We start from the raw sequence: 72089 nt of genomic DNA on the forward strand, positions 1-72089 counted from the left end.
TTCGATGTTTTAGCGCTATAGATGCGCTGTTTCATAGTGAGGTCCACGTTACACAGTTGGCAGTGAAGATAGTGCTTTGCTGATTTTCTACCTTGCCACTGCCTTCTATAAAAGATAGCTGATTTTGTTATATCTTTTGTAATATTAACTGTTTATTCTTGATAAGAATAACCAATTATATTCGTCAAGAGAATTTATTTTTCAATGATTTCTTAATAATTTTTTACAGATAGAAATAAATTGGAAGTTGCATCATTTGTTCAAATGCTAATTAATAAATGATTATTATTGAACAGAGATTCCAATTAAATGCTGTAAATCACCCCGAATCAATCAATCAATCAGTCGAATCAATCGACTTCTGCTACTGCAAATATTGTCAACAGGGTAAACAGCTGGATGGAAATTCGATGAGCGCTACTATACAAAAATTATTTGTCAGCCCGGGATTCATCGGGACTCATCGAATTTCCATCTAGCTGTTTACCCTGTCGTCAATATTTGCAGTAGCAGAAGTCTTCGGGGTGATTTACAGCATTTAATTGGGATTTTCGTTTGATAATAATTAATAAATTTTTATAATTGAGATGAAATATTTTGTGAATTACAGTAATTATATATCTACATTGTTGAAAAAACCGAACTGGCAAGTTTCAAAGGTAGAAAAGGATAGCGCTCTCTACTTTGTATAATAGACAAGGATAGCAACACCAGTGTTAATCAAATACTGCCATTATAATGTGGATCTCACTAAAGCTTTGCAGTTTTTATTTTTAGTAACAGAAAAGTGATATTCATCTATTAATTTAATTGTAAAAAATACTACAATCATAATATAATTATGACATTGAAGGAAAAACTTGGCTGAGCCTGTATTATTTCTCTCCAAAAATGTTGATAAAAAGTTAATGTTGTCCAAGGTTAAGATTATGATATACACGGCTTCGTCACTTGATTTACTGAGACAATCCAACATTCGCCTGGAGTTTTAACACTGGAAAAAGAATATTTTTGTCAACAATACAACATTTTTTGTACGTCGACTTTCTTACGACAATAATTATTGAAGGAAAATATTTCTGTCAACATCATTTTTTGTATGACAACTTCTGTAGGTCAATCGAAGAACAACAGGATAGTGAAAGATGACAGGTTTGGCACACGCGTCTCGAGCCATGGTAGCCCATCTTCTGGACGGTAGCGGAATCAGCGCAAGTAGTAGGTCCAGTAGAGTATATTGAACATGGCAAAAGCCAGTGGAAACAGGAGTCTCGAATATTCGTCAATCTTTCGAGCGGTTTTCATGTTTTTCGTCAGTTGACCTTGGAGAACGGTGCTCTTCCGAACCTAAAACCAGAGACAAAATATAATTTTAAAACACTAAAAATATAAATATTATTGAAATAAAATCACTTCACTTGTATGGGCTACTTTTTATTTAAATTATCAAAAACAATATAAAAACATGAACTACGGTACCTTTTCCTTTTATTTGAAATATTTAAACTTGAAAATATACCAAACAATATTTATGTCTTCTTCATTTTCAAGTTTTCAACTGTATTGAAAAAGTAGGCATGTTTGCTATATGTTTTACTTTGTCCTCTTTATTACTTTCCTTGCCCTATCACCATAGGTAAGGAAAGTATTGCTTTCCGAAAAAAATTAAGGTACCCCAATTTCTAAATTTCTATACGTTTCAAGGTCCCCTGAATCCAAAAAACTGGTATTGGTCTGTATGTGTGTGTGTGTGTGTGTGTGTGTGTGTGTGTGTGTGTGTGTGGTGTGTGTGTGTGTGTGTGTGTGGTGTGTGTGTGTGTGTGTGTGTGTATGAGTGTATGTGCGTCTGTGTACATGATATCTCATCTCCCAACTAACGGAATGACTTGAAATTGGAACTTAAGGTCCTTTCACTATAAGGATCTGACACGAACAATTTCGATCAAATGCAATTCAAGATGGCGGCTAAAATGGCGAAATGTTGTCAAAAACAGGGGTTTTCGTTATTTTCTCGGAAACGGCTCCAACAATTTTGATCAAATTCATACCTAAAATAGTCATCGATAAGCTCTATCAACTGCCACAGGTACCATATCTGTCAATATTTGCAGTAGCAGAAGTCTTCGGGGTGATTTACAGCATTTAATTGGGATTTTCGTTTAATAATAATCAATAAATTTTTATAATGGAGATGAAATATTTTGTGAATTAGAGTAATTATATATCTACCTTGTTGAAAAACTGAACTGGCAAGTTTCAAAGGTAGAAAAGGATAGCGCTCTCTACTTTGTATAATAGACAAGGATAGCAACACCAGTGTTAATCAAATACTGCCATTATAATGTGGATCTCACTTTAGCAATGTAGTTTTTATTTTTAGTGTCAGAAAAGTGATATTCATCTATTAATTTTATTGTAAAAAATACTACAATCATATAATAAAATTATGACATTGAAGGAAAAACTTGGCTGAGCCTGTATTATTTCTCTCCAAAAATGTTGATAAAAAGTTAATGTTGTCCAATAAAGGTTAAGGTTATGATATCATACACTGCTTCGTCACTTGATTTACTGAGACAATCCAACATTCGCCTGGAGTTTTAACAGAGGAAAATGAATATTTTTGTCAACAATACAACATTTTTTGTACGACGACTTTCTTACGACAATAATTGAAGGAAAATATTTTTGTCAACATCATTTTTTGTATGACAACTTCTGTAGGTCAATCGAAGAACAACAGGATAGTGAAAGATGACAGGTTTGGCACACGCGTTTCGAGCCATGGTAGCCCATCTTCTGGACGGTAGCGGAATCAGCGCAAGTAGTAGGTCCAGTAGAGTATGTTGAACATGGCAAAAGCCAGTGGAAACAGGAGTCTCGAATATTCGTCAATCTTTCGAGCGGTTTTCATGTTTTTCGTCAGTTGACCTTGGAGAACGGTGCTCTTCCGAACCTAAAACCAGAGACAAAATATAATTTTAAAACACTAAAAATATAAATATAATTGAAATAAAATCACTTCACTTGTATGGGCTACTTTTTATTTAAATTATCAAAAACAATATAAAAACATGAAGTACCGTACCTTTTCCTTTTATTTGAAATATTAAACTTGAAAATATACCAAACAATATTTATGTCTTCTTCATTTTCAAGTTTTCAACTGTATTGAAAAAGTAGGCATGTTTGCTATATGTTTTACTTTGTCCTCTTTATTACTTTCCTTGCCCTATCACCATAGGTAAGGAAAGTATTGCTTTCCGAAAAAAATTAAGGTACCCCAATTTCTAAATTTCTATACGTTTCAAGGTCCCCTGAATCCAAAAAACTGGTATTGGTCTGTATGTGTGTGTGTGTGTGGTGTGTGTGTGTGTGTGTGTGTGTGTGTGGTGTGTGTGTGTGTGTGTGTGTGGTGTGTGTGTGTGTGTGTGTGTGTATGAGTGTATGTGCGTCTGTGTACATGATATCTCATCTCCCAACTAACGGAATGACTTGAAATTTGGAACTTAAGGTCCTTTCACTATAAGGATCTGACACGAACAATTTCGATCAAATGCAATTCAAGATGGCGGCTAAAATGGCGAAAATGTTGTCAAAAACAGGGGTTTTCGTTATTTTCTCGGAAACGGCTCCAACAATTTTGATCAAATTCATACCTAAAATAGTCATCGATAAGCTCTATCAACTGCCACAGGTACCATATCTGTAAAAATTTCAGGAGCTCCGCCCCATCAATGCAGATAGATTCCCAATTATCAGGCTTCAGATACAATTGAAACAAAAAAATCAAGTGGAGTAGATTGAGCATGAGAATCGCTACAATTAATGTTCGTCAGTATCATTTTCACCTAAAATTGAAAATAAGCTTTAAATTCGAGAAAATGTGATTATTCAATTGCAAATTATTGTTGATTCTATTAAATCATTCACTATGAAGAGATAGCAGACCTCATGTGTGTCTCCAGCGTTATTGCCCTGTCACCAGCAGCTGGCTCAAATCTTTGAATAGTAGACTTGTGATGCGCGGGAACACTAGCGTCAGGTGATCAATTCTCATAACGGCAAGGAAAGTTGTGTGAGTGCGCCACACCAGATTTTTTCCAAGGTTTTTGACTACTCTATATGTAAAAAAAGTCCAGTTTTTACCGATCCTAACGAATATTTTTTTCCCCTGTGTTTTAGCATCTTCAATAATTATTATTATTATTATTATTATTATTAAAACCATTACTGTAAGTATCATTCTACTTGAAACATTTCAAACAACTATATTGAGGTCCACGTTATAATGGCAGTGTTTTATTAGCAATAGTATTGCTATCCTTGTCTATCATTCGACAAAGCGGATAGCGTCATATCTTTCTCGCTCTACTCTGTTGCTAGAGACTTTCTACAATGTAGAATTGATAATTTATTAACAAAATATATTTTATCATAGTTATGAAAATTCAATATGAAACTATTGAAAAATATAATTTCTTGCTTAATAAAATATGATTGATTATTTTAATTGAGAATGAACCGTTAATGTTACATCAATAAACTTGTATAAGCTACCGTCTATAGAAGGCATTGACAAGACAGAGGCAGCGGCAACATTGATATCCTAACTTTCTCCACTGCCATTATTTTAATTTAATTCTTTTTTTTATTCAATTCATGTTTTTACATTGCTTTTAATAAATATAATTGAAGCTGCTAAACCGAATGCAAATAATCGTCTGTAAGGATCGGTGAAAACTAGACTTTTTTAAATGTTACTCAAAAACCTTAAAAAATAGAGAGGCAAAGTAAAACAAATAGCAAACATAGGCCTACTTTTCTCAATACAGTCGAAACCTTAAAAATGAAGAGGAAATAAATTGTTTGGTACATTATTTCGTACATAAACGTCCATACAGCTTCCAATCTTAATATAGTTCAGATTTAGTAGGCTGAAGAGTACATTTTTGAGTGGTCACTTGAGACGAAAATTTAATATATTTGATATATCGTGGCTCCCCTGTAGTGATAATCACTTCAAACTGTCAGCACTGCTCATAAATAGCATCAATGTTCCCCAATCAATCAATACTGACAGTATTAAATGAATCTCATCATAAGTTGTATAACCTTAAATGGAGTTAAGGAGCTACAAATTTACAAATTTTGATTTCAGGGGCTTAGGTAACTTATCAGATCCAAATAGAACTAAACATTTCAATTTCAGGGGCTTAGATAACTTATCAGATTCAAATAGAACTGAAAATTTCAATTTTAGGTTTTTACTCAAGTTGAAAGATTCAAATAGAAATGAAAATTTCTCAATTTTAGGAACTTACTCAAGTTAACGGATTCAAATAGAAATAAGAATTTCAATTTCAGGAAGTTACTCAAGCTAACAGATTCAAATAGAACTGAAAATTTCAATTTCAGGAACTTATTCAAGTTAACAGATTCAAATAGAACTCATCATCATCTTCACTTCAGGGTTTAGGTTTATTAATTAACCTGTTCCAGTACCCATCTCTCTCTTGGCCTTCCTACATCTCTTTTTCCAGTATTAATAGGTCTATAGTTTTGGACTTCAAGGGGCATTCTTCCAGGTGACATTCTATCCAAATGACTGCACCAGTTGCGTCTATTTTGTTTAATTCTTTCATGCAGAGGAGCAACCGATAAAACCTGTCTTATATGGCCAGTTTCACCGGCAGAGACCTCGCTCCTGGAATATCATATTACTGACGATCATATTTCATATTTGCAGCTCTCCTGTACTTTCACATGGGGATCTTACGAATAGCCGACAGATCTAACAACTACGCCGCCGTTTACTCAAAGTTATGACTCAACACTTTTTCTCAAAGTCTAACTTCCTTAAAATATAGATAGAAGATTTCTGATTCGGATTTGGATCAGCGACCCCAAATTCTTTAAAGCGTAAGTCCCATTTTCAAAAAATACCCGAAAACAAGGGAGTTATAGCTGTTTTTAATATAGCTTTCCATTATCATATGATTATACAGGGTGATTCACGAGGATATGCGGTAACTTTGAGAGCTCATTCTATATGTAAAAATAATGAAAAAAAAACTTATATAAACATAGGTCCCGAAATGTTTCGTTAGCGAGTTATACAGGGTTAAAGATTTCGCCTGGATTTCAGTTCCACTGAGTAAATGAAGACTCTCTGAAATTCTGGGAAGTTAAATTTAGGGGCAAATGCCATTGGTGGCACTATGGTTTTTTACCTGAAAAATTGATTAGAACAGGTCCCAGAACTGTGAGATGAGTAGTTTTTGATTAATCCAGTGTAAAATGCAAAAACATTGAGTAAAAAAACACAATTTTTACATTTGGCCAGCAATCGCTTTGTTATTTTACCAATAAACTGATCAAATTTCAGAACAAAACTTGTAGAAAATTTAATTCTAAACAAAACGGTATGATTAAAGTATACAGAAAGTGAACAGATAATCGATTAAAGGAAGTTTTATTGAAAACAGAACAACACACGTTTTTCATTTGGCCGACAATAACTCTGTTGATTTCTTATTAAAGATCTGTAAAAAGTTAATGATTTTTACTTAAATTTAACACCTTAATTTTTTTACTAAAATTTCAAAATAAAATAATATTAAAACACAGTTTTAAAATAAAGAAATAAACATAAACAACAAACATAAATAATAAAAAAAATACACATGTTGAGCGGATAATTTATTTTCATAAGTTGGCACTACAATAACAGCTGATCAACAATGATGTGATTTGAAATGTAGAATTTTAATTCCTTGAGAGGTAACAACTGAGTTTTAGTCCACGTGTGTATTGTTCTGTTCGTCGTATTGAATTTAGTCCGTGTTAGCATTGTTTTGTCCATAGTAATTATTAAATTGTTGGAGTAGTAATGCCATACTTATTTTCAACTGAAGAATACGCCGATATGGTGTTTATTTACGGTGTATGTGAAGGCAATGCTACAATCGCTGTGGAAGAATACAGACAACGTTACCCTTATCGTAGAATTCCAAATGCTAGAACCATTATTTCTACATTTCGTACGTTACGGGAAACAGGATCACTTCCAAGCGTAAAGATCCAGTCTGACTGCCCTCGCCAACATGATGTTAATGTAGAAGAAAACATTATTGCTGCTGTTGAACGTAGTCCAGGTATTAGTACAAGACGTATTTCAAAGCAGTTTAGGGTTTCGCAATGTACAGTTTGGAGAACACTTAATAAGAACAACCTTTATCCCTACCATAAACAAAAAGTACAGCATTTACAACCAGGAGACAATGAACATCGCTTGGATTACTGCAATTGGTTAGTCAATCATCGTCAACTCTTCAAGTACATTTTATTTACCGATGAGTCACAGTTCACTCGTGATGGTATCAACAATTTACGAAACCAAAATTCATGGGCAGAAGAGAACCCTCATGCAACAATTGAACATAATTTTCAATACCGTTTTAACATTAATGTATGGTGTGGTGTTATTGATGATAAGCTAATTGGACCGTTTATTTTTCTAGAGCGCTTAACAGGTTAGGCATACTTACAGTTTCTTCAAGAAGAATTACCGACATTGCTGGAAGATGTTCCTAATGCAACGCGACACAATATGTACTTCCAGCATGATGGCGCACTGCCACATTTTTCAAATGATGTTTCCACCTATCTAAATCATCAGTTCCCAAATAAATGGATCGGTCGTGGTGGTCCTATACACTGGCCACCAAGGTCACCAGATCATATGCCATTGGACTTCTGCATATGGGGATGGATGAAAGATCATGTTTACGAGGTCAAAGTAAATTCCCGTGAGGCGTTACTTGATCGAATTAATGAAGCCTTTGTGCAGTTAAAGGAGAGCCCCGTAGAACCACGAAAAGCAACAAGAGCAATTCTTAAACGAGCAGAAAGATGCATTGAAGTTAATGGCAACATTTTTGAGCATTTATTGTAATTTTATTGCATAACTTTACATTACAGTTTTCAATAAAACTTCCTTCAATCGATTATCTGTTCACTTTCTGTATACTTTAATCAACCCTTTTGTTAAGAATTAAATTTTCTACAAGTTTTGTTCTGAAATTTGATCAGTTTTTATTGTTAAAATAACAAAGCGATTGCTGGCCAAATGTAAAAATTGTGTTTTTTACTCAATGTTTTTGCATTTTACACTGGATTACTCAAAAACTACTCATCTTACAGTTCTGGGACCTGTTCTAATCAATTTTTCAGGTAAAAAACTATAAGAAACAATGGCATTTGCCCCTAAATTTAACTTCCCAGAATTTCAGAGAGTCTTCATTTACTCAGCGGAACTGAAATCCAGGCGAAATCTTTAACCCTGTATAACTCGCTAACGAAACATTTCCAACCTATGTTTATATAAGTTTTTTTCATTATTTTTACATATTGAATGAGCTCTCAAAGTTACCGCATATCCTCGTGAATCACCCTGTATAGTACGTACTAAGATAAATAATACTCCTGCCTCACAAAGGGACAGGCAAAGGTTTAAGAAGTTTTGAACACCTGAGAAGGTTATACATAAACAGTTTAATTTTTATAAGTTCTAGTTTTCCAAAAAAATATTGAACTATGAAAAGATGAATCCAAATATGAAATCATAAATCATCTCCACTCATCACCCAATAAAATAGGAGGAAAAGGATGTTGTACAGTAAAATTCACTGAATTTCAATTGTCATTCAACAATCCAATTATCAGGTTCAAATCGTTGAATATCACTTAAATTCACAGCAATATTGACTATTTCTTTTTACAATCGAAAAATCTATTATGAACATACAGTATGAACATTGTGCTGATCTGAATCGATCTATGGTAATAATAGGAATTGAAAGAATAGAAAATGTCATGGCATTCCAAGTAGTGATGTCTGTGTATTAGAACTGCTGAGTTGATAATGCATAGTGAAAAAAAGTCATGAATAGCTCAGACCAGCCTGGCCTGTGATGAACCTGTATAAACAATTCATAGAATTCTTAGAATTCATAGGAACGGTAAAAAAAACAATTTTACGAAAATCGATGTACATGTACTGGATTTAGAAGATCAATACGATAATGTTCTCTATCACAATTTAATCATAGAAATGTTTAAGTGAAAACGTTGGGTGCAAACCTTCTGCCATGAGGAGACAAATAAATTTATGAAAAGCTTGATAGCTTGAATAGTGATCTGATATTTGTTACACGTTTTTATTCTAAGACATAATATGTCTCAGACTAATTTTTAATGTTTCTTCAATCGGCAGGAAAACTTTGGTTTTTCAAAGTATCTTACTCCCTTATTTTGGGGTATTTTCAGAAATCAAGATAAATAACCTGCCAAATTTCCTACACGAATACAGTGTAAGTTGTATTATAATAGCTAGAGTACTTACGTACTGTATAGTACAGTACCTGTTCGTTTTTACCGTATAATTATATGATAATAGAAAGCTTTATTAAAAACAGCCATAACTTCCGTTTTCGGATATTTTCGAAAACGGGACTTACGCTTTAAAGAATAGGGGTCGCTGAATCCAAATCCGAAATCAGAAATCTTCTATCTATATTTTTAAGGAAGTTAGACTTTGAGAAAAAAGTGATGAGTCATACTTTGTGGAACCGTCGGCATAGTTGTTAGATCTTGCCTCTGCTTGCCTCGAGGGAAAAGACGTGACAAAACGAGGTTCCTGGATAGGAGTCACCATGTGAAAGACACGATTTGACTCAATGTACTTCGACAAAAAAACGAGAACACTGTTCAGTGTTCAAGTTGCACGTCTCCTATCGTGTGAAAGAGGCCTATCAGTCTTTCTGATTCTATCAACTCTAGTGCAAATACACTGCTTGGAAACCTCATTTCTGCAGCTTGAATTCGACTGTCCATTCTACGTGTGTGAATCCAATTCTCACTTCCATATAGGAGGGTCAGAGCTGTAATAGTATTAAATAACTATATTCTCGTTTATTGTATTGTTTTATTTTTTAGGTTTCTATGTATACTGCCACATACTTTCTGAAACTTTGAAATTTTATATTGTACACATCAATAGCCTACCTGTATCATATGTTACATCATTACCAAGATAGTTGAAATTTTTCACTTGTTCTATTACTTTTTCGTCCAATTTTATTTTGGTTCTGATTGGATATTTTCCTCTGAATGCCATTGATTTGGTTTTTATAACTGATATTCTCAAATTGTAATTTTCAGCAACTCTGTCCAACATGAGAACTGATTTTTGTAAGGAATCTTCATTTATCTGAATTATTATCACTAAGTCATCTGCATATATAATTGAGTTCACAAAACTAGTTCAAATAGAACTAAAAATTTCAATTTCAGGAAATTACTTAGTTTAAGATTCAAATAGAAGTAAAAATTTAAATTACAGGAGATTAGATAACTTACCAGATTCAAAGCAATAGCATTGGAAAGCATATCCTTGCCGTTTGTCCTGGAGTCTGTTGGCTGAACGTTGTTGTGCGTGAAATCAGGAGCTATTTTCCGCCACATGTAGTTCACAAATGTGAACTCTAGTAGGGCACAGAATACAAACGCTGAAAAACGTTAGAAACGGTCTTGAAATATTTCCAATTTTTCATTTGTATTAGTTAAAGACACCTAGTTAACACCTAACACCTAGTAACAGTTAACACCTTAACACCTAGTTAAAGACCAATAAGGTATTCTATTTTGACTTCAATTGATGAGAATATTGTTTGTGAAGGTAAAACGCATATTTCCAAATGAATATGTTTCTTGACACTGTATTACAAAAGTAGATTAATAAGTCTTTTGTTGGTGGGGAGTCCCGGGACCGACAGTTCAACGTGACCATCCGACAAGACGGGAGTGACCTGGTCAAAATATTTCGGTAGTGGATTTGAACCCGGGATATCTTGGCTGCAACGCAAGCACTCTATCTAGCATTCTAGACCATGGATACCTCCTTGATACTGTCTTCAAGGATGTCAAATTATCCTATAATGAAACATTGAATATAAGAAGAGTTCATTCACTGCTAGATACAGGTTCTTTTGGTGATAAGTGGGTTTGAACCCGGGATCTTTTGGCTGCAACGTAAGCACTCTATCATATCTAGCACCACGGGTACCTCCTTGACACTGTCTTCAAGGAGGTCAAATTATTCTATAATGAAACATTCAATATAAGAGTTCATACAGCTAGATACAGGTTACTCAATTACAAGCTATATTAATTTGATTGTATGGTATGAGATGTAGTGGTATTTCTCCATAATTGAAAGAATAAGACGTTGATGTTGTCAATACCACTTTAATTTATTCGAAAATTAATTCATCTTACAGAACCAGTTTTCATGGTAACACCTACCACATCTTCAGCTGAACTAATGTTGTTTGTTATTGTTGAAGGAACAGGATTACATTAGTTCAGCTGAATATGGGGTAGGTGTTACCATTAAACCTGGTTCTGTAATGTGAATTAATTTTTGAACAATTATTTTGGTATTGACAACATCAACGTCTTGAGCTGCGTTTACACCAAAGTTATTAACTAAATGTTAATAACTTAATCCTGATGGATTCTATAAATTGAACATAGCTTATCATACACATGATGAACATATGTGTTTGTCAAGTTCCATTCAATCAAATAGAATCTATAAGGATCAAGTTATTAACAAAATGTTTACATTTTGTTAATAACTTTGGTGTAAACCAAGCTTTATTCTTTCAACAAGGAACAAGCTATATTGATTATAGTGAGGTCCACGTTATAATGACAGTGAATAAAGATAGAAGAATAGCGTTGCCGATTCTCTGCATTAATTAATCATATTTCTACACTGTCAAAAACATAATTTGCACCGTTTGTGGACCTAGAAAAGGATAGTACCACCGGCTTTGTCGGAAGATAGCAAAACCAAAGTTGATCAAATACTGTCATTATAACGTGGACCTCACTATAGTAATTCATATACAAACCTTTACATAGATCGGTCATAGAGCGTCAGTTGATCAATTTTCATAACGGCAAGGAAAGTTGTGTGAGTGCGCCACGCCAGATTTTTATAGAAAATTTTCAATATGGAAAATGGAGTTGGAAATTAAAGATTTTTTAAAATTAGAGAGCCGTTTTGACTGGACTTATCATTTTTCAATAATACAAAAAACTAATATTATCCAAAAATCGTAACGGTGTTGATAGATTGGATCTGAACTATCAATTATTAGTTTACTTTCTCTATTTAAATAAAATGTTCTAAAACAATTGAACATTCTTAATCTATGATACATCAATACCTATTTCCTTGCCATACAAAACAATTTCTTCTGTGGTGATAAATTCATTACTATGACATAAACTTCCACTCCTAATTATTTAAAATAACCAATACTTTCAATGTTAACTATTAAGGCTGTTCGGAACACCTTTTTATTTTTATTTAAATTGGATAATCTTTTTCAATATAATTGTTAAGATCATCATAAGAGTGAGAAAAAGTGGCAACTGAAATTTTTAAGTGGTCTAATAAGCGAGTTATGGGTTGTAATGTTGAAGTGCTGAACTCCGTTTTCTTTCCAGATCATGAACGGTTTCGAATTATCCATTGGAGTTTTTTTTAATACATTCAATATATCATTGGCTTTGTTCTAATATGCGTTTCTTCGCGATTTATGCCAAAATAAACAAGTTATCGAATTTACAAAAAATGTTACTTTTTTATTTATGAACTATAAGGGGAATAAAATGTTTTAGTTTGGAAAGATAAGTTTTTTAAATTTTTAAGAGAAGTTCTGTTAATATAGTCAAAACCGTTTATGATGTGGAAAGAAAACGGAATCTGGAAAGTTAGCACTTCAACAACCCATAACTCGCTTTTTTATTAGACCACTTAAAAATTCCAGTTGCCACTTTTTCTCACACTTATAATGTTCTTAACAATTATATTGAAAAAGATTATACAATTTAAATGATAAAGAAAAGTGTACAGCCTTAATCCCGAAACCAATCAGAGAAGCCTCCTTCTCGGAAAAACGTTCTCCGTTTGTTCTCTTGAAATTTAATCATGATTACAATATAACAGGCGTTTGTGCAACAGGGCCTCAACATTCAGATAGATACCACTACTAAAAATACAACTATTATTATTAAAGTATGGCTTGGATTATGGGTATTCCCTTAGGAAGATAGATACCTAGATATATTTCTCGATCCATGAAACATCTATAGATGAATAATATCACGTCAAAATGTTTTAGAACTTAGTTATACATAATAGAGTACAATTCAATAAATTATTATGCCTATATGGTTTCAATGGTTGTTAAAGCATTACAGGTCTATGCTGGATTCAGGCAGCTGAAAAAACTCTTCAACATAAGGCTGACATAGCCACTATCTCCCATGACGGAAAACTGTGACAGTAGGTAGGTAGTTATTCTTGACTTTCGCATAAATTTAATTCTGAAAAAGTTTCTTCTGATTTTAGAAAGCCAAAAACACAGAACACTAAAACACGTCCAAAAAAATTAGAATTTTGAAAAAACACAATTTTTAATACGGTGATAAAATCATGCGATTCAAAACTCAATCTTGATGATTCGTCCGAAAAAATTAGAATTTTGAAAAAACACAATTTTTAATACAGTGGTAAAATCATTTGATTCAAAACTCAATCTTGATTATTGACTTAATTATTCTGCAAATTTCTGAATATGCGGTTAATCAATAGGCTTCAACAATGATGAAATCAATAATGATTAGATACTGATTATTACGTGCAATAACTGAATTCATGGTACCCTTGACAGCTGTATAAACCTGTCACAGATTGACGTTGATAGCTGCCCCATAACTATAACACTATATATTATAGTCTACACCACTAAAACACTATATATAGTTTACACTTACACTCTCACAAATGTACCTAGAATACAGGTATAACTAAAATGTATTCTAGGTACATTGCTGTATAAACTGCAGTACAGTAGCTATAGTTAACTACAATAAATAGATCTCAACTATTACATACATATTATGTATTATAGTACATACTATATGATACATTATATACATGTATTTATGTATATATACACACCTGTACATGTCCCCATCCAGACATCAATCGCCTTGACATAACTGACTTGGGGTAGACCACTTTGGATACCTGAAACAATTATGTTATTATAATGATTGCATCACAACATTAATGCATGTTGATGGTGGGCTAGTAGTGTATGACAGGTTATGTATGACACTCTGTCGTACGTCAATTCAATAGTCACAATAGTGACTATTCAGAACTAAATCAAATCAAATCAAATAATTTTTATTGAAAAAAAAGCATTATGATCAACTCACAATATCCATCCAAAATTTCGGATAACAATTATTACATGTTCAAAAAAATTAGTAAGCTTTAAAACTAATGTACATTGAGAAAAAACAGTTTCTGATACAATAATACTACTTGCTGTTCTATATAATATAATTCACGTGCAAGTAGGAGCAAAAAATAAATTGAATAAATAACTAAACTAGGAACAAGAATAAATTTTCAAAAGTAATGAAATGATGCGAATATTCAGTTTTACCATAGATATTGCTGTTATACATGATATTTTGGTATTACACAAGTGAGATTATACAAGATTGAACAATTACGTTTGAACTTAATTTTTCAAGATTTTAATTACTGAATGCACATTTCTAAGGGTGCGTACAGATATACGCGCCGCGAACATGAGCAATTCACTTTTAATCAGCTGACTATATCTGTATTTTTACAGAAAAGGTAAGATACAGATATAAAAAGCTTGGCATCAGCTGATTAAAAGTGAATTGCTCATGTCCGCGGCGCGTATATCTGTACGCACCCTTAGAAATGTGCATTCAGTAATTAAAATCTTGAAAAATTAAGTTAAACTTGTTGAATCTATTTCATGAGTTTGTGCCTATATTTTTGGTTTAATCTTCTACTATCTACTTATATACATATCTTATATCTTATATACATATCGTTTTACTGTTGACCCCTCACTTTTTTATTATTATTCTTCATTAATTTGTTACAGTAATGTTCTTCCTTCTTCATCATATATATCCTAATATATTTCAATTGTAATGAGTTGTAATACTTTTTTGTCTTACTTTTTCATTTTTCAATTATTTTTATTTAGAATAATATTTTTAATTTATTATTTTGTAATTTCGCAATGTATAATAATTGTAATGTTATAAATGCAATAGGTTTTTCAAGACCTGGCATGTGATAAATAAATCAGTCAATCAATCTGACCGATTCTATCCAATGAGAGAAAATAGCTGACATCGTTTATTTTTAACCACCATTCAATAATGAGTTTATTGTATCATCTTTTACATTTTTCTCCAACAGAAGTCCTTTCTCGTTATAATTATACATGTGAGTGACTTTCTTACTCAACACTGAAATAATTTGAGTAAAAAAACAGAAGATATTATATAATACATGAAACACCATATTTTATGAACATAATACACTGTTTCAAATACAGTGCATAGAATCTAATTACTCTTTTTATTCAAGTTAAAGTTGGTTTTCATTTATTTTGACCACAAGTCAAGGTTGATGATAGTTTTAGAAGTTTTTGAGAGCTGAGCTTATTAGCATGATAATACAAATCAAGTGGATTAACGTGAAAAATGATCACTTATGTAATTCAGGCTATGACCCGGTTGCACAAAAACCGGTAAATCCTAACCGTGATTAACTTTACGAGAACCGATCACAGAAGGAAGGCTTTTTTGAAAAGACAGCTTCTCTGATTGGTTCTCGTAGAGTTAATCACTATTAAAATTTTACCGGCTTTTAAGCAACCGGCACTATGTCTTTTTGAATTTACATTTTTGTGTTATATGGTACATTCTGAAGCAACCTCTATATGATTTATTCGAGGATTTAATTCCATTAGATTTGATTTGTTTCTTCTAAGTTATTATTCATTCATTTTTCCATTAATACAATTAAAAAACATAATATAGCCTAGATATGACTGGGCGAGAACAATAGGCCTAGTCCAAAACATCCTAATTTTTTCAAGAGATGCAATTTATAATAAATAGGCTCGTAAAATTGTTGGTCCCGGCTGCAGTATGACAGTCGTAAGGTCCATTGACGGCTTAAAATATAAATATTCAGGCGAGGTGGAACTTCCGTCAGGAACTCCCCACCAATAAAAGCCATACTGTACAAATATTATTTTATTATAATAAATATATTTGTTTGAATTCTCCAGCTCTTTTATTAATTTACTATCAATAACTGAAATCGAGATGGATAATAATACACTATAGTTCTGATGCTAAATATATGACACAAAAATAATAGTTCAGCATATTTTTAGCTTCCATTTTTCTTTCATCCCAGACTTTTCTGCAAAGAGTAGCATTTCACTGCTCTCAGAGCAAATAACCAGTTATAGATGGACGGCAAATTTGTAGAGTTCAAACGCCAATATTGAAGTTATCTTTACAGCAATCAAGCATCGACTCAAACTTATATCAGCTGTCGAAACCAATTCCCCCCCCCCCTTAAGCCCACCATTATACCCCCCCTAACCAATACTCCCCGGGGAAATTATTTAGTGCTTTCCAGCAGCCAATACCCGCCCGGAATACAGCACTATGAAATAGAACCTGCTAAAGTATGCATTTCCTATCTAATTGGAGTCAGTAAGATGAGTTTTTTGGTGTTGATGTATGTGAAATAACAACTCATTTTTGGAGGAATTTCTATATTTGTATTGATTTAAGTAGATAGTAATATGAGGATACTACCCCACTTATGGATCAATCAAATTTGCAAAAAATTATATGTTATTTTCAATCAAATTTCATTAAAATTAGACTAAATTTGATGAAATTTAATAAAATAATTGATAAATTAATAAAATTCAAGTAAAAAATTAATAAATTTTTCAATCATAAAAAATACTGTTAAGTATCAGAAAAATTTTTTGGATCGACTTATTTTTCAACAAAAATTGGAAAATATCATTCAATTTAATTTATTAAATAAATCAAGAAAATTGAATTTTACTTGGAGACTAAAAGTCTCCATTTTAATTTGATTTAGAATTTAATTTTTAATTTTTAATTTTTAATTTTTATTAGAATTTTAAATTTTAAAAAATTATGAAAATTCTCTCATTTCTAATATAGGATATTTATCATCATCTTCTAAACCTAATAAAACTAATTTTATTTTAAGTTTATTAAATTCTTTAATAGATTTTTCATCAAACATTTCTAAATACTTTTTTGGTAAATATGTTATAATTCTTCTAATTCAACTGATATGAAACATACATTATTTTTTGTTTTGATTTTTTTAATATTTAAAATTTCATATTCTTTATTAATTTCTAAATCTTTTATTTTTTTAGTTATCTTAATTTTTCCATAATTATTGAATTGTTTTATTAATGAAGACATTTTTATATTTCTATTTATATGGAAAAAATTTTAAGATATTTTATATTTTTATAAATCATTAAGTTGAATGTTTTAATTTGTTCCATTTATTAAAAAATTTATTTAATAAGAAAATACATCCATCATCTTGAAAAATTACTATTAAAAAAAAAACAAAACAAAATAATCCAAATGGAAATATGATCATATTTTTTTTATTAAAAAAAAAACAAAATAATACAAATGGAAATATGATCATATTTTTTTATTAAAGAACAAAAAAAAAAATAATAATAATCCAAATGGAAATATGATCATATTTTTTTATTAAAAAAAAAACAAAATAATCCAAATGGAAATATGATCATATTTTTTTATTAAAAAAAAAAAAAAAAAAAAAAAAAAAAAAAAATAATCCAAATGAAATATGATCATATTTTTTTATTAAAAAAAAAAAAAATAATAATAATAATCCAAATGGAAATATGATCATATTTTTTTATTAAAAAAAAAAACTAAATAATCCAAATGGAAATATGATCATATTTTTTTATTAAAAAAAAAAAAAAAAAAAAAAATAATCCAAATGGAAATATGATCATATTTTTTCATTAAAAAAAAAAAAAAAAAAAAAAAATAATCCAAATGGAATATGATCATATTTCTTTTATTAAAAAAAAAAAAAATAATAATAATCCAAATGGAAATATGTCATATTTTTTTATTAAAAAAAAAAAAAAAAAATCCAAATGGAAATATGATCATATTTTTTTATTAAAAAAAAAACAAAATAATCCAAATGGAAATATGATCATATTTTTTTATTAAAAAAAAAAATAATAATCCAAATGGAAATATGATCATATTTTTTTATTAAAAAAAAAACAAAATAATCCAAATGGAAATATGATCATATTTTTTTATTAAAAAAAAAACAAAATAATCCAAATGGAAATATGATCATATTTTTTTATTAAAAAAAAAAAAACAAAATAATCCAAATGGAAATATGATCATATTTTTTCAAAGGAGTTAAACAAATTATAAAACAAGATATAGAAATTATTAATAAAAAATATAAAAATCCAGTAGTTATTCCTTATAAAATAGAATTAGCAGATGTAGAATTAGAAACATTATTAATTAATTTACCAAAAATGTTAGTAGAATTAAAAAAAAGAACATCAATTATTCTAGTTTAGATAAAGATATTGATATAGGAGAATTAGGATTAATGAAAACTAAAAATGTTATACCATTAGTTTTAAAAAAAGAACAAATGTTAGAAGTAAACTATATCCATTTACAATAAAAGAAATAAATTTAGTTAATAATGCATATTTAGTTTTTACAGAGAAAAGATTACAAGAATTCGAAGAAATAGAGATTAAGAAAGAAAAATTGATTATTTAGATAAAATTAAAATTATAAAAGGAGAATATAAAAAATTAATAGAAAAAGAACAAGAAATACAAGATATGGAAGAAGATTTAATTTTTTATTTTAAAAGACATTGGAAAAATTTCGAAAGATATATTATAAAATTTGAAAATATTACAGAATGTTATTATCTAATTATTGGTTAGAACAAGAAATGGAAACTAAAGAAATAGATCTAGATTATAAAATTAATATTAAATTAGATAAACTTAAAACTACACCAAATAAACATAAAGAAAGAATTGTATTTGTTGCTTAAATAATTTCTTTTACAAAATTAAATTTTTCTGGTACTTCTATATTATTTTGTTTAAAATATTCTAATAAATCTTTAGGATATAATTTATTTTTTCCTTCTAATTCTTCTATAAATTTATCAATAAAATAATATCCAAAGAAATAATAAGGTACTAATCTATTATTTTTTTCTAAATCCCAAATAATATAAACATTATAATCTAAATAATTATATAATAAATACCATAATTCTTTATTTATTTTATTTTTTGTTATATAAACTTCTACATCTTTTTTGTAAGGTGCTAAATCTTTTGGAATTATTAATTTATACATTTATTATTTATTACTTTTATTATATAAAATATTTTAGAATAAATGGAAGAGATAAAAGATTATAACCATAAACTATTATCTTTATTTTATGCTAATAAAACACATTACCAAAGGATTAGAGAAAGTATAAATAGTTTATTAGATGAAGAATACCAAACAGAAAATTTGGATATAATATTAAAAAAGATGGTTGTGTTCTAATTACTGTATATGATCGAGAAGAAGATACATTTAAAGAGTTAAAAGAATTAGATAAAGAAGAAATATCTAATTATAAAACAAAAATAATTAATGCTATTAATAAATGTTATCCAGAAGATAAAGATATTAAATTAGCTACAGGTAGTGGATTATATTTTAGAAGTTATTATTAAAAAAGTAGAACAATAAAAAGTTAATTATTAAAAATTGAAAAAAAAAATAAAAAATGATAAATTGATTTAATAAATGAGTATTTTAAATACAATTGTTTATACATTCTTTTTAAAACTAAAAATACACAAATTACTTTGGAATGGTAATACCTAAACATATTATTTAAACATTAAACAACGATAAATTAACGTTATTTAAACGTATTATTTAACATTAAACAACGTTAAACATTATAACAACGATAAATAACGTTAATTTAATGTTGTTTAATGTTTAAATAATACGTTTAAATAACGTTAATCTATCGTTGTTATAATGTTTAATGTTTAAAAAAATATGATCATATTCCATTTGGATTATTATTATTTTTTTTTTAATAAAAAAAATATGATCATATTTCCATTTGGATTATTTTTTTTTTAATAAAAAAAATATGATCATATTTCCATTTGGATTATTTTGTTTTTTTTTGTTTTTTTTTTAATAAAAAAAAATATGATCATATTCCATTTGGATTATTTTGTTTTTTTTTGTTTTTTTTTTAATAGTAATTTTTCAAGATAATGGATGTATTTTTCTTATTGAATAAATTTTTTAATAAATGGAACAAATTAGAACATTCAATTTGATGATTTATAAAAATATAAAATATCTTAAAATTTTTTCCATATAAATAGAAATATAAAAATGTCTTCATTAATAAAACAATTCAATAATTATGGAAAAATTAAGATAACTAAAAAAATAAAAGATTTAGAAATTAATAAAGAATATGAAATTTTAATATTAAAAAAATCAAAACAAAAAATAATGTATGTTTCATATCAGTTGAATTAGAAGATTTATAACATATTTACCAAAAAGTATTTAGAAATGTTTGATGAAAAATCTATTAAAGAATTTAATAAACTTAAAATAAAATTAGTTTTATTAGGTTTAGAAGATGATGATAAATATCCTATATTAGAAATGAGAGAATTTTCATAATTTTTTAAAATTTAAAATTCTAATAAAAAATTAAAAATTAAAAATTAAATTCTAAATCAAATTAAAATGGAGACTTTTGATCTCTAAGTGAAATTCAATTTTCTTGATTTATTTAATAAATTAAATTGAATGATATTTTCCAATTTTTGTTGAAAAATAAGTCGATCCAAAAAATTTTTCTGATACTTAACAGTATTTTTTATGATTGAAAAATTTATTAATTTTTTACTTGAATTTTATTAATTTATCAATTATTTTATTAAATTTCATCAAATTTAGTCTAATTTTAATGAAATTTGATTGAAAATAACATATAATTTTTTGCAAATTTGATTGATCCATAAGTGGGGTAGTATCCTCATATTACTATCTACTGATTTATATATATTTGTATTAATTTATTTACATTTGTATTGATTTATATATATTTGTAAGCAGTTCTCATACAAATCTAATTGGATCAACTGAACGTTGAGTTTTCCAGTTTATGAAGTATGAGAGATGATATTTTATTTGCATGAATTTGTATGCAGTTCATATTCATTGTGAAATAAAAACACACATATATAACCAAATTCTACAGTTTAATTTGGTACAGGACCACATAGAAACAAACACATATGGTATCGTAACGACACAGGTCACATTTTCAGGCTGACTAAAAATGTGACCACTGAAAATGTCACGAAACCATGGTCCTGCGCCAAATAAAACTGAAGAGTTTTAAGATATATGTGCGTTTTTATTTCATTATGGGACGGTTCTACAACATTGACAGTCACTCAGATATATTCATTGTATTTTCATTGGAGGGGAAATACATTTTTAGTCGTGTTAGTATTTGAGAAATAGCTATATTTCCTACAGTTGTAGGCATTCAACATCGGACTAGAAGGAGATTGAATGTTTAGGCCATGTTAAATGATAAAAAATAATATTGAAATCTGCAACTCTCTGGTAGAATCATAATACTATTGCAATATTTCACTGTTTATCAACTCCCAAGGTTGATTATTTCAATTTTATTATTCATAGGAGTGATTAAAATTGAATTCATTGATGTGATAAATAAATATACTATTGTTTCTTGATCCATTCCTAGCAGCGATGTATTTTTTCTATGTATTTTTTATATAGATATTTCTCTATGTATTTAACACGACATGCAGTCGAAATTGACTGCATATTACAGCCATATTTTGACTGCATGTCGTGTTAAATACTTAGAGGAAGAATACGAAATAAATGTTTGAAAATACCGTTGATAGCGGAATAAGGAGTCAACTATAGCGCTACTGAGGAAAGAGGAGGTAATTTTCCTTGCTCCGTATTAAACCGCTATTAGCCTGTTTAGATAGATAGATAAATGTCTTTTCACTTTGAACAATTAATTACGACATAGCACTATAGCAGTCAGGTGACTGCTATGTCTGATTGAACCTGACTGCTATGTCGTAATTGATTGTTCAAAGTGATTATTTAACAAGCAGTTCGTAATGGAATCAAACATTGAAGAGAAATGTCTTTTATTTACACTTTACAATATCAACAGAGATGTTGGTGAAATTGAGGCAATCATTGCCCCCTCTTCCACTTCCACGTTTAGAGTGAATTCAACTATAGTACCCTTTTTGTTTTCAAACTGAATGACATTACAAATTAATTTCAATTGAGTAGTCCTGAACAAAATTCATTGACCGAGCGAAGTGAGGTCTACGATTCAAGTCTCGATGGCTTTGCATTTCTCTTTATGTTTATAAATTTATGTTGCGCATTTACAGCGAAACGGAGCAATAGAATTTCATGAAATTTGACAGGCATGAAGTTCCTCTTTGAATTTCGCATCGACGTATAGATACGGTTTTTTGAAATTTGCATTTTAAGGATAATATAAAAGGAAAAGGAGTCTCCTTTGAACGCCAATATTACCGTGAAAATAAGACTATAGAATTATTCAATCATAAATCAGCTGTCGAGTGGATTATAAATTGCATGCAAATGATATCTCAATGTGATTTGGTGGAAAATCAGCTGTCGTGTGGACTATTAATTGCATGCAATTAATAACTCAATATAGTCCGGGTCCTGTAGCTTTGCCTGTTGGCGGAATATCACTAGACTATACTACCCGTTCAAAAACATTCAAATTCAAATTTATTTCTCAAAAACATACACAATTATAATAATATAATATTATAACATCCAAAAATAATACAAAAAAATAGTATTAAATATATAAAATGATCCCGAAATTGCAGTAATTTTTATGTCCATCCATGTTTAAGGAAAAGCCTACAAGGTAAAACCTGTGCGTAGACCTAAGTTGCGTAATATATTTATTCAATATAAACTAAGAAATTAAACCAAATTAAGAACAAAGATTAGTGGAATTTACACACAAATATAATTTTGTAGATTAGTAGTTGATGAAATTAGATAAAAGTTAGTAGCACACAATAATTATTATTCTATGATACAAAAAAACAAAACATGAAACAAGAAACAGTTGGTGCCTAGAAGATTTTTTCTCCAGTTTTATTTGATCTTATCCATTCCTCAATCTCGCAATTTAGTTTTTTGCTCCGGCTTGTATTGGCAACAAAATGAGTAGGAACAAGATTTTTTATCCTCTGTGATAAGTAAGTGAATTGTCTTCTACATACATTCAAATCCATCCTGTCTTGATGGAATGTTTTTCTAGTAGGACATACATTTTAATTCAAGTTTCTGTCACGAAGAATAAATTTATTTTTATTCTTTTAAATATATATTATCAAGTTTTTCATGTACAGCTGTCGAACAGTTAGTACTTTGAATTCATTGGAAAGATCGCTTGTAGGATAAAGTCTGGGTTTGCCTAGAATTGTTTTAATAATATATTTTTGAATTATGAAAAGTTTTTCAAAATGTGTGTTCAAGGCTCCACCCCAAGCTCTTATTCCATATTGTAAAACAGCTTGTGCATAAGAGAAGTAGATTAATCGAGCTATTTTTAAGTAATTTAGTTCTCTAATTTGATGGAATTTATAAATTAGAAATTTTATTTTTAAACACATGCTGTTTATATGAATGTCCCATCTCAGATATGGATCCAACAGTATTCCCAGGTATTTTACTTGGTCCTTTTTCGAATTTCAGGACAGAAGCAGTAATTTGTTGATTTTTGACAATATTGCAGTTTACTTGGTGTATTTTAATACTTTCTATTTCATGAGGTTGTGTTTGGGCATTGGGTGAGAAAGTCATGAATACGCTTTTAGAAGCATTTAAAGTAAGCAGATGTTCATCGAGCCATGATTGTGCTACTCTTAGTCCATTTTTTGCGCTAAGGCGCACATCCTCCCAGGAATTGCCAGTGAAAGTGAGAGCGGTATCATCAGCAAAGGAAACGATTGAGCAGTTCCCAATGTCAACTTTAAAAAAATCATTAATATAAATTTGGAAAAGTATTGGTGATAAAACAGTGCCTTGAGGCAGACCATATTCAGTAAGGTTTTTATTACTTGATAAAGTATTCAGCGTAAGTAGTTGATACCGTTCAGTTATTGAATAGTTTGAGAGGTGAGCCTCTGATTCCAAGGTGTTCCATCTTTTCTAATAATCTTGACTGAGATACAGTGTCAAAAGCCTATGCCAAGTCTAAGAAAGTTGTATTTTTACTGTTGAAGTTTTCAATTATTATTCTTTCCAAAAAGTCAGATATTGCATCTTCTGTTGATATGCCAATCTTGAATCCATATTGATTTCTATTGATAATCTATGTTTATTCAAATAACTCACCAGTCTCTTTTTTATAATTTTCTCCATTATTTCAGCTAAATTATTTATTAAACTTATTGGGCGATAATTTGAGGGGTTTGATTTATCACCTGATTTATAAAGAGGAACAACTTGAGCAGCTTTAAATAGTTTGTGAAAATAGCCTACCAAAAAATATTCATTTATTATCATTTTAAGAGGCTGGCTCTACAATATAGGAAGCTATTTTTTCAGACAGGCAGAACTCAAATTGTCTACTCCAGGAGAAGAGTTACTTCTGAGAGAACTGATTGTGTATATTATGGAAGAACATGGACATAGAACATTCTTGAAAATGTATCTTACCATAAGCTGAGGCCATGGTTTTAAGTTTAATTATTGATGGAAAACATTATTTTTACATTTTTCTTTTTGAATCTGATGATTAAAATTGCAACAAATTTTATCGAGAAGAAATTGATTCCTAAAATCATGAGAAGAGAGAAATGAAGTTTGTAGGAAATCAGCATTATGGTAATCTATTTTTTCAAATTCAACACACCGATTTTTCGCCGACACGAGAACACAGAACGTTCTCTGATGGGTTGATTGGTTTTGCGTATCGACGACAGCCCGACCTGATAACTGCGCTCACACTCAGATTCTGGGGCAACACGTCACGGTACGACAGGACAGAAAGCTCGCTTCGCTCGCCTTATCCGTCTAGCCAGGGGGCTCCGCCCCCTGGACCCCCGACTGGATCGTCCAAGAATGAGATCAGCAGGCTCGCTTCGCTCGCTTGCATTTTTCATTTGCGCATTTTTATCATATGTTGGGACAATCCAGTCGGGGGTCCAGACTAAATGTCAGGCTTAACGGATATGGCGAGCGAAGAGAGCCTGACGGCTAGTACTATAATATTCCCAGGATTGAAGTAGCAATTCCCAATCAATTTTTCCGCGATAAATGCATTTAAATCTTCAACTTGGTGCCAACCTAACAAAGTCAACTCAACTTAATGCCAACCTGACAAAACTATTAATTTAGTTGCCAGTTAACAACTGTTTCGAAGAGGTACTCTATCTAGACTATAGTTCTATAGTAACATATGATATGAGAATTTCAATTATAATTGAGAAATTGGAAGAAGAAGAATATACATGCTCAAGACGAATTTTAAACCCTTAAAAACAACCCTTAGAGTTAAAATATTGCCAAAAGATCTCTTAGTGCGCCTCTAAAGGGCCAACTGAACATACCTACCAAATTTGAACGTTTTTGGTCCGGTAGATTTTCAGTTATGCGAGTGAGTGAGTATTTATTTTTGAGAAAACATAACAACTGGTCAATGTAGCTTACAAAGCGCGAGGTCTACTGTTCACAGAACTACTAGTATAGTTTTGAGCAGGGCTAAATTTCTAGAATAAGGAGTACCGGATCTAAATTTCTAGAATAAGGAGTACCGGAGCTTTAATTGGAATTTTATTCTAGGCATTTTAAATTGATAAATTATTCATTTATTTTTGAGAAAACGTAACAACAGGTCAATGTAACTTACAAAGCGCGAGGTCTACTGTTCACAGAACTACTAGTATAGTTTTAAAGCAGGGCTTAATTTCTAGAATAAGGAGTACCGGAGCTATGTTGAACGGGGGTCTGGGGGGATATGGAATACCCCCCAGGGAAAAAGGGTCCGGGAGTGTTCCCCACAGTTTTTGTTTTTCATTTTTTTTTTAATTTACCTGAGCTCTGCGACGAAACAGCGAGAAGTGTGGTAACTCCAAGCGTGGTACGGCCGGGCACAGAGTCGACATCCATCCAGAAGGACACCCAAGAAATGACCACTATCAAAATGGTTGGCAGGTAGCTTTGCACCAGGTGAAAGCCCACTGATCGACTCAGGTAGAATTCGGCTACCAGGCAACTATAGTTACCTAAAAAAACAACACAATTTGATTTTTACTATCAAAGAAACTACAATATCGACAATAAATTAAATATATTTTATTTCATCACTCATGAAAAATAAAACGAAGACGGAGTAGAGAACTATAGTTCTGCTATAGTGAGGTCCACGTTATGACGGCAGTGTTTGATTAGCTATGGTATTGCTATCCTTGTCTATCATTCAACAAAGCGGATCGCGCTATCTCTTTCTCGCTTTGCTCTGTTAATTTCCAGAGCTATAATATTAATAATTAATTGAAAAATATTTCATCTTAATTATGAAAATTCATTGAAAAATATAATTTCTACCTTAAAATATAATTGATTACAAGTATTTTTAACAAGAATGAACAGTTGATATTACATCAATAAACCTGTATCAGTTATCGTCTATAGAAGGCATTGACAAGACAGAGGATCGGCAACGTTTTTCTCCTATCTTTCTCCACAGCCATTATAACGTGGACCTCATCAGCCTTTAGTTATTTTGTGCTGGAGTAATGGACTATTCTTCTTGAATCGAAGTCTATACTGTAGCCTACCACTTTATGTCTGTCATTATTTTGTGACGGGCTTCTACTTTGGATAACTCAAATTAGTAGCAACTAGAGTTACCTCAAGAAAAAAAACACAAATTTTATTATTACTGTAAGAGGAACGAGATATAACAACAATATAGATAATAAATTCAACATTTTAGTTCATAACTGTTGAAACAATTCCGTTTTAACTATAGTGACTTCCACATTATAATGGCAGCATTATAATGGCAGTATTTGATTAACAATGGTTTTGCTATCCTTGTCTATCATTCGACAAAGCAGATAGCTCTATCCTGGTCTAGTTCCGCAACGTTGCCAAATTGTTTATTAACACCGTGAAAATATAATTAGTTTCTTAGAATATTAACAGAATAATATTCAATATTGATTATGGAAATGCATTATTCAATCGTTGAAAAACATTTTTTGACGAGTAAAATATCATTCCAAACAAGAATAAACAGTTATTAATTATTGCATCAGATTTAACAGTATCACCTATCTTCTATAATAGAAGCCAGTGGCAGGGCAGAGAATCGGCAACGCTGTTCTCCTACTTTCCTCCACTGCCATAATAACGTGGAACTGAATATAGAATAGAACTTTATAACATAATTCAAATGATACAAGAAGAGAAAATGAAAGTTCATTTACAAAAACATACTCATTCAATAGACATGTTTTTTTTGTGACCTGAATATAGTACAATGAGTTTCCAAAATCTTGTAGAAAATATGGATGGTTCTATGAACTGATGAATGGAAGTATGAATGAAACTATATTCTTACCAATTTGAAAAGATTCCTGGCATTCAGCCGCTTTAATGTTGACGATTTCGAACTGCGGCATTCTGAGGCCTTTTCCCATTATCACCGGATTCAGTGACTTCCATTCAAGTCTCAGTTCCTCTGTCGTTTTCGAAACTGCAACGAAAAATCTCAGAAGTCAATTCATCATTTCAATGATGGTATAATATTGCCCGTAATAATTACAGTATCTTGTGAAACACTGTCAATAATTTCCATTCAACTACAGAGTTTGAAGAGAAATCAAATTGAGCGAAAACTTTAGTTACAGTAAAAACTAAACTAGGTAATGTTAGTTATATTAGAAAAAATTATAATTATAGTTAAAATAGTTAATTATAGTTAAAATAGTTAAATAGTTAATAGTTAAAATAGTTAATAGTTGATAGTTAATAGTTAATAGTTAAATAGTTATAGTTATTTGTAGTTAATATAGTTAATTATAGTTAAATTTATTTAAAATTTATCAGTTTTCAATCCTTCTTGCATCATTTCCATTTAAGCTGTGTGCAAATGTTGTAATTGTGAGAATGAATTGAATAAATAAATTAATTATTGCTACTTACAACTTGACACTTCCATGGTACAAATTTGACTGTCTAAAGGAAACTTTGAGAGATCCATCATGCATGAGAACGTCAGTTTTAGCCTGCAACACAAAGAAACAACACGATTATAAGTTATCATAAGTAATTTTTATAGTTATTATAAGGTTATTTTTGAGCGATTAAGTTATTTTTTCAATAAACTTTAGTTTTAAATGATTAAAGCCTCGTATTAGGCAATCAAAGTTATGGTGCAAACCGAAGTGAAAGCAGCTTTGCAGCTCCTCATGGCTATATGAGTGAGCCTTCACTTTTTTGGGTGTTTTTTGTCTCATTTATTTCTTAAAAACTAGAAGTTGATTATCAAGTTTAGAGCGTCTTCAATTTGTTGCGTATCCTTCTTTCGTTTGTTGAGTTGATTATTATTTATTGATTGCAAAATAATATTATGTTTTTAAAAATTTAATTGAAATACGATATTTTGAATGGTTGATTTTTAATGGTTTTAGCAACATGAATTGAAATGATAGTACAGTAAGATCTACAGTGTGTGTACATCACATTAGATTAGTTACTTTCTACATTATAGAGTATCTAAGAAGTTTACTTCTTATATTCTGGAGGGGGGGGGGCAGAATATTGATACATTATTGATACAATACAATACAATATTGATCCATATTGATACATTCAACTATTTTATAAGAAGGTAGAAAATTGGATACAACGAGTGATATTAGTCTCATATTCTTACACCCGGTTGCACAAAAGGATGTAAACTTTTAATTCCGATTAAATGCCACGAGAGCCAAACAGAGAAGACTTCTTCCAAGAGACCCCTTCTCTTATCGGTTCTTGTGGTAATCAATCTAAGTATTTTTTTCAATAAATTTTCAAGTTTTCAATTCTATTATTCTTATTGATACATTCAACTATTTAATAAGAAGGTAGAAAAATTGAATACAACGAGTGATATTAGTCTCATACTCTTACACCCGGTTGCACAAAAGTCTGTTAACTTTTAATTACGATTAAATGCCACGAAAGCCGAACAGAGAAGACTTCTAAGAAACCCCTTCTCTGATTGGTACACTTGTAGGAATCAATCATGATTAAAATTCAACAAGCCTTTGTGCAACCGCTTGACACAAACCTACGATTATGTGAACAACCTCATCCTCAACAGAACATTGTTTCAAAGGAATAGGCCTACACAAATATCAAATTTGATATCTTACAATAATTAAATAATTATACTCCATTTAAAAAAACTTTCGAATTCGTTTAACACGAATAAGATGTGGAATACAATGTGCGTATTCCAATTTGCAGGTTACATCAACCAGAGATTGGATTGTTTAATTTTTAGGTACGGTATTCTCTCTCCCCATATAAATAGTGAATATGTCATGTAACCAGATATGAAGTAAGTATAGTTTTCGTTACTCTATGACTACATAAATGTATAATTTATGTATAACATACATGTATATAACTAATCTAATCTAGTCCCTCTTAACTCCACCACTATTCTCTCTGTCTTCTCTTATCATCAACTGCTCCTCTCCCTCTTTCATAGGACAGTCATGTTCAACAAGTCCTTTCTTGTGACGGCTTGTGGATTGTGGAACACATTGCCTGTTGAGCTGAGGCGAATTGAGGAAAACCTCGTCGGTTTGGCGCGGCTGTTTTCAGGTGGATCAGGGGTGGTGTGGGTGGCTGGACCTAGCACATGGTTCATTGGTCAGTTTTTCTTTCTTTTTCCTTTTTCTCAATACAATTCAATATTTATTTTTTCTCTTTCTTCTTCTTCTTCTTCTTCTTCTTCTTCTTCTTCTTCTTTTCTACTTCTACTTCTTCTTTTGTTACATTGTATTATTTTTCAGTTTTTATTCTTTAATTTCTATTCATATCTCAATTATAATTTAGGTTTCGTTATTTCTTTTCTCCATTGATTATTATTTTTGTATTTTAATAATATTCATTCACCTTGGTTGTAATATTGTATATATATTTTTTTCTGAATTTGATTTGTTTAATCTAGTAACTATTTAGCGTTGTATTGGAGGGTTGAGTATAAGAGAGGGCCGGCTGCGCCCTAACTCCGCCCTCCTAGGTAAAAATAAAGGCAGCTATTCTATTCTATTCTTTTCCTCCCCACTCTCCTAATCTTAACCTAGACGAAAGGCGTACATGATAAATTACAACGAAATCCCAATAAACCCCAACTCATTTTGCAAAACACAAAGCCAATTAATTGCATTGTTTTAAAGCGTTCATCGACTTTCAATTAGACTGCATTTAGCCTAATCGGCTGGAAATTATTATTATTATTATTCGATAACACCCGTTATTAGCTGTGCGAAAATACACTATAATCTCCCAGAATTGGTTAAATGGGAAGCCATTGATGTTATTAAAACCAAATTCTGACAGTTTAAAGTGAAACTCAGTACAACACTTGTTCCAAATATTCATTAGTAGCTTAAACCGAGTGCACTGACAGCTCTATCATCAATCATCCCTTAAATTGCTGACACCACTGAATAATAAATCCGCGCCTCGTGCTCAAAATTTGGCGCGGATTTCAAATTTGTTCACGGAAAGAATAATATCAGCGGTGAACCGCTGGTGAATTCACTGAAACCGCCAACATAATAAATTTGGTTCATGAGGATTTCAACTGTTGTCTGCTTAAAAGATTATAGTGAACTCTGTGGTTGTTAGTGGGAGTCAATTTGATCTGGCAGCATTTCTCATAAAACAGCATCAACGCTACCCATTTGACCAATGCTGACAGATTGCAATGAATTTCACTGCAGGGGTATTACATTAGAAGGGTAGGTTATGGATAGGCTATCAATATATTGATAAGAGGATTATTTGAGTGTTTGGCGGGAAACTCTTATAACAAAAAGCTTCGATAATGATGAATGATTATGGATATTATTGTTCCAGATTAATTTTATTCGATATGAATTGTTTTGCTAGATTAATTTGACCATGAATGATCATTGTGAAATAGATTAATTGGTTCATCAACTGACAGAGTTTATCAACTATTTTACCAAATTGTTTTTTTTTCACAAAAATCGAATAATTGAAAACTATTGAAACCATCAATATATTCCGTATGATGTATGATCAAATATAATCAATTCTTTATTGATTGATAGAATGAGTACATCATATAAATGACTAGCCGTCAGGCTCGCTTCGTCGCCGTATCCGTCTAGCCAGGGGGCTCCGCCCCCTGGACCCCCGACTGGATCATCCAAAAATGAAATCAGCGGGCTCGCTTCGCTCGCCTGCATTTTTCATTTGAGCATGCTTCATTCCATCAGAAAGTCAGAGTACTGAGAAAACGCAGAAAAGCTGAGAAAAACACTAATTTTGGGTGTATCTTTGGCGTTATTTCAAATTCCTTCTAACACAACATTATATCACCCCAGCTGAGCTTCTGTAGTGAATTTGAACATTTTCTGTTCATTTGTTCTCGATAAAGCTGAGAAAGCGCAAATAAACGCTGGAAAAACGCAGATTTTGGGCGTATCTTTGGCGTTATTCCAAATTTCTTCTAACACAAGATTATTACACACTAGCTTAGCTTCTGTACTGAATTTGAACAATTTCTGTTCATTTGTTCTCGATAAATCTGAGAAAAAAGAAAAAAAAACGCTGGGAAACCGCTAATTTTGGGCGTATCTTTGACGTTATTGCAAATTCCTCCTAACACAACATTATTACACCCTAGCTGAGCTCCTGTACTAAATTTGAACATTTTCTGTTCATTTGTTCTCGATAAAGCTGAGAAAACGCTAAAAAACGCTGGAAAACGCAGATTTTGGGCGTATCTTTGAATTTTTCTTCAAATCCGTTCTTAGTGCGCCTCTGAAGGGCCAACTGAACATACCTACCAAATTTGAACGTTTTTGGTCCGGTAAATTTTTAGTTCTGCGAGTGAGTGAGTGAGAGTCAGTCAGTCAGTGAGTGAGTGCAATTTCGCTCTTATATATTATATAGATAGGGAGAGAAAAAATAAGGTAACCTTGTGCTATTCCTCTCCCAAATTTAGATAAGGTTACATATAGTCCGAAATAGGTTAAGTCTTGTAGTTCACTTCACACAAAATTTCCAGTCCTTAATCATTTTAACAACGTAGATTTATAAATTTAGATGCTTCAAAACCAAACATAGAAAACATATTCCACACTATTATTTAAATGATGATAATTAATAATTCAATTATTCTTTTAAGCTTCAATACTTCAATAACATTGAAAGAGTTGATCGTTGATGTGATAAATTAGTTGTTTAATTAGTAGTTATGACTTTATCTACAACCATGTATATACGACATCACGTATGTTATCTACGACATCAAAATCAATCCTATAACAGTGGTCTTTTCAAAACTATACTATTATGTGAAATGCGCAACGACTAGAGCATTATAAAACTGTTTCCGATTCTGGTGGCATCAACATTGAAAGCAGGCTTCAGTTTGTCAAGTTTTCACTAAATCAAGTATTCAGCTCGACTCTACATCTAACTCGTGCGTTAAAGACCCTTATTATAAAACTGTTGTATAAACTACTATCATTTGTTAAATATTAGCTACTATTCGAAGTCATTATCATTATCTATCCTGATTACTATTATGAGTTTATGACACTTGAAAATGTCACTTATAAGTAAATATCGTATTGCCAATTTCAAGATGTTCTTATTTTCATAGAAGCAAATCACAAATCATGAATAAATAATTAGACTGTAATGTGAATAAATCAATTATTCTATATTACGACCATGTTGTAACGTAAGCATTATAATAAATCAAGTTTCCACCATCAATCCCATACAGCCAGTCACACACACATCGATTTTTGGACGTCCAATTTTTGCCGTCCTTATGAATTCTACTAGATTGATCGGAACTTGACATACATCATCTGTTTGACATCATCTGTTCAATCTAATTCATAGTATTCATAAGGATGGCAAAAATCGGACGTCCAAAAAACGATGTGTGTTATTGGCTTAACGCAAGCCAGTAACAACAAGCCAGTAAAAGGGGTCTTTTCGCAAAATTTACAGTTCATCAAGTTTTCATTTAGTCGAGTTTTTGAGTACGTAAAATTTTCAGTTTGTTGGGTTTTCAATTTTTCAATGTTCAATTCGGATAGTTTTCAATACTTAAAATTCTAGTAAGTCGAGTTATTCGTCAAGTTTTTCAGTTTTCCATGTTTTCAATAAGTCAAGTTTTTGATTCGTCAAGTTTTGAGTCTGTCAAGCATTTATTTTGTTAAATTTCTACTCGTCAATTTTTTTATTAATCAAGTTATCAGTTTTTCAAGTTTTCAGTTCATAATTTCATTCTCGCAGAGTAGCATTTCACCTAATTTATTCCAATTTTTCTACAATATTGAATCGTTGATTGATTTCTCACCTAAGAGCAATGTAATAGTATTTTTGTCATACCTACTCAATTGCAGCTGTTTTCCATGCATTGAATCAACGCCGGTAAACACTGTTTGCAGAACAAGAAAACATGTGATTTTCATTAGAGCATACTATACTGTAAAGAGATCATATGTTTTCTTTACAGTCGAGTATGTTTCCTAGTCCTATGTTAATTATAATAACTCAAATGATTTAAGAACTCATCTAAGAAGTTTCAAGTTATAAGAACTCATCTGAAATCTTATAATATAGGCCTTTATTATTCTATTTGAGCTCGATGGGTCTGTCTGTTATGAACTAGGCGCTACGGACTAGGTCATATTTATAAAATGCAGTAACTCGAGCATAAGCAGGTAATGGTTTCTGTTTCTCAGCAATATTATTCTTTCTCAGATAAATATGACAAAAAAAATTGTACGTAACTTGTACGGTAACGTATCTACCGCATTCATAAGATAATTCTGCCCTCAACTACGTTTCGGGCAGTAACAATCATACTTATGCGGTAAATTATTGTTACCGGACTTGTGACGTAAAGTACTATTTTTTCTCTTTAGGGCTACTACTAGTAGCCGAAACATGTCGTGACAAAAAAATTTAAAAAGGGTACTCAGATTTATATTTCTATTCATAGCGATGTAATACTTTGCTCGAGTGGTCGATAGAATTATAGTGTACTATAGTGAGGTCCACGTTATAATGACAGTGGATGAAGATAGAATAATAGCGATGCCGATTATCTGCATTAATTAATCATATTTCTACACTGTCAAAAACATAATTGGCACCGTTGTGAACCTAGAAAAGGATATAACACCGGCTTTGTCGAATGTTAGACAAGGATAGCAAACCCAAAGTTGATCAAATACTGTCATTATAACGTGGACCTCACTATAGCAGTGTACTATTATATTGATGCAAAGGTTCTATTCGGTCTAAAAAGTTCTCGTGAGATGTCAAAGATACTTGGTCGCTTCACTCGCTCGTGTTTCAACTTACATTTAACTCCTGCTTTAAAGACTCATAAAGCCGTTGCCTAAACTACTATGAATTTATCATATTGTAAGTACCTGAGCATGTATAAAATCTCTCCATCAGGATTGATTCGTATGAGCACGTTTGGAACAGTGACGAACTGAAACTCGGCATGTTTGGCATTGGGAAAGTAGACCTCTGGTTTCCAGATGGCCTTCACTAGGTTGGGGTCATTCAGGTCGAGGACTTCTGTTATGTCAGCATGTTTCAGTCGCTCGTCCTGCCACTTCTGTCTCAGGTAAAGGTCTACCTCATAGTCCTGGAAAGAGAGAGAAAAATAGATTAACTGAAATGAACGTACATTGAACATGGTAGAGTAGGCGACTTTGAGACAAGTTGTTGAAATTTTATTGAATTGATCACTGAAATATTTCTGAAAAATAGAAATATTTGTATTATGCCAATATTTCTACAAAATACTTCACATTAGCCCAGAGAAAAAACAGTGTTTATTTGAATTGTGACAGATTTTGTACAGTTTTGTTTCTCAAGTTAATATTTCCAACAGTTTTGGCATTATGTTTGGCTTTGAATTTGTGTTTGAAGATTTCGAAATTGTTGTTTTTTGATTTTGTTAACAAAAATATTATTAGTGAAGACGTTTTTGGCATGTTCCCGTTGCATAATCTCATAATTTATTGTCATTTATGATATCAACAAATAAATACTTGACAAATTCATTAAAGATTTGACCAGATAAAACTTATATATTCATTGTTTTTTCTATTATTTGATGTAGAGGCTATTTTCACTATCTAGGAAATATCATTGATATTTCATTGATACGACTAAGATTCAAGTCGACGGTTTTGCATTTCTCTTCATGTTTATATGTTTATATTTTTGTTTATATTTATGTTTATATGTTCCGCATTTACAGCGAAACGCAGCAATAGATTTTCATGAAATTCGACAGGTATGTTCCTTTTTGAATTTCGCCGTTGACGTATTCATACGGTTTTTTGAAATTTTGAATTTTAAAGATAATACAAAAGGAAAAGGAGTCTCCTTCCAACGCCAATATTATCGTAAAAATCAGACTTTAGAATTATCCATCATAAATCAGCTGTCTAGTGGACTATAATACTACCCGTTCAAAAACATCGAACATCTTGAAGATGTATCTTTCCATCAACGTTAGTAGACAGTTGACTATAATACTACCCGTTTAAAAACATCGAACATCTTGAAAATGTATCTTTTCATCAACGTTGTAGACAGTTGCAGCCAGACCTGATAACAGCGCTCACACTCACATTCCGGGACGACACGTCACGGAAAGATAGGACAGAAAGCTCTATGTTTATTCAGGATTTTTCTAGACATTTTAAATTGATAAATTTATCTACTTATTTTTGAGAAAACATAACAACAGGTCAATGTAACTAACTGAGCGCGAGGTCTACAGCTCACAGAACTACTAGTTATCTAGATTCCATATCATTCAGATTGTAGATTATTCAGATCACTTGGATCATCGCTATCTATAATGTATCTTTCCTGTACCTACAATTATTCCATCTTTCTACTCATAATATTTTTAATACATATCACTATATAATTATTTATTGATTGATACAATAAGTACATAATCAAAATGATAGGGAGAGAAAAATACGGTAACCTTGTGCTATTCCTGTCCCAAATTTAGATAAGGTTACACATAGTCCGACTATATGTTACGACTATAAAGAGAAGAAAATTGCAATATTTAGGCCATGTAATGAGTGGTGAAAAGTATGAGCTGTTGAGACTTATATTGCAGGGAAGGATCATGGGAAGGAGGAGTGTGGGAAGAAGAAGGATATCCTGGATGCGTAATGTAAGAGAATGGTATGGCTGCAGCTCAAGGGTGCAATCAATAAAGTGAAAATTTCCGTGATGATTTCCAATCTCCGATAGGAGAAACAGCAAGAAGAAGAAGAAGAAGAGAAGAGGAAGAAGAAGAAGAAGAAGGAAGAAGAAGAAGAAGAAGAAGAAGAAAAGGAAGAAGAAGAAGAAGAAGACATATAGTCCGAAATAGGTCAAGTCTTGTGGTTGTACACTTCAAAAAATGTTCAGTCCTTAATTATTTTTACAAAGTAGATTTTTAAATCTATAGATGCTTCAAACCAGACATAGTAATACATCATACATCATCATAGTCATACATAGTAATACATAGTAATATTTCACATTATTATCACTAAAATAGAAAATATTCACATATTAAATAAATAATTTTGCAGGACCAAAAAACTACATATTACAATATATCCCAATTTCACCATTCATCCTAAAATTTCAAATAGCTTTAACCTGAATTTATTCAACCCTCAAAAATCTGCATTCTCTGCTCTCTACATAGTCCATTATCTCCAATTCTTTCTAATTTTTTCGAATCCAGAATAATTTTATCCAATATCTTCTCCAATCTAGTTCAAATAAAATCAAGTAATGCGACATCTCGTAGAATTCTACGATACTCTCTCTCACTTCCTCTATGTCGCAGCACACTCGAGTTGTCTTTGTGAATGAAGGCATGAAGGGCAGAAAGAAGTAAAGAAGAAAATGAGGAAGAAAATAAAGAAGAAGCAGTTGAAGAGGATGAAGGTTTCTGACGAGAATTCGACAAAGACTGGATGGGAGAACCTCTCAACACTCTCTCATTCTTCCCTCTTCATTCAAAATCTTCCATCTTCATTATTCCTGTACTAGCACTCTTTCACTCTATTATTATTCCACAAGCTCTCCATTCTACAATCACTTTCATGACGTATTATTCTGTCTCCTATGTAACCATGTGCGCATAAATGACTGCGGCAAGCATAATGTTTGAGGGATTTGAATACAGACTTGAAGATGTCTGCATCACTTGGAATATGTCGTGTGAATGTATGCAGCTCCAAGCCGCAGGGTACCCTGAAGCTCCACTAGATCTTGTCTCTGCTAATGAAAACTTGCGGTAAAAACAAACTCTTTTAAAGCTTGTGGTGCATTCTCATGTTGAGTATGCTTGGAGTGTTGGTGTTCTAGTGCACGCTTGAGAGTAAAATAGGGATATAAAAAATATATCATACATTTAAATATAATAGGTTTATTCAAATTCATCTTTGTGCTTATTGAGAGAAGTTGTGTGTATTTTAGGTCAAAATTTATAAAATAACTTGATTAATTCAATATGAAGTGATAATTAAGTGTTATATTCAATATAGTTTGGTGTTTCAATTTCTGTAAATTCAAAATGTTTAGCTTTATATATTTTTGTACGAAAATTGAACTTGAACGTTTTACAGTAGAAACATAACCTATTTTTTGGACATTTTATTAATTTATCAAAATTGGGAATGGAATAGATTTGGGCCAAGCCTGTTGTTCCTTCCTAATCATATTTATATGATTGTGATTCTGTCCATTGATAAATGAAATGAAATATATTTTACGAATATCCTTAAGATATATCCTAAAGATATATATAACAAAAGTTCCAAATAAATTATGCAAATCATCCGAATTGGATTTTCGTTTTGAATGGGATTTTCGTTAAATAATAATTATATATTAATTAGCATTTGAATAAATGCATTTTCTATTTGATTCCATCTGTAAAATAGGGATGATAGAAGTGAAATCGCAATTCTCCAGATTATCAAGATGTATAGAAAGTGGTTTATTATCTAGATGCTTAACTAGAAGCTTGAAAGTAAAATATAGGGATGATTCATGTGAAATCGCAATTCTCAAGTTAAAGAAATTGTATAGAAAGTGGTTTATCAACTAGATGCTATGTAAATTCGATATTTTATGACTGTGGTTCCTAATCTTTCATGCTTGACGACCCATTTTTGACTTTGATTCATTTTCGCGACCCAAAATGCTATATTATTCTTAGGCTATCAGAATACAATTGAACTTTTTCAAAACTCAAAGTAGAGCTGAGAAATATATAGGTTTATTGATATAATATAATAGGTTTATTCAAATTCATCTTTGAGCTGGTTCAAGGTAGATTGCCACATATGTATGTGCTTATCAATTGTACTTATTCAGTACATTGGCCATATTGAGTTCTATTAGTACTATTTATACACGCTCGACCGGACTCGGTGGAAGGAAATAGTCACATTGGAATTTATGGAAATGATATCTTCACTTCAACAGATACGTACATGATACTTATATATGGGACTCCAGATGTAAGGTTCAAAGGTCCTCTGAGTCCAAAACATGATTTTTTTTTTTGTGTGTGTGTGTGTGTGTGTGTGTGTGTGTGTGTGTGTGTGTGTGTGTGTATGTGTGTGTATGTGTCTGTGAACACGATAACTCCATTCCTAATTAACCGATTAACTTGAAATTTGAAACTCAAGGTCCTTAGACCATGAGGATCCGACAATAAGAAATTCAATAAAATTCAATTCAAAATGGCGGATGATGGCTAAAAAACCATGTTTTTCACAGTTTTCTCAAAAACGGCTCTAACGATTTTCTACCCAAAATTCATACCCTAGGTAGATATTTATAAGCCCTATCAACTGACATGGGTCTCATTTTTGGGAAAATTGCTGGAGCTCCGTAATATTCTTGTGAAGAATAAATTTTGTTAAATTTCTATCACGATTTTCTAAAAAATGACTTGACCGATTTTTCCAAATTCATACTCTGTATAGTTATTTATCAGCTCTACAAGCAGGCATGAGTCTCCTCCCTGGGAAACTAACAGGGGGTCCACTCAATCCTTGAGAAAATTGACTTTGTAACCTCCTTCTCGTGCGTGAGGTAGGTAGGTAGAGCAGTTTATTCAAAATAACATAGTCGATATTTTATTTGTAGAAAGCTGTTTTTTACAACTTTCAAAAAATCATCAAATTCCACAATTCAAACAAAGGAAATGTACTCTGAAAACCATAACAATAGTATAATCGTAGTTTTAGATATTTAGCCGTCAATCGGCATTATGTTATTCCCCTATATTATTCTCGTTTAAGAATGAGGCTTATAGATAGATCAATGAGCAAGGAAAGTTGTGTGAGTGTACCATACCAGATTTATATTGATGTTGTTAGGTTGTAAGATTTTTATACATATTAGAACGAAGTTTCGAAGATGAAGTTCAAGGGTGACAGGAACGTATGACATGATTAGATAAATTCACATACAGTGATAGGAAAACCTTTTGAAATTGTTCTATGCCAATTAGATTGTTCTTCCCCTCTGAAATTGTTTTTTTGCTCTGTGTTAAGCTAGAAGAGATCTTATCAATGAATGTGTAAAAAAGACTTTAGAGTTTTATCAGTGAAACTAGCCGTCAGGCTCGCTTCGCTTGCCATAACCGTCTAGCTAGGGGGCTCCGCCCCCTGGACCCCCGACTGGATCGTGTCCAAGATTGAGATCAGCAGGCTCGCTCGCTCGCCTGCATTTTTCATTTGAGCATTCTTATCATATGTTAGGACGATCCAGTCGGGGGTCCGACTAAACGTCTGGCTAAATGGATATGGCGAGCGAAGCGAGCCTGACGGCTAGTAATATAATATTCCCAGGAATAGCTCCGATTGAAGTAGCAGTACCCAATCAATTTTTCCGCGATAAGTGCATTTCAATCTTCAACTTGGTGCCAACCTAACAAAATTATTAATTTAGTTACCAGTTAACAACTGTTTCGAAGAGGTACTCTCTCTAGATTATAGTTCTATATTAACATATGGTATGGCCTTTTTTCAATTATAATTGAGAGAATAAGAAGAATATACATGCTAAAAGACGAACTTTTAACCCTTAAAAACCACCCTTAGAGTTGAATTATTGCCAAAAGTATTCTTAGTGCGCCTCTAAAGGGTCAACTGAACATACCTACCAAATTTAAACGTTTTTGGTCCAGTAAATTTTTAGTTCTGCGAGTGAGTCAGTCAGTCAGTGAGTGAGTGCCATTTCGCTTTTATATATATAGATGAACCCAAATTAAGCTCAACCATCTTGATCAATGGAGTGATGATATTCCATCAGAAGATATAAGCCTAGAGAAAAGATAACATAAGATGCCACGGTATAAGATTAAACCATAACTTTCATTCATGGAGTGAGATTTAGAAAATTGCCGGATTCTATCACAATAGGGCACTATTCTCAGTATAGATAACAAACCAACCAACATCTGTATCATGAGACACGTTATAACGAGTCACATAGGATGACCTCAAAAATTACAGATTACCTGTTAGGCAACTCATACTACGGGAAAATTCATGAACTGAGGCTTACAACAATAAGTACATCATCGGAAATGATAGGGGGAAAAATACGGTAACCTTGTGCTATTCCTCTCCCAAATTTAGATAACGTTACACATAGTCCGACTATATGTTGCGACTATAAAGAGAAGAAAATTGCAATATTTGGGCCATGTAATGAGTGGTGAAAAGTATGAGGTGTTGAGACTTATATTGCAAGGAAGGATCATGGGAAGGAGGAGTGTGGGAAGAAGAAGGATATCCTGGCTACGTAATGTAAGAGAATGGTATGGCTGCAACTCAAGGGAACTATCCAAGGCTGCAATCAATAAAGTGAAAATTGCCGTGATGATTTCCAACCTCCGATAGGAGAAGGAACCAGAAGAAGAAGAAGAAGAAGAAGAGAAGAAGAAGAAGAGAAGAAGAGAAGAAGAAGAAGAAGAAGAAGAAGAAGAAGAAGAAGAAGAGAAGAAGAAGAAGAAGAAGAAGAGAAGAAGAAGAAGAAGAAGAAGAAGAAGAAGAAGAAGAAGAAGAAGAAGAAGAAGAAGAAGAAGAAGAAGAAGAAGAAGAAGAAGAAGAAGTAGAAGAAGAAGAAGAAGAAGAAGAAGAAGAAGAAGAAGAAGAAGAAGAAGAAGACATATAGTCCGAAATAGGTCAAGTCTTGTGGTTGTACACTTCAAAAAATGTTCAGTCCTTAATTATTTTTACAAAGTAGATTTTTAAATTTTGATGTTTCAAAACCAAACATAGTGGTACATCATACATCATCATAGTCATACATAGTAATATTTCACATTATTATCACTAAAATAGAAAATATTCACATAATTATTAAATAAATAATTTTGCAGGACCAAAAAACTACATATTACAATATATCCCAATTTCACCATTCATCCTAAATTTCAAATAGCTTTAACCTGAATTTATTCAACCCTCAAAAATCTGCATTCTCTGCTCTCTACATAGTCCATTATCTCCAATTCTTCTAATTTTTTCGAATCCAGAATAATTTCATCCGATATCTTCTCCAATCTAGTTCGAATAAAATCAAGTAATGCGACATCTCCTAGCATTCTCGATCTTTTTTCTCACTTCCTCTATGTCGCAGCACACTCGAGTTGTCTTTGTGAATGAAGGCATGAAGGGCAGAAAGAAGTAAAGAAGAAAATGAGGAAGAAAATAAAGAAGAAGCAGTTGAAGAGGATGAAGGTTTCTGACGAGAATTCGACAAAGACTGGATGGGAGAACCTCTCAACACTCTCTCATTCTTCCCTCTTCATTCAGAATCTTCCATCTTCATTATTCCTGTACTAGCACTCTTTCACTCTATTATTATTCCACAAGCTCTCCATTCTACAATCACTTTCATGACGTATTATTCTGTCTCCTATGTAACCATGTGCGCATAAATGACTGCGGCAAGCATAATGTTTGAGGGATTTGAATACAGACTTGAAGATGTCTGCATCACTGGAATATGTCGTGTGAATGTATGCAGCTCCAAGCCGCAGGGTACCCTGAAGCTCCACTAGATCTTGTCTCTGCTAATGAAAACTTGCGGTAAAAACAAACTCTTTTAAAGCTTGTGGTGCATTCTCATGTTGAGTATGCTTGGAGTGTTGGTGTTCTAGTGCACGCTTGAGAGTAAAATAGGGATATAAAAAATATATCATACATTTTAAATATAATAGGTTTATTCAAATTCATCTTTGTGCTTATTGAGAGAAGTTGTGTGTATTTTTAGGTTCAAAATTTTATAAAATAACTTGATTAATTCAATATGAAGTGATAATTAAGTGTTATATTTCAATATAGTTTGGTGTTTCAATTTCTGTAAATTCAAAATGTTTAGCTTATATATATTTTTGTACGAAAATTGAACTTGAACGTTTTACAGTAGAAACATAACCTATTTTTTGGACATTTTATTAATTTATCAAAATTGGGAATGGAATAGATTTGGGCCAAGCCTGTTGTTCCTTCCTAATCATATTTATATGATTTGTGATTCTGTCCATTGATAAATGAAATGAAATATATTTTACGAATATCCTTAAGATATATCCCTAAAGATATATATAACAAAAGTTCCAAATAAATTATGCAAATCATCCCGAATTGGATTTTCGTTTTGGATGGGATTTTCGTTAAATAATAATTATATATTAATTAGCATTTGAATAAATGCATTTTCTATTTAATTCCATCTGTAAAATAGGGATGATAGAAGTGAAATCGCAATTCTCCAGATTATCAAGATGTATAGAAAGTGGTTTATTATTTAGATGCTTAGCTAGACGCTTGAAAGTAAAATATAGGGATGATTCATGTGAAATCGCAATTCTCAAGTTAACGAAATTGTATAGAAAGTGGTTTATCAAGTAGATGCTATGTAAATTCGATATTTTATGACTGTGGTTCCTAATCTTTCATGCTTGACGACCCATTTTTGACTTTGATTCATTTTCGCGACCCAAAAATGCTATATTATTCTTAGGCTATTAGAATAAAATTGAACTTTTTCGAAACTCGAAGTAGTGCTGAGAAATATATAGGTTTATTGAATATAATATAATAGGTTTATTCAAATTCATCTTTGAGCTGGTTCAAGGTAGATTGCCACATATGTATGTGCTTATCAATTGTACTTATTCAGTACATTGGCCATATTGAGTTCTATTAGTACTATTTATACACGCTCGACCGGACTCGGTGGAAGGAAATAGTCACATTGGAATTTATGGAAATGAATCTTCACTTCAACAGATACGTACATGATACTTATATATGGGACTCCAGATGTAAGGTTCAAAGGTCCTCTGAGTCCAAAACATGATTTTTTTTTTTGTGTGTGGTGTGTGTGTGTGTGTGTGTGTGTGTGTGTGTGTGTATGTGTGTGTATGTGTCTGTGAACACGATAACTCCATTCCTAATTAACCGATTAACTTGAAATTTGAAACTCAAGGTCCTTAGACCATGAGGATCCGACAATAAGAAATTCAATAAAATTCAATTCAAAATGGCGGATGATGGCTAAAAAACCATGTTTTTCACAGTTTTCTCAAAACGGCTCTAACGATTTTCTACCCAAAATTCATACCCTAGGTAGATATTTATAAGCCCTATCAACTGACATGGGTCTCATTTTTGGGAAAATTGCTGGAGCTCCGTAATATTCTTGTGAAGAATAAATTTTGTTAAATTTCTATCACGATTTTCTAAAAAATGACTTGACCGATTTTTCCAAATTCATACTCTGTATAGTTATTTATCAGCTCTACAAGCAGGCATGAGTCTCCTCCCTGGGAAACTAACAGGGGGTCCACTCAATCCTTGAGAAAATTGACTTTGTAACCTCCTTCTCGTGCGTGAGGTAGGTAGGTAGAGCAGTTTATTCAAAATAACACATAGTCGATATTTTATTTGTAGAACAGCTGTTTTTACAACTTTCAAAAAATCATCAAATTCCACAATTCAAACAAAGGAAAATGTACTCTGAAAACCATAACAATAGTATAATCGTAGTTTTAGATATTTAGCCGTCAATCGGCATTATGTTATTCCCCTATATTATTCTCGTTTAAGAATGAGGCTTATAGATAGATCAATGAGCAAGGAAAGTTGTGTGAGTGTACCATACCAGATTTATATTGATGTTGTTAGGTTTGTAAGATTTTTATACATATTAGAACGAAGTTTCGAAGATGAAGTTCAAGGGTGACAGGAACGTATGACATGATTAGATAAATTCACATACAGTAATAGGAAAACCTCTTGAAATTGTTCTATGTCAATGAGATTGTTCTTCCCCTCTGAAATTTTTTTTGCTCTGTGTAAAGCTAGAAGAGATCTTATCAATGAATGTGTAGAATAGAGTTTAGAGTTCTAACAGTGAAATGAACACAGAAAATTAAGTTCAACCATCTTGATCGATGGAGTAATGATATTCCATCAGAAGATATAAACATAGAAAAAAGATAGCATAAGATGCCACGGTATAAGATTATACCATAACTTTCATTCATGGAGTGACATTTAGAAAATTGCCGGATTCTATCACAATAGGGCACTAATCTCTGTATAGATAACAAAAAAACCCAACATCTGTATGATGAGACACATTATAACGAGTCACACATGATGACCTCAAAAATTACACAGATTACCTGTTAGTCACCTACCCTATACTACGGGAAAATTCATGAAACTGAGGCTTATTTTCTGAACAAACCTTGAAACACAACACACGTCCATGATGTAAGTATTAATCTCAATTTGACCCCTAACGACCAAAAGTGAGGTTGGCATTATTTTGAAGACAAACTGTGATACGGGTTACGATTACACGCGTTGTTGTGCTAATGATAGCAACATATAAGTAAATAAATACCTGCTGGCGATGCCAAGGGCAATTTATTCATATTCTACCTGGCAATGCTTGCATAATTAAATTAATGGGAAAACCTTATTTAGACAGAAAGTCTGAATGCTCTGAAAATACTACTGTTGAAGATTGATAGAGTGAGTGAGTGAGTGAGTCAGTAAGTAAATGAGTGTTAGAAAGAGTGAGTGAGTGAGTGAGTGAATGAGGGTTAGAATGAGTAAGTGAGTGAATGAGTGAGTAAATGAGTGAGTGAGTAAATGAATGATAGAGTGAGTGAGTGATATGGAGTGAGAAGTGATGGAGAGTGATAGAGTGATATGAAGTGGGAAGTGTTGCATTTGGTCCATTTTCATAATTGAGTCTGGACTTCAACTCTGGTTTTCCAACTTGGAGACAGTTTGTGCTAGAAAATAGACTTGATGCAAATAGTGAGGTAGCTTAGTTTTGATCTAGTTTTGAATTGTGGAACATAAATTGAGATACAAATGGCATTCAAACGTTTTGTTGATACATTGTGTTTCTCAGGTATTGATAAGTGAGGAATTTTTTGTGAAATTTGTATAAATTTTGTTTCAAATTCTGCAATTTTTTTTAATCTCGAAGACTTACATGAACCTTGATGGGGAATTATTTGAAAGACTGATCATGATATCAGTTTTCTTCCTTCTTCTTCTTCTTCCTCTTTTGTTTCACTTACAATAACATAATCGAGATTCCCCTATTTGGAGTATCAATTCGAATGATAAATATTAATGTTATGTTTCATATTCTTCACAGAATTTATTGATATTTTGTATTCACTATTTCAGTTCTTATTCTATTTTTCAAAAAACATCCATACAACGATCAATAGATTTTTATATAACGATGCAATTATCATCTTTCAATACCATTGGAACCCTCCAATTGTTTTACGTCATCACATCTCAATAATTTTATGTGATCCAACGATGCATATTATTTTAATGATTTTCACACTTCTGCTATTTGTCTTTATCTTCTCATTAACAACGGAAATCATGGGTTGTCAGCAGAGAATTTGACGAACTTCAAATCAATTCTAAAATTTCAATTGTGGACTGGAGCAAACACTGTAATTGAGTCACCTCAGGTTGAAATGAAATATTATAGTTCAAATGAATTCAAGGCATAGAAATGATGGTTGTCATAAAAATTGGATTTTCGTTTATGAACTCTATAGAATAAACATCCCCTCAAATTACAAATTTGATTCAATCGTATAAATAACTTTCATAACATATTTCCCCCCACTTTTGAGACAGTGGAAAACACATATCAATACATCATTTATAACATAGTGCAATCCTCAAACCAGAGGAAACTCGTATAATATTCTGTATTGTATTTTGTATTGTATTCTATTTTATTCTGTGCTTAAACTTAATAACGCCATAAACAACCGTTAAAACATGTTCCCAACAATCTAGTTTTCAAACAATGGAAGATAGGAAAAGCAAAATTTAACAAGAATGACGAATTTTTTACAATTTTCTACTGCATGATGCTCACATAAGTATTCTTGTTTTGATGCATGTGATACCCATATGAGCCCGAGGCTTGTGCATGGGTAATGAGACGGATGATGATGAGGGATGAATGAATTTACAGCTTCAGATGAGTTCAGAATTTATTTAATTCCAATTACTTGTAGCACATAGTTTATGAGATGAGACACGATCTGAAATGCATGTGTTCAGCGGGATTCGAACCCACGACTGTGTCGGTATCAGTCTAACAGAGGTGATCGATAAAGGGACAACCTTCTACCTATTTCTATAGGCCACAGGTATATATTAGAGGTGATGAGTTGAAGCACGCCTTAACTACTATATTTTCATTCAAATGTTGAATAAATTACTTGAAGTAGTCCCAAGCACAAACTCATAAAAGAGACACATTCACAAACAAACAATTTGTTTGTCACTCCATTGTCATTCTGTGTTCAACTCAATTGAATGTCCTCAAAAAGGCTACACTAATTAAAATATAGATAACAAGTAATACTCCTGATAATTATATGCGACACTAAACTTCAATTTCAACTTCCTCATAATCAAGTAATAATGATTGTAATTGCTACATCTAAAAATGTTCAAGTAATCATGTATTATTAATACATACCTGTATGTATATATTAATAATACCATATATATTAATTAAATTAAATGTATATTGATTAATCCATATATTAATAAAACCTGTATGATATTTACAAGAAAAACTCAGATTTTATTTCAAGTTGATCATAATCAAGTATGTAATACGGTACTCTGATAATTATGCACAAATTCATAAACAAACAATTTTTTTGTCGCGCTATTGTAAATCTGCGTCTAACTCAATTGAATGTCCTCAAAAAGGCTAAGCTGATTTTAATATGAATGACAAGTAATACACTGATAATTAAAATGCAAAACTCAACTTTTCTATCAACTTTATCATGATCCAGTAATAATATGATAATTACAAGAAAAACTCATCTTTTATTTCAAGTTTATCATAATAAAGTATGTAATACGGTACTCTGATAATTATAATTATGCAAAACTCCACTTTTATTCCAACTTTTTCCTGATGTGTTATGATAATCACGACTGAAACAAAATAAACCACGTAGGCATTCGGGAAAGCCTCACTCATTTAGCCAGCAAAATGTATGTATTTCTCTTGGCTTCGACGAGAGAATAAATTCTGAAAAGCCGGATGCCTTTCATGCCGCTTTTCCTTTCGGGAAAGTGATTTTTTGCTACTCCCAAATTTTTTCTCCCAGAACGAATGAATGTGCATTTGTCATATATGCCGCGGAACAGCGGATATGTGAATGAATATGCAGGCGGTACTGCTTAAAAATCCCTCTTACCCTATTGTAACATCATGCTCCTCCTCCTCCACGTCCTCCTTCTCCACCACACCCTATAAATACTCCTCCTCTTCCTCCTCTTCCTCCTCTTTCACCAACTCCTCCTCCTCCTACTCCTCTCACAGCTCTTCTCCCACCTCCTCTTCAACCTTTCTTTCGATCCTCCTCTTTCACCAACTCATTCTCCTCCTCCTCCACCTCCTCTTCCACATTTCCATCCTCCTCACTTCCTCCTCTTTCACCAACTCATCCTCCTCCTATTCCTTTCACCTAATCCTCCTCCTCCCCCTCCTACTCATCACTTCCTCCTCCTTCAACCTCCACTCACTCCTCTACATCCTCTTCTCCATCCTCCTCACTTCCTCCACCCCCTCTTCTACAACTAATCCTCATCCTCCTCCCCATTCTCCTCCTCCTCCTCACTTGCTCCTCCTCCCCCTCCTCCGCATCACTTCCTCCTCTTTCAACCTCCTCTCACTCCTCTTCTTCCTCCTCTCCATCATCCTCGCTTCCTCCTCCTCCTCTTCCTCCTCCCCTTAATCTATAAGTTATTTATTGAAAAAGACTGCCAGAATTGTGGAAAAAGAGAATCATAGAAGAAGAAAAGAGTGGGAGCAAGAGAGATAGAATTTGTGAAAGGCAATGGAGAAAAGAGTAAGAGAAAGGGAGACAGAGGAATCAAAAAAGGACTAGAAAGATATATTAATTTATTCATGAGGATGGTTTGTAAGAATAAATGATAATTAATAGATAAGTACTTCCAACTATTGATGCACAAATGCAACTATATACATGAAAATGTACCATAAAGATAAAATGTATGAGGAACAGATTGGAAAGAACCCATATAAAGCTAGCAGTCAGCTTTTTCCAGTATGTTCTGACTCAAATCGAAATAATCGCTACCGGTACTAATAAAAATAATGGCTTTTAGAGTATAATTGTTATATTAAACAATAAAATAGGATACTTTTTATTTACTTTTACATATATTTTTCACTTTTCCTATCCAAATTTGGGAAAGGAACAGTTTTGGGCTTTAAACCTGTTGTTCCTCTCCCAATCATTCATAGTTGAGAATTATATTGTAGCTTTCAATGTTTAAATAAATGCTAATTATAATTATTATTTAACGAAAATTCTAGATAAATGCTGTAAATCACCCCGAAGACTTCTGCTACTGCACACATTGACAGCAGGGTTAACAGCTAGATGGGAATTCGATGATAACTACTATCCAAAAATTAGTTGCCAGCCCGGGAATCGAACCCGGTATCTCCCAATTGCTAGTCAGGAATGCTTACCCTTACACCAAACTGACAATCTCTGGATAGCAACGCTCATTTTATACGAAGCCATAGCGGCCAACCAGTTACAGATGGAATTAAATAGAGAATGCATTTATTCAAATGCTAATTAATATATAATAATTATTATTTAACGAAAATCCTAAATAAATGCTGTAAATCACCCCGAAGACGTCTGCTACAGCATTTATTTAGGATTTTCGTTGAATAAAAATTATAATATATTAATTAGCATTTGAATAAATGCATTCTCTATTTAATTCCAACTGTAACTGGTTGGCCGCTATGGCTTCGTATAAAATGAGCGCTGCTATCCAGAGATTGTCAGTTTGGTGTAAGGGTAAGCATTCCTGACTAGCAATTGGGAGATACCGGGTTCGATTCCCGGGCTGGCAACTAATTTTTGGATAGTAGCTCTCATCGAATTTCCATCTAGCTGTTAACCCTGTTGTCAATGTCTGCAGTAGCAGAAGTCTTCGGGGTGATTTACAGCATTTATTTAGGATTTTCGTTAAATAATAGTTATATATTAATTAGCATTTGAATAAATGCATTCTCTATTTAATTTCATCTGTAAATGCTAATTACTCTGTTATTTGTAGACGTAGCGAAGTTAGGACGGTAATGTCCACTCTACCACTGTTTTGTAGAGTGAGAGGACTGTATCTAAATTATTATTGTATTTAATGAAAATACTTGCCAAGCTGGAATTAAAAGAAATATTTACTGTGAGCAAAGCTATGGAAATTCTCAAATTAGTATAGATTATAGACTCACCAGTCGTAATTTTTATATGTGCCAAATTATCAATTATAAGATATTGGAATCGAAATACAGGATGGAATATAGAAATGAGAAGGATAAATACCTTTGGGAAAGGAAATACCTTTCTGATACTCTGATACTGTGGCCTGGCGATGATTACAAGCTGCTTGGCAATATTAATTTCACCGCTCCTTGCTTCTCCCAAATATTCACGACATTCATTAAACACTTCAATCAATTATTGACATATAATGTCCGGCCAGACAAATAACAAATAACAAATAAAGTGAGCCGGTATGGTCTGGCTTTGTACACTCTTGACTCAGTCTGTTTTTTCCCGACTGACAAGAAAGCCTGGGCTGACGACAGTTTTCAACAATCCACCGCCAGGAGGCAGCACCGCACGGAACAGCGCTACATCAACGCGCTCAATTCAAGAATGGCCACAACGTTCCCCCCCACCTGAGAAGATATTTTTCAGCTAGGGCAAAGACAAAAATGACGATTATATAATACAAAAATCCAAACATGCAACCACAACCAAGAACACAAAAAAAAGATTCATGACTACACCCTCCACTATTGAGTGGGTAGTGGGAAAAGTTTAGTGACTGGTCGTTTAAGACACCCATTCTTCAAACGCACCAGAGCCACTCTCACTTGGCCGTCCGTCCCTGGAAAAACTTGTTCCACGATACCTAGTGGCCACTGCAGTGGAGGGAGGTTCGGCTGATCCACAATTACAACAGTGCCTACTTCAAGTGGAGTAGACGATTTCCACCATTTTCCTCGTTCCTGAAGCTCATGAAGATATTCTACTCGCCACCTGCGCCAAAAGGATTGCACTAGTTGATTCACCAGCTGAAAGCGAGTAAGACGATTGACAGGAGAACCAACAACATCTTCCATTGGAAAAGCTTTCAATGGGGTGAGTTTGAGAAAATGTGCTGGTGTTGATGCAAGTGGTTCACTGGGATCTTCACTCATAGAGCACAGTGGTCTCGAGTTCAGTACAGCTTCGACCTGAACTAAAACGGTATTCATCTCTTCGTACGTTAACAATTGAGTACTAATCACACGAAATAGATGTGATTTTGTTGCCTTTATGTTCGCTTCCCAGATGCCACCAAAATGGGGTGCTCCTGGCGGAATAAATTTCCAGTCGATTCTATAATCTGACAAATCACCTATAAGACTGGTTTGGAACGTAGAAGAGTTAACAAATTTTGAAAGCTGGACTAATTGCTTGTGAGCGCCAACAAAATTGGTTCCACAATCTGAGCAGATTACTCTACAAGGCCCACGTCGAGACAGAAAACGTTGAAAAGCAGCCAAGAATGCTGGAGTAGACAAATCAGAGACGAGTTCAATATGTACTGCCTTTGTAGACATGCATACGAACAGACATATATAGGCCTTCAAAATGACGGGATTACGTCATTTAGCCATAGTAACTCGTATTGGTCCAGTGTAGTCAACTCCACAATGCTTGAAAGGTTTCAATTGCGTTACTCTACTAGCCGGTAAATTACCCATTTTAGGGGGTGAAATCTTTGGTTTACACCGAAAACATTTATTACAAAGATAAACACATTTACGAACAACAAGACGACCAGACAGAATCCAAAACTTTTGCCTGATTAAGGATAACAGCAGACGGGGCCCAGCTTGACAATTCTTCACATGAAAAATTATTCACCAATAACGTGACAATATTGTCCTTTTTCGGCAAGATGATTGGATGACAATTATCAAAACCAAGATTAGCTGTTGACAATCGACCGCCGACGCGAATTACTTCATTCTCTAGGAATGGAGACAAACGCTGCATACGAACTGAACAACACTTTCCTGTTTTCAATTGTGACAATTCATTAGTAAAATGGATTTTCTGTACTAGTCTACATAGATACATTTGAGCTACATTCAAATCAGACTCACCCTGTTTAGGTAATACACAAACAAATTTCAAAATCACAATTACTACACATAACAAATGTTGGTAGCTTGAACAGCGTTGAATCAATGGATATATCACATTATCACAAGTCGCATCTGTGTGAAGGGTTGTGAGAACATTAGTTTTAGCTTCCGGTGGATTTTCAACTTCGACAAAGTCCACTTTCACTGGCCAACTATTTTTCTCTTTTTCCAACCAAGTAGGAATTTATGACTCACAAGCTCGGCTGGTGTTAAACCACGTGACAAACAATCTGACAGATTCTCTGAGCCACTAACATGCTTCCACTGTTGCACGTTACAATCTTGAATTTTTGATACACAATTCGAAACAAAAGTGGTCCAGTGTGATGATGGGGCCTGAATCCAATAGAGAGCCACCGTTGAGTCTGATAAGGCTATCACACGAGACACACGACACCTTTCACTAATGATGTTATAGGTAGTATGCAACAACTCCGCCAATAATAGCGCAGCACATAATTCCAGTCGCTGAATGGAAACTGATTTATTTGGAGCGACTTTGGATTTTCCACACAGCAAAGTGATAGTTGGTGGCGATCCATCATCACATTGACTCTTAAGATAAATGACAGCTCCAAGTGCTTGTTCTGATGCGTCACAAAATCCAATTAAACTAATTCTTGTATTCAAATACACTCCAAGATGACGAGGAATAGAGATAGTTGATAATAAATCAAACTCATTTTGACATATTTCCCAGCGTTTCGAGACTGATAGCGGTGGTGTCTGATCCCAACCAACTCCGCATTGCCACAATTGTTTGATCAGACACTTCAATAGTAACGTGAGAGGAGCAAGAAACCTCATTGGATCGTAAATTCGAGCAACTGCTGAGAGTATCTTACGTTTGGTCGCTATCTCTCCAGTATGATTGATAACAAAGTGAAACAAATCGACAACTGGTTGCCACCTCAAACCTAGAATTGATAACGAATTTTCAAAATCAAAATTTTTAGCTACAATTGATGTGTCATTCTCGTGCATATATTCCATCAATTCAGCCAAATTAGATGCCCACTTTGTTGATTCGAAGCCACCTCGCTTGAATAGCTCCTTGGTCTGACTATGAATATTGTTAGCGTCTGATAAAGAAGGTGCTGAAGTGACAAGATCCTCGACAAACATATCACTGGGTATGCATGTGGATGCAGCAGGGAAATTATCACCTTCTTCTTCTACCAAGCGGTGTACTGTACGTAAGGCCAAATACGGCGATGAAGACACTCCAAACACGACACAATTGAACTCATAAATTTCAATTGGATCCTCGATAGAAAATCTCCATAGAATATGCTGGTATCTTCGACATGATTCTTCCATCACGATTTGATGATACATCTGACGTATGTCAGCTATCAACGCCATTTGAAATAATCGAAAATTGAGTAACACAACAAAAATATCCGTTTGCAATTTCGATCCAACATGCAATATTTCATTTAACGATAGCGATGTGGTGGTCTTAGCACTAGCATCAAACACAATACAAATTGGCGTTGTGGAGCTGCTTGCTTTAACAATTGCATGATGTGGGATGTGATAACCACTCTTATCAGACTGATCGGTTATCAATGACATGTGTCCCTGTTTCAAATAGTCGTCCAATATTTCGTGATAGGCAACACACAATGTAGAATCCAACTCCAAACGTCTTTCCAAATTCAAAAAACGTCGTTTGGCAGAATTATACAAGTCACCCAAATTATCAGGGGGTTTCAACCATGACAATGAAACGATAAACCTCCCCAATCCAGTACGACAAACAGATGAAACGTAGTTATTCTCACAATCGACTTCTTGAGGTTTCAGTGGTTTCAATTTACTAATTGGAAGATTCAATTTTTTACAAGCACTGGATGTAATAAAATGCGATTGAGAACCGCTATCCAACAAAACACGAAGTTCATGTAATCCACCAGATGAACTTTTCACTAACACCCTAGCAGTAGACAAAACGACAATGCTATTACTACCATTAGTAGCAGAATAACAGGTGACAGAAGATTTTCTCAACACTCACAGACTCTACACTACTTTTAGACTCATTCACCCGAAATGTAACAATGTGTGGTGCATCTGGTTGCATAAAGAACACGTTTTATTACTCTTACAAGCTCTACTCGAATGAGTATCCTCCAGACAACGAAAGCAATATGAAATTTCCTTCACAAAAGCGTATCTTCTAGGGGTCTGTTTCAGGAATAAAATGCAATCAACAAATTTATGACCCTTTTTTGAACAACGCAGACAGCTCACACCTCTCTCAGCTTTATTGAGATCAGTTGACAATTCATGGCTGGGTGAATGAGTGACAAACACCTTTGAACTCGAATGAGAGTGAGTTTTGAAATTTTTGGAAGCAGACTGAGTCTTTTTTACAACGGAATTACTTGACAAATTCAACAATTTATTATCATCAAACGGCAAAGATTTAACCTGTTTTTGTATAAAAGAGACCAAGTCATCATAAGATGGAACATCTTTATCTCTTACTGCCGCCTGGAATGCATGCCTTGTTACAGGATCTAACAGCTTCAATGCGTGATACAAGAGAATAATATCTGTAAGATTGACTCCCTGCAAACGTTTCAAAGCCGAGATTGGCGCACAAAATTGATCAAGAATTGCAGTCAGACCACACCTACTTTCGACTTTAAGAGCCTCGAATTCAAAAATCTGTTCAAATAGGCTTCGGTCTGAGATCTCGTGTCCTGATAACGAGTAACCAATGACGTCCATATATTTTGGTAATTGGCCCCAATGGGCGATACATGCTGAATAAGATTAGCCGCTTCACCACTTAATCGTGAGAATAAATACTGTATCTGCTGTTGATTGGTCAAAGATTCGTTATCATGGACTAAAACCTTGAACAACTCATAGAAACTGGCCCATTTCAATTGGTTCCCGTCGAAAGTCGGCAAATCTATATGCGGCAAATTAAGATCAGGATTCAATTGAGTAACTGCTGAAACTGTGGGATTTAATACAACTTCAGTTTCAGCTGATTGATTTAATTTTTTCAATGCCTGTTTAATGAAAGCCACTAAATCGAGATGAGCATCTGTGAATTCAGGAACATAATCCTCTTTCAACTCAATTTCCAACTCTTGAATTCTTAAGACGCAACTTTCGAATTCCTCCAATGTCTTTGGAAGATTCTCTCCTAAGATTATGAATTGATCGGCAACCTTTTTATCCTCAATGCCTTTTGATAAGTCATACAAATGCTGAATTTGTAAGAATGAATATTGTTTTCTTGCTTGCAAGACTTTCAACGTCTTTTCTACCTTGTCTGTCATATTAACCAACGAAATGACATGAAAAACAAATACTATACAAAATGACAAAAATACACAACGACAAAAAACGAAAGGCAAAATAGGAACAATAAAAGAACATCCAATTCGATGTTTCTTTACTTCCAATCAGTAGAGTGAAAAGCAGACTCATTCAAGTACAAAGCTATAAAACAATAACTACAATAATATTCATCGGTTATTTGCTGATAATCGATCGATAAAGTCGAACGCTCGACAGAGATAAGAAGATAATGAGGTCATTCAATTCGACCTTGAGCATGAACCTGTTTTGAGCGTGTACCAACAATAACAAAAAACTCATGTATTGAAATAGAGATTCCAACATCTAAATACAAATAATAAATGGAAAAAGCAAGTTTCAAATTCAATAAATTCACTGATTCAATGATAATTAGGCTCGTTAGGACCAAAAATGTTTTGTAGAGTGAGAGGACTGTATCTAAATTATTATTGTATTTAATGAAAATACTTGACAAGCTGGAATTAAAAGAAATATTTACTGTGAGCAAAGCTATGGAAATTCTCGAATTAGTATAGATAATAGACTCACCAGTCGTAATTTTTATATGTGCCAAATTATCAATTATAAGATATTGGAATCGAAATACAGGATGGAATATAGAAATGAGAAGGATAAATACCTTTGGGAAAGGAAATACCTTTCTGATACTCTGATACTGTGGCCTGGCGATGATTACAAGGTGCTTGGCAATATTAATTTCACTGCTCCTTTCTTCTCCCAAATATTCACGACATTCATTAAACACTTCAATCAATTATTGACATATAATGTCCGGCCAGACAAATAACAAATAAAGTGAGCCGGTACGGTCTGGCTTTGTACACTCTTGACTCAGTCTGTTTTTTCCCGACTGACAAGAAAGCCTGGACTGACGACAGTTTTCGACAATCCACCGCCAGGAGGCAGCACCGCACGGAACAGCGCTACATCAACGCGCTCAATTCAAGAATGGCCACAACAATCACTCAATCACGACTTGATAACGAAGTTACTATAGCTATATAATATTAATATATGACAATATAATTTTAAACTTGAATTTTGCTATTTTAACTAACGATAAAAGAGCTTGATCGTACAAGTCACTCTAGAGAAAGCAGGAGCAGAGAAAACCTGTACATTATACGAAGATTGGATGCAAAACCTATAGATCTATATATTCCTATATTTCATATTCTATATTCTCTATATCCTATATCTCTAAATCCTATATTCTATCGCAGGAGCTAATCAATAGAGAGGAACCAAGATGAAGAGGTAACGTGAAATGCAATCTCAATAAAGTATTAACAAACAGTTGAAAAAAGTAGAAATGAAAAAAATGGAATAAAGTCAGAGAACAAGATTCAAAAAATATCTGTCGCACAAAAACCGACTACATCACTGAGCAGCTTCACAATGTAAAACGACATTGTCTCTATTAAAAATCCCTCAATACCACAAACAACTCAGTGACGACAACACTCAATCGGATGTATTAGTCAGTTCTTCAATCCACAAACTCATATCCTATTCAACAACCTTTTTACATCATTAAATTCTGGATTACCATGGGTACAGCACACATATTTATCATCAACTCTAGCTACACTTGCGAAGCGTGCTCTAGCTAGAGTCAGAGAAAACATCTATATAGATTGTTTATTCCGTAGTGGCAGGGTGAGTGAGTGAGGAGTGGTAAGGAGTGAGTGAGGAAGAGGTTCAGGCAAAGAGAATAAACATGATTGCATAATCCACTTGACTCAATTCTCTCTCTTCAGTTGCCGAGTTGAAAAACGCGCACAGGTTTTTAATGATGGTGGCTGGCTACTTGAAAATTGAAAATAAATTGCGAATGGCTTTTGTTTAATACTTGTTTCACCGATATGAAGCCAGGTTCAAAGAGATTTCCAACGATAGATTGTTGGAAAATGGGAAATTTTTAACCCAGTATGCCAGGCAGGAACGTTGTGAAGTAGGAATTGGTTATTATCTACGATACGGGTTGGTTAAGTTACGACGAACCTCAATATTCAGATTAGGTGGAGGTTGGAAGAATGAGTTTTGCAAAAATTGTTGACTTAATGTACTGTTTGTGATAGCGGTAGATGCAAAAAATAGTGCATTTTATGTCAAAACTAGACTAAAGCTGCGTTTACGCCAAAGTTATTAACAAAATGTTTATTTCTCCGTCTTTATAGATTCTATTAGATTGAACATAACTTATCATACAAATGATGTGCTTATGTGTTGGTCAGGTTCCGTTCAATCTAATAGAATCTACAAGAACAGAAAAATGAACATTTTGTTAATAACTTTGGTTTAAAAGCAGCTTTAGAATAGTTTTCTAGTCTAATTTGACTAGTTTAGACTTGTTAATAGTCTAGCTTAGACTATTCTTTCTAGAATGGATAGTATGCGTAGGAAAATAGTGCATAAATTTGTTTTTTTTTTTAAATCAAGAATTGTCAATGTATTTTTACCCTTAAAGCTGGGTTTTCGTTTATGTGTAAATGCCATCGTCGACCACGACAGGGTGAGGATCTCAGATTGGGTAGGTTTCAATTTGTCTAAATAACCTGAAATATTAGTTCAATTATGTTTTTACTTTCCTTGCCCTATTACCATAGGTAAGGAAAGTATTGCTTTCCGAAAAAATTAACGTAACTCAATTTCTAAATTTCTATACGTTTCCAAAAAAGTGGTTTTTGGTCTGTATGTGTGTGTGTGTGTGTGTGTGTGTGTGTGTGTGTGTGTGTGTGTGTGTGTGTGTGTGTGTGTGTGTGTGTGTGTGTGTGTGTGTGTATGAGTGTATGTTTGACTGTGTATACAATATCTCATCTCCCAATAAACGGAATGACTTGAAATTTGGAACGTAAGGTCCTTACAATATGAGGATCCGACACGAACAATTTCGATCAAATGCAATTCAAGATGGCGGCTAAAATGGCGAAAATATTGTCAAAAACAGGGTTTTTCGCGATTTTCTCGTTAACGGCTCCAACGATTTCGATTAAAGTCATACCTACAATAGTCATCGATAAGCTCTATCAACTGCAAATAAGTCCCATATCTGTAAAAATTCCAGGAGCTCCGCCCCATCTATGCAAAGTTTGATTTTAGATTCTCAATTATAAAGCTTCAGATACAATTTTAACGAAAAATTTCGAGTGGAATAGATTGAGCATGAAAATCACTACAATTAATGTTCAGTAACATTTTCACCTAAAATTAGAAATAAGCTCGAAATTTGAGAAAATGTGATTATCCAATTGCAAACTGTTGGCAAATGTTAATATCTAGTAAATCATTCACTATGAAGAGATAGCAGACCTCGTATGTCTCCAGCATTATTGTCCTGTCACCAGCTGGCTAAGATCTTTGTTTATAAGTAGACTTGAGATGCGCTTGTACACTAGCGTCAGGTGATCAATTTTCATAACGGCAAGGAAAGTTGTGTGACTGCGCCACACCAGATTTTTACAAATGGCAATATGTTGATATTATTAGAAATGTTTTGATTCTTGAATAATAAACACAAATGATAAAAAGTTATTTGATCAGCTGTTCTAGCAGACTTGAAATTCGGACAATGTGAATGTCAAAAAAGCTTGTCGTCGTCGACTGCGGAAGTTGATGCACAAATGAAAATGCACATTTACGATACTTCAGAATACGGAATTGGACGTAGTAGATGATAAGCTTGCAACAATATTTGAGTTCAATATCAATGTTGAAGTTCTATTGAGTCATATAAAGGTTCTCAATTGACATCAAATTATTATTTTTCCAAAATTAGTTTCATGAAAAAGTTATTTTCCGCAGTGAATCCGCAAATTTCTTGAAATCCCGAAAATTCCAAAATTCACAAGGTTCGATGAGCTATAACAAATGATTTTATTCAGATTCCATAACTGGAGTGCCCGTCCTATTATTAATTTATGAATCAAATTATCTCCCATTCATTCCATGAAGAGGACAATTTAATCAGCTTTATTTCCAAATAACAGAGGGAATAATAACGACCTACATCCTCAGCACCTGAATATTTGAAATTATCATGGAATATCTTTGATCTTCTCTGAAATCAGTTTTGATATTTCCCGACGATTCCATCTTCCAGAAATTGAGGAACAGGAATGATGATTGAATTCAGAAAAGCTTGTAATTTGTGCAAAGGAAGTCGAGGAAAAACGACGACTGTAACTAGATTTGACTAATTAAATTTGAAGATTTCGGAGACTTCACAAACGAGCTACGGCATCATTAACGAAGAATTTGGTGTAGAATTGAAGGTATGTCAAATACGTTGCCCTTTGTTGGACTGAGATGCTTGTGAGAATCACAAGGAAATTGGAGGAAGTATTTCTAAAATAGCTTGGAATGCTCATGTTTGTTAACTAGAGAAACAATGTTGTTGAATGCGAGGTTGAAGAATGTGTTTGAGTAATTTTTACCTTAGTTTATGCCCTTTATGATGACATATTAACCTGTGTACAGATAGCGCCACGCCATGTCCTTGGGAATTCAATCAGATTGAAAGGAACTTGATAAACATCATCTAATAGAATTTTTGAGTACGACAAAAAATTCCTCAGACATCGATTATTGGGCGGACGATTTTCGTTGTTCTTATAAATAATATTAGATTAAACAGATAATGTCAAACAGACGATGTTTGTGCAGTTCCTTCTAATCTGAAATAATTCATAAGTACGGCAAAAAATCGAACGTCGAAAAATCGATGTGTGTGTAGCTGGCTTAACTAGCATATAATAATAATAATGCCGAGTGACTTGGCTGGCTCAGGTCTGGTGTCAGAGTTTTCAGGTCGCAACTGATCAATTTCAGGGCCTCTGACATGACCTAACGACTGCTTTTTAGGCAGCCGGGACCGACGGCTTAACGTGTCCATCCGAAACACGTTAATAAGTTTTAAACTAGCATAAGATACAGATATAAAAAGCATAGCATAGAATGACCCTCAAGTCTGTACGCAGCTTAATGTGAACGTAATTTTAATTTCGATTATTGCATGCAAATGAAAAAGAGTGAAAGTAAAAGATTTACACTTTTTTGGGGTCAAGACTTGTTGGGATCAGTAATTGGCGGCGTGCTGCCATGGATAGAGTAGATTGGAGGCAAATGTTAGAGGAGGCCAAGATCAGCTTTGGATTGTCGAGGCAATGATGATGATGACACTTTTTGACGAAGACGACGAACTCTAGGTTAGGTAACATGAGTTACATTTTTCATTCTATTGCCTCATTTATCTCAATTCCATTTCATATCAATTTATACATCAGATTTAAAATGAGTGCAATTGAAAAATTAACACTTATTCGAAGAAGACACCAAACTCTAACATCAGCTACCTTTTTCATTTTATTGCCTTATTCATCCCAATTTCATTTCCTGTCAGTTTATCCTTTATACATCAGATTTTTTTATTTATAAATTGGCAGTCACATACGGAACCTATTTCGTTCAAATGGAATCGGAAATCAATTGGACGCAGAATTTATTCTAATGTGCTCTCTCTGCGCTGGCACTGGCATAGTCAAGTTGACTTGAATCAGCTAATTGACGTGTTTGGGCGACCGAATGTGGTAGCAGCTACCTTTCATGGTGGCCAATTGCCACACGAGCTTTTACAATTTAATGAAATGGAAACTCCAATTCCACCTCCTCTACCTCTCTCTCACACCTTTTACCCCTACTGTACCCCTCTTCCTCGCCTAAATTACCTCTCTTTACACTTCACTCTATCTGTCTTACTCGTTCTTTTACCTCTCTTTACACTTTCCTTTCTATATTTCCACTTTTACTTACTTTTCACCACATTATACACACTCTACTCTATCTCTCTCACTTCTTAACCCCTCTTCATGGAATCCTATCTATCTCTCTCACTTTCTTCTTTACCACTCTTTACACTTTCCTATCTATCTTTCTCACTCGTTTCTTTGCCCCACTTTCCACTGATACACTTCTCTCGATCTCTTGCATGTACTTCTTTATCCCTCTCTCTCTCTCTCTCTCTCTCGCTCTCTCTCTCTCTCTCTCTCTCCCCCCCCCCCTCCTCTCTCTCTCTCCTCTCTCTCTCTCTCGCTCTCTCCTCTCTCTCTCCTCTCTCTCCTCTCTCTATCACTTTCACTTGCTTCTTCACCTTTCTTTACAGACCTCTCTCTAATTCTCTCTAACTCTCTCATACACTTCTTCACACTCTTTACACACACACACTAACTCTATCTCTTTTATTTGCTTCTTTACCCCTCCACCCTTTTCAACCATTCTTCTACCTATACTTTACCTCCTCCAGCTATTTTTAACATAATCTTTTACTCTCTTTACAACCCTTAGTGCCTGTTGCACAAAAGCCGGTTGAATTTTAACCGAGATTAATTCCACGATAACCAATCAGAGAAGCCGTCTTATCAAAAAGGCCTTCTCTGATTGGTTCACGTGAAATTAATCACGGTTAAAAATTAACCGGCTGTTGTGCAACCGGCACTGACTCTCTTAGGGCCGTTTTCACAGTGCCAGTTTAAACTAAATTTCATCTTAAACTGGATTAAATCTATATCAAGTATCATTTGTTAAAATGTGATTCATCTTGAGTTTAAGCCAACAGCTGATTGAATTCAGTTTAAGCTTTCACTGTGCAAACGGCCCTTAGAAACTCTTACTCGTTTCTTTACCACTCTAGACCCCTTTCCATCTCTCTTACTTGTTTCTGGATTCCTCCACTCGTTTCAGCTAATTCACGCTTATTTTACATCTTCTTCCTATTTTTCTCATTCCTCTAACAGTCTTAGTTCCCCCTTCATATCTCTTACTTCTAATATATCAAATCACGTACCACCTTAATTCACCCAATTTTATCCTAACTTTACTTCCTCCACCTCATCCTTACTACATTAATCCCTATTTCGGGTAAACCTACCCCTGTCACCACCATCTATTCTCCCCTAATTCACCCCTTTCACCCGCTATTTCACAAGGTTTTTGTCACAACTCCTTCAGCCCTCATAACACCCAGAATTACCTCCAACTTCACCCTAGACCCTTTCTCACCAATATAACCTCTTCTGAACCCCTTACGTCACCACTTTAACCTGCTCTTTTACCAAATTTACTTCTTAAGCAACTCGTCTACCCCTAAAACATCCAGCATTATTACCGCCAATTTTCCCTACACCCTTACTTCCCAACTTTGAACCCTCTTTTACCTGATCTTTCCTAAATTTTACCTCTCAACCCATTTCCTTTACTCCCCCCCCCCCATCAAACTCCCTTCATTACCCCTAAATTTACTCCACAAGTCAACTTTTACACCCATACTCCTCCTATTCCACCTCCCTGGGTCTTTTACTACCCTACAACCTCCTCCTGAACCCCTCTGTCAATCACTTTTTCTCAAAGTTAACCCCCTCAAACCAATTCGTTTACCCCTCAACCAATTCGTTTACCCCTCAAACATTCAGCGTTCCCCCTGACTTCCCCTACACTCTCACTCCCTAACTTTACCCCCTTCCGAATCCTTTTATACCCCCATTACCCTCCCAAAACCCGACTATCCCTGACTCAGCCGGCCGTATCCAATTGATTAATTGGCATTTCATTGGAGTTGGCACGAAATTGACAGAAAGTGAATGTCGAATTAATGCATTTGCCTTGTGAACACCCAAATGCCCGCCGGCATGTGTCCGATCTCATACGTTGCAACGTTGCAACATGTTACGCCGCTGTATCGGTTGAAGTATGGTTTGGTTTCATGGGAGTGAGAGAGAGGGAGTGAGGGAGAGAGAGAAAGATTAGATTAGATTTATTTATTTATGTAAGTTACAATATTTACTGGCTTATACACTAATTTACTTTATACACTGAAAGAGATTGATTGATTGATTGATTGATTGAGTACTTTATTTATGTAGATTACAATATATACTGTCTTATACACTTATATACAATAGCTTACAATACAGCAAAGTTATAGATGAATTTACATTATATAGACTAAGAAAATAATTGTTGAACTGTATATGATATGAAAAAGCAATTTGTAATATATAACTATAGATAATAATTATATTGTTATGCATCTACATAAATTGGCGGAGGTTTGGACATATCAATGTCCATTCTTTGGAAAGAATATTAGAAATATCCTCCCCACTAACTCTCTACCAAAACGTTATTTCATTATTTAAACTAAGGATTTATTTATTAATGGAAATATTGTGAAAGTTTTAATCAATATGAATATTTAAGAGAAAAAAAAACAGAAAATTCATAAGTAAATAATTATATAGGTAGATAAGATCAAATAATTAATAATTGATTAATAAAATGAAGTTGCTGAAAGTAGATCAGGGTAATCAACTTCAGTAATATACAGCAGTATGCAGTGAATAATTGAAATAACATGAGTTTATATATATATAATACAATTCGTTCTATACAGGTTTAAAGGTTTGTATTTGTGGATGGGTGGGGATGGTTGTCATGTGATCGTTCTAGGGCCGGACAGTTTCAGTCATTTGTTCCAAAAGATGTTTTTTTAAAGTCAGGATGAAGCTCGCTCGGCTCTCGATGGACCTGATAGAAACAGGAAGTGCATTCCATGCACGAAAGGCACTGACTAAGAAGGATTTTGTGAAAATAGTAGTTCGATGATGGGTATCCTTAAAGTACTTTCTCCAGTTCTAGTATGTGAAGCATCTATCCTCCTACCTTCGGAGACAAATTTGAAATCATCTTTAAAATAGTTCGGATTACCATATTTCAAGATATCTCTAACAAGCTTGACTATTCGAAAAAGCCTCTGATCGGGAAGCTTTAATGTTGAACTAGCAATGTGGGCTGGGGTGATATGATCATGGCGTTGGAGAGAGTAGACGAAACGTAGACAATAATTTGGCAACGCTGTAGTTTATCATTCAGAGTGACTTGCATATCGTTAAGAACAGAATTACAATACATTAAATGTGGGAAGATGAGAGATGAACCAATAATAATTTAATGTTTCTAGGGAGAATATCGTGCATTTTCTTCAATGCATGCATGGCTGAGAATACCTTTTTACAAGTTTTGTTCACTTGTTCTGACCAGTCAAGAGTATTATTAAATAATGCCTAAATTTTTAACTGAGCTACAGTAAGGAATGTCATTACCATCTACACTAATTTTGTGAATCGATTCATAGTCAATATTGTTTATAAGACGAGAATATCCAATTATAATGGGCTGTGTTTTGATGGGATTAAGCTTAAGGCCATTTTTCTCTGTCCATTCCACTATCGAATTGATATCCTGATTCATTATTCCAACTGTTTCGTTGATTTTTGTTATGGGACAGCTTAAATATATTTGAAGGTCGTCTGCATAAGTATGGAAACTGGAGAATTTGATAATGGAAGAAAGGTCATTAGCATACAAAGTGAAGGGGAGAGGCCTAAAATTGAACCTTGTGGTACTCCATGCATAACTTTTTCCAAGTAGACTTTTTGTCACCGACAGATACACATTGTTTCCTACCTAATAGATAGGATTTAAACCAAACTAACGAGTTGTGACTGAAACCAAGAATAGCCAACTTATTCAGAAGGACTGTATGATCAACAGTATCAAATGCTTTAGAAAAATCAAATAGGGTGAGGATGGTGCATTTTCTTTGGTCCATAGCTAACCTTGTATCATCAGTGACACGAAGCAGAGCTGTTTCAGTTGAATGAAATTTTCTAAAGCCTGATTGAAAGTTATGAAGCTTACTATTGTTGTCTAGAAATTTTACAACTTGAGCATGAATGAGTCTTTCTAGCACTTTGGACAATGCAGGTAAAATACTGATTGGTCTAAAATCCTCAACTTTATTGGGTGATGGAACTTTATTTAGAGGGCGAACCAGAGCAAACTTCCAGTTTTCAGGGGAAATGCCTTCTTCAATAGACTTGTTGAAAATGTATGTAATGGTTGGTAAAACAGCAAATACATTTTCTTGATAAATTTAATAGGAATTTTGTCAACACCCGTAGCATACTATGAATACGTTGAATTGCTCTGAAAGTGTCTTCTTCTGAGATTGGATGGAAATGAAATTGATCAGTAATTGGTAAATCTAAGTTTGTAACCTGCTCTTCAAGATCATTGATATGATTAGCAATGACAACTTCGTCGCGTTGGTTAGAGTGTGAAACGAAATGGTCATTTATATTGTTCAATGCTAAGTCAATTTGTGGATTCGATTTCTGCTTGCCAAGAACGAATTCTTTTATTCCCTGCCAAAGTGATTTAGAGTCTTGTCTGATGTTTGTCATAAACGAATTCAAATACCTAATCTTTGAGTTCCGTAATTCCTGTTTAACTCTATTTCTAAGGCTCCTATACTCTATCAAACTGTCCAAGTCAAATGTCTTTTTAAATTTTCTATGTACTTTGTCTCTACGTCCCATCATCTTAAGTATGTCTTCAGTCATCCACGGTACTCGTCGTTTTCTATTAATCCTCCTTGTCACATAAGGTGCATGTTTGTCATACAGAGTCAAAGTCCAATTCTCGAAAGTCTTGACCATGTCATCAACTGAGGGTAATGCTTCAATTTGATGCCATGGAGTCTGAGCCACATCAGTCAGGAAGGCGGCTTCATCAAAGTTTTTGAAGTCTCTATAAGTGATAATTTTCTGTTCTGGCTTGGGTATCTTATGGGAAAGTACACAGTAGATCAAATCATGTCTAGAAATAGCTGGGACTGAGATTTGGCCTGCTTGAACAACCTCATTGGGATCACTAACAATGAGAAGGTCAATGAGTGTGTCTGATTCATTAGTATGATGAGGTAAAATAGTCATGTTTAGGCATTGGAAAATTGTAGTCAGTTGAAAGTAGTCAAAGTTCCGATTTGTCATGTTCAAGTCGGTGTTCATATCCCCCATAACTAGTATACGGTTATAACAAGGCATAAGAGAAAGCAAGGCACTTTCGAAATCTGTGAAATGACCTATTTTTGGTGGGCGATAACAGATACCAACGAGTAATTTATCAGTACTGGATAAGGATAATTCAAGTAGCATAAACTCTGGTCTTGAACAATACTCTTGTTTAGATGTGATTAAAGCTTTTGTTTTGATACCATCTTTCACATAAATTGCTACACCCACACAAGCTTTATTTAATCTATCATTCCGGAAAAGATTATATCCAGGCAAAGCAACAAAATTTGATGGAATACTAGGCTTCAAGAATGATTCGGAAATTCCGATTATATTGAAGTCCTGAAAACGGAAGATTGCTCTGAGTTCATCAATGTGGCAGCTGAGGGATTGTACGTTGAGGTGAGCAGCCTTGAAAAGTTTTTTGAAAGAGTGGAGCTTATTTGCTAGAAACATACCTGCGTTATTATTACTATTATTGAAATAATCATACCTACTGAGGGCGAGCGAGCTGACGTGTCAGTGAGAGGCATCATGGAAGCAGCAGACCCATCGTGAACCGACCTCAGAACGACACATGACGGGGAAAAGGGGATGAGACTGATAAAACTTAACCTAATGAAAAAGTCTCTTGATTCGAGTGCATTCAGTATGCCTTGGCAGTTCGGCTCCCTTCACTATTTATAGCACTAGTTCAAAAAATTCACTAAACACAATAAGATGTAGATGTGTGGAGTTCCGGTGATGAATAATCCTAATGGTGGATAAGATGAAGATTGAGGAAGAACTTGTAGTGGGAGATCTAGTTCAAGTGGAGATAGAGCGAGTAGGTATCCGGTAGTGGAAGAATCGGGTCCAAGTGGAGGTAGAGCGAGATTCAGATTCAGATTCAGATTCCTTTATTCATGTCAGAGTCCAGCAGATAATCCAATGTGGTGGGCAGTTTGCAGTGGTAGATGCTGATGGGAGTGAGCAGGTGGGGGAGCGAGAGAGAGCCAGGGCGGCGGCAAGAGAGAGCGCGTGCAAGAAGTCACAGGAACCAGGTCTGAAAACAGGAAGAAAACTCCAGCAGAAACACAGCAGAAAAAAGTACAGAAAGTATATGAAAATCATTAAGAGGATAGACAATTAAAAGAGAGTGTACAGACCTACAGAGAGGTGGAAAATAAGAACGAGAAATATGAATCAGTAGATTGATTTCAAATTGCAGTTGACGGTTGTTAGAGAGAAGAATGTGAAGAGAGGACTAAGCTGTGTGAGAATACACAGAGAGAGAGTGAGAGAGTAAATGAGAGAGAGAGAAAAACGACGGTTTAGGTTCATTGCAGGTAGTCAGGTGAGAAAGAGAAAGAGTTATGTTTTGGAAATGAGAGATGCTGATACAGCAATAGGCAAAGCGGAAATTTGAATGTTTCCGGGTATCACCATTATGGAGACCAAATGCATAGAAGCTACAGAGTAGGCCTATTGAATTCTATACTTTCTGAGTAGGACCTACAGAGAGTAAATTCTATACTATATGATAAAAGTACCTATGTCAAAATTATGAAAATGCAATTGTTTCCTTGTATATATTATCCTATACGTTTGTGATGAGGAATCAATGAAAAATCAATCAATCCTATAAGATGATCAGGTATAGACAGCAAAAAATTATACATTTATTTTGTGAAAAATTTTGTAATTTATCAATCAATGGCTTGAGTGGAGTGAAGTGAGAAGTGAAGGTATTAAATAAAATTGAAATTATATAATAAGAAATTGCAGACGATTATAACTCACTTTCTAGATGTAGGAATGCAGGATAATCATAAATGAAATTTTATAAATACAAAAAGTTGTCACGTTATTTTTTATAATTAAACAACGATTAGCCTCCTGCTTGGCATCAATCGGTAGAGCATAAGAATATTTTAATAATTATAAAAATCTGGTCGTGGTTTTTACTAGGATACAATCTCATAAAAATCTTTATAGGCCCAGATATGAGCTTCCACAATAATACTGATAATTTATTAAAAAAAAAAAAAAAAAATATATATATATATATTAGAAATATATATAAAAAAATATATATATATAAATTATATATATATATATATATATATATTATATATATATATATATATATATATATATATATATATATATATATATATATATATTATATATATATTATATATATAAAGCCTATATCCTACAGTATTGAGGAATAAAAATAAATCGTACACCATAAAAATCTGATACATATATTAACAAATATCTCAAAAATAAATCTGAGCAAAAATATATAGAGCGACAGAAATATATAATATAACAAGAAACGAAATCAATGAAATATCACAGATTAATATTATTCTTCAAATTCTATAGCACGAAACGCTACCATGTGCTTTCATTTTTATGATCATATGAATTTATTTGCACGTAGCTTCGATATCAACTTGCTGATACTTGTCAACTTGGACGATTCTATTTAGGATCTGAATTTCTTAAGTCAGCATGATAAATTGACAAACTAGTAATCCAAATATATATATTAAATTCTATAGTTTCTAATAGATTTCTTTGTAATAAATATATTTTTTATCTCAGGGTGCGAGATTCGGCACCTGACGGAATAGATAGATCAATTCATCTAGTGAATCAGAGCTATATAAAATTATCGCAAATTATATTGTAGAAATTAATGATCATATAAATAATGTATTAACAGCCTAGATCTTAGTCTTCTTTGATTGATGGATCATTTGATACATGGATTGATTCGTTACTATCTAATAAAATACCTTTTATACTATATTTACTTGCGCAAGTATTTTTACCAAATTCTTGATTTATAAAAAACCCTTTCGACGAGCTAGCTTTGATTCTTATTTAATTTCGAAGCACTGAGGGCGCCCTATCACTATTTCAATATTTTTCACTCACGTGCCGGAATTTTCTATGAGCTGCTGGTGTCAATCCAAACTCCTGGTGGTCCTGGATTATTGTAGCCGGAGTCGTCTCTTCCAAGGGGTTAAAAAATTATTTAAAATGACTTTTGCTTTACATTAGCATCACAAAGTCTTATGAGAAAATTTAGTAATTCAATTTAACTTTAAATTATTAAAAAGGTACAGTAAGGTATTGCGCTCTATAATTTTTGGTGACCTCTCATGGTGCTGGTTGGCAGGCAAGCGGGGAGTTCTCCCTTCTCTCATTCACAATTTTCATTTCCGATTTCTAAATTTACATGAAATTTAAATACTCTGTTTCTCCGCCATTCATGGCTCAAATAGACCGTACAAAACTATTAAACTATTACTTATGTTACATCTTTAATAATTTATTAGCCTTCGGGCCGTATCCAAAATATAAACTATACAACAATATTTTATAAATTCTTATCATTTGTAGAAATATATACAAATATATTTGAATCGGCTCACTATTGCCGCCTATCAATTGCCACTATTTGATTGGTGCATGCAAATTATTACAGTATTCATGCGCCTAGTAACCTCCTACTTCCTTAATACATTTAATTATTATTGTTGGGGTTTTTTAATATGCTTTTTACATACAAAGTAATTTTTTACAGATTATAAGTTGTTTCGTATATTACAATAATTAGCCACGTGGGACGTTTAGTTCCTCAAGTTGAATACTGTTTCGCCACAATAAGTTTCTGCCAAGGTGTTTGGTCAGATTCTACGTTGTGCGACTTGGTCGCTGATCAGTAGATGTTTTATGCCTAACCTCAAATTTTCAATATTTTATATATATATTATACAGTAGCAAAAATTATTTCCATTCCTATTCGGCTGTTGTACAAATTTGGCCAGGATGCCTGATATTATCTAATCTTTAACGTTATCATCTTTGGCGATATTAGCCTATTATTTCACTTGGACCTATAAATTTTTCAAATAGGAATTTTATTTATCCATCCAAATTCAAATACGTTACAAAGTGTAGAAGTGACAGGGGAAATAGGAGAAAATTTATCAAATGGATAAAGTAATTCAAGCTTCAAGTGACAGAAATTAAGTAGGGATAGAATATATTAGCATTAAAATTTTCTTGAATTTCGGGTTATACATAATATCCAAGAAGACGATAAAGAAGACAAAAATGTTCCATTAAATTCATGATTGATAGAATGTCTTCAATATTTTCTTCTCATATTGTTTTATGTACTGTTGGCCACTCTATTCCTTCTCTATCTAGTTCACCTTGAACATTTCGTACATAACTTATACGTAACATCATAGTTCTGTTTTCTGATGAAGTAGCATCAGCAAAGTAACATCCATCAAACCATAACCAGCATCTACCAAGATTTCCACAGAGATCTACCCCCCCCCAACTAACTGATAAATCTATACACTTCCAACAACCTACATCCGTTAATCCCGTCTCGATCTTCCCAGATGCATTAGCCAATAATTTTCCAATATGGCCGCCAAATTAGTGCACCGTGAGAATAGCAAAAGCAATCACAGAGGGAGCCAGGATCAGACATCGCTAAGATGCCGGATACAGATCCCTTAAATGGCTGCCTCTCAATATCCGTCGCTATTACGCTACCGTTGTCTATCGCTCTCGAAGTCTCAAGTGCTCTTGAACACGTTTACATAATATATAATAAGTATATGTATAGTGATGCAGAGTTCAGTACGTTATGAGTATATGTTAGTTCATATAATTATAGTGAAGCCCACGTTATAATGACAGGAGAACAGTGTTGCCGATTCTCTGCCTTCTATACAGGATAGCTGATACAGTTATATCTGATGTAATATTAACTGTTTATTATTATTTAAAATAATCTATAAGATAATAGAGGAAAGAATCGGCTTATACAATTACGGGATAGAAAATTCACGAATGACGCATCATCAAGTCTGAGCCACTCAACTGATTAACATGGAATTTTGCATATCGATTCTCAATTTACCGAGGATGGTTATTTATTTATTTTTCATTCATTTATAGGCCCATATTTATTTATTCATTTTATTCATAGTTATGAGCCCATTTTAAATTCTTCAAGATTTTAGTGAGTCAAGTATCTGGTTTGTCAAGTTATCAATTATAAGACCCTTGCAGAGCACGGGTTACCTGTTAGTGATTAATAAAGTCTTCAAAAGAGGGTACTTGGATTTTTTAATTTACAGTTATTTATATAGTAAGAATCGAGAGTGCATGTATGTAGGCTATATGGCGTGTATAAAATGTTGTGTGGGTGGATGTATATATAGTATGTATGTAAGTTTGTGTAGATGGTATATAAGTGGCACTGGCAGTAGCGGCGTGACGTGACTAACACACGTGATACGTTGCGCTGCCAGACCTCCGTGATCTAGAGAGGTAATTCCCAGGATGCGAGTCACGTCCCAAACTTGATCTACTCCA

At 33.3% G+C, this 72089-nt stretch overlaps 1 protein-coding gene across 1 annotated transcript; it reads right to left on the minus strand.

The window, feature by feature from the left end:
- Positions 1 to 2526: 2526 nt before the first annotated feature.
- On the minus strand, positions 2527 to 53799 carry LOC111064559 (glycine receptor subunit beta-type 4). The gene is made up of 10 exons (XM_039435138.1): positions 53453 to 53799; positions 51097 to 51277; positions 50555 to 50686; positions 34944 to 35167; positions 28432 to 28514; positions 27848 to 27982; positions 26313 to 26504; positions 14102 to 14170; positions 10423 to 10571; positions 2527 to 2956 (listed from the first exon to the last, which is right to left on the minus strand). Exons 1-10 carry the CDS (start codon positions 53797 to 53799, stop codon positions 2816 to 2818), a joined length of 1653 nt encoding a protein of 550 aa, XP_039291072.1. The 3' UTR covers positions 2527 to 2815.
- Between the last annotated feature and the right edge of the window lie 18290 nt (positions 53800 to 72089).

The sequence above is a fragment of the Nilaparvata lugens genome, chromosome 8, assembly GCF_014356525.2.
Source record: "Nilaparvata lugens isolate BPH chromosome 8, ASM1435652v1, whole genome shotgun sequence".
In the NCBI taxonomy this organism is placed as follows: domain Eukaryota; kingdom Metazoa; phylum Arthropoda; class Insecta; order Hemiptera; family Delphacidae; genus Nilaparvata; species Nilaparvata lugens.

What these genes read in the sequence shown, in the direction of transcription:
- LOC111064559 (XM_039435138.1), bottom strand. Translation starts at nt 53,799, where the DNA reads ATGGCGTTGATAGCTGACATACGTCAGATGTATCATCAAATCGTGATG. An exon ending in AGGTATTTCCTTTCCCAAAG is followed by an intron (nt 35,168 to 50,554) that starts GTATTTATCCTT and finishes CTCTCTTTCCAG; the next exon opens with GACTATGAGGTAGACCTTTA. An exon ending in TACCATGGAAGTGTCAAGTT is followed by an intron (nt 27,983 to 28,431) that starts GTAAGTAGCAAT and finishes TTTTCGTTGCAG; the next exon opens with TTTCGAAAACGACAGAGGAA.